This window comes from Primulina tabacum, chromosome 7, assembly GCF_025594145.1.
Source record: "Primulina tabacum isolate GXHZ01 chromosome 7, ASM2559414v2, whole genome shotgun sequence".
Classification (NCBI taxonomy): Eukaryota; Viridiplantae; Streptophyta; class Magnoliopsida; order Lamiales; family Gesneriaceae; genus Primulina; species Primulina tabacum.
Genome location: NC_134556.1, coordinates 2,855,759 through 2,927,847, shown reverse-complemented (window position 1 = coordinate 2,927,847; position 72,089 = coordinate 2,855,759). Strand labels below are relative to the sequence as shown.

The window sequence follows — 72,089 nt, the reverse complement described above, 5'->3', positions numbered from 1 at the left end:
ATAACATATAATAGTGAAATGTACTACAATTAACATATAATTCATGATCTTAAAAGTATTAACTTAAACATATCGTGTCAAAGCATAATGTATCAAAAACATGTCTCATCATATCAATATATACGTGTTCATTTTCTTTATTTGAATTCAGATCATTAGTTGTGACTTTCGTATAAACTCTAATTGATGGATCCATCTATGTATAACCGTGGTACCTGACGGCGGGGGCATTAGAGACAATTTTATCCATCCACTGAGCCTTGGTCTTACATGTTTGTTTTTGTGTTCGTATAGTTACAATCAACTACCATCCTTCAAAACATATCATCATATTTATCACTTATAAAAATCATGCATATACGTAAATTTCCTTAAAATCAAACATGCAACGTGTTTTTTCATATTTCTATAAAAATTCATGTTCGTGGTAACATATACATTTAAAACATTTAATTTAGTGATCAATGCGCTGCCAGGACTGCTAAATCGACCCGCGTGCAAAATGACAATTTTGCCCCAGGAAACCCTAATTGACCAATTTGCCCCTAGAAACCCTAATTGACCAATTTGCCCCTAGAAACCCTAATTGACCAATTTATCCCTGGTCCTCAAAATTTCGACCCGAAACCAACCAAACTACTTAAAACACCTAAAAACATAATTATAATAGTTTCCTAGACGTAACCTTGTTCTCGATACATAACTTACACAATTCGTTTTAAAACTTGGACCGGGGTCCAAAATCAACCCGAAACATAACCAAACTTTCCAAATTTTTTAGCCACTACTAAATCACACCATACCAGCCCCTAAACAACATATATCAGACCAATAAAGAAAGTTGGAAATGACCAAGTGGCTGCTGGACAGAAACGGTACTTTACAATCCTACAAAACTCTAGGGTCGAGCCTTGCACTATCTGAACTTAGCCCACTCTAGACTGGACCAGCCCCAAACTAGATGACCCTAGGACCAAGACCAAGCCATGGACCCTCTCCTGGACCAGCCAAACCACGCCCATAGCACCATGCACGTGGTTGCACCCGCTTTTCCCCGAAATCACCCAAGCCGCACCAACCTTCGACTTAGCTCCTTCGACCGGCCCTTGGATCACGACCAGTGGGGTTCGAGCAATTCTGTCCATGACTCAGACCCACCAGGGTCTAGTCTAAGGCTTAGAACCGCCCTTGCACCTCCGGCTCACACCTAACTCACGATCTAGCCCCATCTGAGACACTCAACCAAGAACGAGATCGGCCCTCACCAAAACGTGGCCAACCCTAGACTCCAATACCTTGACACCTTAACTCTCAATATTTACAGCCCCTTAGCACCTCAAATCAGCAGCCCCTTACACAAGAACAACAAAAAAACGTGAGTTACTTGCAAAGAACGTGCATATTTCATGACAAAAATCGCATCAAACTTACGTCACATGATAGATTGAATGATTCTCATGTAAAAACATAAAAAAATTTATATTAATGTGAATGATGTAAAGAAACAAGATATAGGCATGCATTTGCGATTAAACGCTTGAAATCCTTGAGTTATTCGCATAGAACGTGCACTGGAGCGAAGGGGGATGATTTCTTTTAAAAGCTTGAGGAAAATTCGAAGGTGCTGCTATATTTTTCGAGGGGGGAGCTGATTCTGAATACTATGGAGGGGGCGGCCAAATGAGGGCAATGAAATAGGTTTAGGGTTGAGTGTAGGCTTAATACTATAATTAGTGTTAATTTGTCTTTAATTAAAATAAAGAGGTTAAAAGTATTTTAGCCCATTAAGCAATAAAATAATACCATTAAACCCAAAAACACTCCCGAAAAATATTTCGTTTGTGTATGTTTCTGAAAATATTGTCTGAATCCTCAAAAAGTCTCCTGACTCGCTAAATTTTGCGTACCGGTTAAAAATATGACCTGGCGAGTAAAAATACTCCATCAAAGATCATTTTCGAAAATCTCACTTAATTACACCATATATTAAATAATTAGAAATAATTATTTAATAAAAATATTTTTTCCTTAATTATTCACAGTCTCCGTTTTTCGTTCGAGCGCGAGAAACTGCTAAAAGCCCATATGCATGAAACTTCAATAAACCACATATTCATGCATTTAATGCATAAAAATAATTAAATACATATTTTAGTAAAAACCTTAGATTGCATGCAGTCAGGTTACATATTTCGAATTTCCTAGCCCTTACCATAAATATTATATTTTGTGAGAGATCAAGATTTGAAGATGATGGGATCAGATCCTCGAAAGGAGTTTTGAAGATCAAATACATGTAAGATACTGGAAGCTTCTGTAATACTGCATTTGCATCCCAGCATTTACCTAGGTTTGGACAAGGATCCATAAATGGCTCATATGGATCAATTAGTTATCGGGTATCAATCATCATTTATTATTTATAATACGAGTGATATAATATAAATAATCGGTATGTGCATTATTATTAATATAATAACAATATTTGAATGAATCCGGCAATCATACAAACAAACATAACACAAGATTTTAAAATTAATGATGAGACAAATATTAAAAATTAAAATCTCTCATTTTTGAGAGGATACAAAATTTAAATCAAGCTCATTAAAAGGAAAATTGAAAGAAAGTTTAATATTTTCCTTGTCTTCCATCAACGGTGGTTGTATTATGAATGCTACCAGCGGTCAGAGTTTGACTCATATTATTGAGGAGATATGGACGGCGGAAAGCTGTGACTTCCATTGACATATTTTATGTGAACTGTAAAGCTTAAAATCAGTACCCGTAAAGTCATGCATTTATTAAATTGTTAAATTATTTATTTAATTTTAAAATGATTTTAATGATGCATGATTTATGATTTGCATTATTTTAAATTTATTACATGTTTATGTGATGCACGCTAAAATATTTTCTAGAGTTTTACATTTTAGACGAATATTTGATGCGAGATCGGTGACGATTTAGGCGATTTATGAATATTGTGGTATTTTATTTCAAGTCAAGAAATTGGTATTTTAAATGATTTATAAAATTTTAAACATTTTAAAGCCTAATTTAATTTATTAGATGATTTTAAGATTTAAGCATTTCAAAAATACTAATTTGAATTTGGGAATTTTAATCTTAAAAATTTGTTACTTAATTATTTTATTAAATCTTTGAGTGAGATTAAATAGTTAGATTACTATTATTTTATCACTAATTCGTTAATTAAACAATTTTTTTCACCAAATCTAAACCCTCACTCACGCACACACACAACACACACCCACACACATTGAATTTGGGGTGGAAAACTAGGGGTCTTGAGCCCTTCTTTCAGCACCCACCATCTCAACCTTTTCCTTGCAAAGTTCTGAATATTCAATTCATTTTCTAGCAAGAAATCGTGCAGCAAGCGTCTCCCAGGTCATCCCCGTAATTCCACCGCGTCGGTATTCGTTATCTTCGTGCATTTGAATTCAAAAGGCATGCATAATCTTTCATTTTTCTGCATCGATCTCGTCATAATAAATATTTTGATGCATATCATGTGTAAAATTCGCTTATGTTATGAAAATTTTGAGTGATAATGCTTGGAACGATTTTGGAACAACTTTTAGTTCTCAAAAATTGAATCTGTTGTCATTTCAAATACTGAGAATTTTCGAATCCATTTTATGGAAAAACTTTCGACATATAAACGTAGTAATATTTGATATCTTAGATTTGGCAGTTAATTCGTAATTTTTGGACAAGGGACGAGTAAGTTATGATCATTCTCGTGTGACTGCTCAAACTGTGATGCTATCAAATATGTTCTTCATGTTTTCTTGAGGTTTATTGATTACAGGCTTCGTTAGGAACCGTCGGATGGTCACTATTGCGTCTAGGCATGTCGAGTGTAGTGATTTCGTTTTGGGTCGGTAAGGGTTTGGTTACAATAGAAGTCGTAGGGAAGTGAATTATGCCGAATTTCGCGTTTATGGGATATTGACGCGTTGTGGTTGCATGTCATTGTTTGGGGACGTTGGGCATTTTTATGGTTTTGAGTCAATGCCATAGTTTCTCAGGATGGGTATCGAGGTTAGTCCATGGTTGGTTTGAGTCGGTTGGACGTGGCTTAGAGTTTGGATCAAGAGTCGTCTTTGGGGAAAATTTGAGCAGGTCGGGTGCCGCGGCGCTGACCCTGTGGCACCGCAGGGCTAGTAGCGCCGCGGCACTCGTACACAGCACCTAGATGCTTACCAGCACCGCAGCACCACATTGAACGACGCGTATCCAGCGCCGCCACATTGCACGGAACCTAGGCGATAGTCCAGTGATTTTTGAGCTACTAGTTAGGTAGTATTGGTCCCGTGTCTTCCATTGCTTGAGAAATATTCATACTCCATATCAGGATTGTTTCAGGGTTCGATGTCATGGTTTAATATGATGATTAAACATGGTCAAGTTCCGAGTGGTCTAGAAAACCATAAGTTATTTAAGTTACTTTGGTAGTGAGTACGATTGGTACGGTTAAGTTTCGGAATTTAATTTGTTTGAATAATGTGTTAGTATGTGCAGCAGTAGCCTAAGCGAGATTCAAAGAAGCCCTCACCGCAATGTAAGTATGTTTGACGTGCAAAAAGAAAATGTTTTATGTTTTTGAGGTATGCGAATTGTCTTGTGACCAATTATGTTACGGGTTTGGAAGCCAAAGAACGTGTCCGGGGACCTCTCTATCCCGGTAAAGCAAGATCGGGTTTTGATCAGGACTGGGAAGCGGTAAAACATGACCAGGGACCAATCCACCCGGTAAAGCATGACCGGGTATCTTATGTATGTGGGAGTGGACGTTCGGTCGAAAGGCTGTGATGATCCCTGCCACCCAGTATTGTGGATTAGTCTGATCAGGCGTTTTATGTTATGGGTCACTTGCTTTGAAACATATCTCTACGTAAAATTATGATGTTTATACATGTTTAAGTACGTATGATGCAGCATGTTTATGAAAAAATTTATGAAATGATGGTACGTCTATGTTTATGTAAGTATGTATAGAGTTTAAGTATGTATGCGCTAGTTTAAAACGCATGTGCTTTTATTATGTATTACTTGCTATCCTCATTTTATACATGTTGAGTCTTTAGACTCACTAGACTTGATCGATACATGTGAGGACGAGTATGAGGAGACGAGAGGTGGGGACCAGTGAGTTGGCTCGGACTGTGCGGAGGCCTAACCCGAGGACCGCTTAAGTTTCAAAGAATTTTATGCATGTTAAACTCATTTACTCTGATTTTAATGAAATTGCTTCATGTTGTTTAAACAAGTGCTTTGCAAGCTCATTTGGATTGTGACATTGATGACATGAAAATAATTTGTGCTCGTTTTTATTTCAAATATTTAGGCAAGCATTTTATTTATATTTCATTTTGAAAGATATTACTTATCTAAGATAAATTTTTATTTTCCGGAAATTTTTAAGTAGTTTTAAAGTATGGTACGTTACATGAACTATGTGGAACTCCCATGACTTCGGCTCATATTATTGGGGGATCTCATGGCGACCATCCACTAAGGTTAAACACTAATATGTCGAGCTCGACACGTGAAGAGGAAGGAGATTATATTATTGGGCCCTCCTCGAACGTGAGGCAAAATTACGCGAGAGTTGCAAGAAGTTGCAATTGGGCTCTACCTTTTGGAAATTGTGATTGGCTGATATTATTCAGGATCAAGATTTAGCAATTGGGCCTTGCGTACTCACTAAGGAAATTGAATTTCCCGTTTTCATCAGAAGGTGGTGAAAATATCAAAATAGTGAGAGCTAATTCGTAAAAACAAAAGTCCATATTTTACGTCTTAAAATATATTTTAAATTAGTCAGTGACGTTTATTCTATTTCCATATTAGTATATGTACGATTTCGTCAGGTAATCTATCTTTGTTATTAAACAAGCTAAATGAACTCTAATTTTCAAGATTGGCTGGGCAAATTGTTCTAAATTTGGAGAAAATAACATACACATTAATGTCAGTCTTGCTGAACTGACAAATCATGCACGATGGTGAGACCATAATATGCAAGATAAAGTGTAATATGCTCGTTTCTATGTCAAATGAATTGTATAGACAATTTGAGAAAATGTTGAATGCTGCTGACATTCCAATATATATGCAAGAGTTGCATGATGCATGAAACATGCACAATGATGCAAACCACTTTCAAATGGCTCACAAAGTAAGGGAAATAAATGTTTGCCCCTTACAAGATAAACAAGCCCAATAAAAGGCAAGATCCAAAGGCACTTAAGGGCTAACAAAGTCCAATAAGTCAGAACATGTTTGTTCAACTGCAAAAAATCTGGACATAAGAAATTATCCATGTTAGAAATATTTTGGCAATGATACATGAATGTCCAATTAAACATGATTTCAACAACAAACTAAGGAAAATGAGATAGTCTAAATCAAGCATACTTGTGGCATGCTACCTTATGACATATTTCCCAAAAAAGATGTACAAGCTAGTGGGAGAGGGCATGTTTAACTCGTTAGACATAAACTCTCTAAAGACATGTGAGTCCTATTTGAAAGGAAAGATGACCAAAGCCCATTTCCTAAGGGAAGTGGAACATGCACATGATCTGTTGGATTTGATCCATATATGGCCCGTTAAGTGTTAGTACGAAATATGACCAATTATACTCCATTATTTTTACTGATGACAATTCGATGCATGAGTATGTGTATTTAATGAAAAAAGGGTGAAGCCTTTGAAAAGTTCAAAAAATTCAGAACAAAAATAGAGAAACAATTAGGAAAGAGTAATAAAACATTTCGATAAGATAGAGGTGGAGAATACTTGAGTACTGATTTTCAAAACTACCTTAAAGAGAATGAGATTCTCTCACAATGGACTCCACCAGCTGCCACACCCCAGTTGAATGGTGTGTCAGAACATCATAATTGGACATTGATGAACATGATTCGATCTATGATCAGATTCACTGAATTTTCGCCATCCTTTTGGGGATTTGCGCTTGAAACATCGGAAAGTCGTTGAACCAAGTCCATACGTAAGCAATGGATAAAACTCATCTAGAGGAGTGCATGGAAGCTTGAAGTTCAAACATTATAATTACCATAAAGTAGCAAATTTATGGTCATAAATTAGTCATTATTTCGCTGCATAATTGCTAGTTAAAGAGGCTTTTTAAATATGAACTAGAGGCTGAATGGTTGTTAAAGTCTTGGTCATAAATGTTGCTAAATTATTTTGCTGCACAGTTTAAGAATCCTGGTTTTGCATGAGCTAAAATTTTAGGGTCTTCACAAAAAGCTTTTCGGCATCGACAACTTCGATCTTGTCTTTAATATGAGAAAATGGAGCACCTTTCATTAAGGTATAACATTCATCTATTAATTAGTATTTGCTAATTCTCTATTTCATGTTAAATATTATTTCATACATCGTATTAACAAATAATGATATTTTTACATGTTTCTTTACTAAACATTATTTCTTAGTTCGTGTTAAATGTCAAAATATTCTTGAAAATCTGAGGAATTATTTTTATAATATATGGTGTGCATCGGTTATCAAAGTTTTGAACATCGTCTTCGAAGAGTCTTGAACTTTGATTTCATTGGAGAATTCGATAATAGTCATCTTTTTCCAATCTGAAATCGAAAGAGTGAAGAGAACAAGGTTGATGATGTGTACTAAGACTTGACTTGGAAGGAGAGGGTGAGGTGCAGGAATTCGTAGGAGAAAAGGCAATAGGAGACTAGTTGGAAATGATTGCAAATTATCCCCCACCTTTATTTATTTAGTAAGAAAAATTAGTTTTTTCTTATATATAAAAACAAAGGTTTCAACAGTTGGAGCACTCCATCTTTGATTTTTATTTTTATTTTTATTTTTAAGATTAAAGTTTCTAGAAGTTTTATGTCTATTTATTTATTTGTTTTTTTTAAACACAAACGGGGGATGGAGGGATTGAAGTCATTTCAGGTTTATTTATTCGAATTCTAAATTCTGAGAATTTATTAAATAAACAATGAGGTATTGACTAACAAAATATTGTAATCAATATTATAAAATATTATACATTTTAATTATTTAAATATAAAGACTTGTACCATAAGTTAGGGAAAATTCCCGATTCAGTACTTAATGTTTTGACTTAGTCTGTTGCCAATACTCAATGGCTTGATGAAAAGGGTTTGTGGTTGCTGCAGAGGAATCAGTGGTAACTTAGTTTTACCGGCCGCACAAACTGGCGTTTATTTATTAAAATTAGTTTATTTGAGTTAAAACTTATTTGGTTTCACTAAATTATTATACCTATTTATTTTTGGGTAAATTTGTGAAAAATACATATGTCAAAGTTTGAATTAAGATCCGGTGCCTAGCCACATTTTTTTAAGAATTAGTACCTGACAATGCCATAACTTTAGTTTTAACTCCTCACAAACCCAAATTTACATTTTTTCCCTTATATTATTTAAATAAATATATTATTTTATTAACAAAAATTTCATGGGTCTTTTGAATCTAAAATATATTTTTTAAATAAATATTATTTCTAAATTACCAGGGAATAAGAGTAAATACTTATTTTGACATACAAAGTACCTATTATGGGGATTTCAGATACTTGATTTCGCTTTTTAAATACTCCAAATGTATAAGAAAATACTATATTTTCGATTAATCACCACAAATATAGTCATTGTTGATTTTTTATGAAAAATGTATTATGATGATTTATTCACGTCATTTTATTTTTCAAAAAATATATATAGTTCATCACTTATCATGAAATAATATTAAATATTTATTTTAATTTTAACATATAAATTACATATTTTGGAGTTTCAGATGTTTGATTTCGCTATTTGAATATACCAAATATGTAAAAATACTGGATCTTCAAGCAATCACCATAAATTTAGTAATTCTTGGTCTTTTCATTGAAAATGCGTCAAGATCATGTCATCTAATTTTTTTAAAAACACAGTTTCTCACTCATCATAGAATTATAAAAAATACTTATTTTGAGCCATAAAGTACCTATTTTGGGGTTCCAAATATTTGATTTGGCTATTTGAATACTTCAAATATATAAAAAAAATACTAGAGTTTCAATTAATATTAAATGACTTTTGATGGTGTCATTTATGAAATTAAAATGTGATACCTAAATTGGTAGTATCTAATTAGAGTCTACAAATACATGATTTTACTCCCTAAATACTCATATCCAATTATTTAGGGATGTCAAAATATAGTTCGAAGTTAATATTGAGTGGCACTAATGATGAAATTCATGAAGTGAAAATGTGATATATAAATTAATACAAATTAGACATAATTCGAGTTCACAAATACTTTATTTTACCCTTTAAATACTTAAATTAGATTATTTGAGGATGTCAAAATATATAGTTTGAATTTAATATTGAGTTGTATTTGATGATGAGATTAGTGAATTAAAAATTTGATAAATAAATTGTTACAAATAGTACCTAATTCGATTCCACATATACTTACTCAATTTTGATTATTTTGGGATATAAAAATTACATTTTCAAGTAATATTGAGTGAATTTTGATGTGTTATTTGTGAAGTTAAAATGTGATACCTAAATTGATATAAAAATATCTAATTTGAGTCTATAAATACTTGATTTTACTCCATAAATACTAAAATTCAACTAATTTTTTATTTCAATATTTATAGTTAGAAGATAATATTGAGTGTCATTTGATGATGACATTCGTGAAGTAAAAATGTGATACTTAAATTAATATAAATAATACATAATCCGAGTCCAGAAATACCTGTAGTTTACCCTTTAAATACTCGAATTTTATTATTTGATTGTATCAAAAAAATATAGTTTGAAATTAAAATTTTTCTATGGTGTCATTCATGAGATAAAAAAAATGATACACAAATTGGTACAAAAAAACATAATTCGAGTTACAAATTGTTTATTTACCTTCCTAAATACTCATATCTGATTATTTGGGGATGCCAAAATATATAGTTTGAAGTTAATAAAAATGACATTTGATAATGACATCGTGAAATAAAAATGTGATACCTAATTTAATAATAATAGTACCTAATTCGACTCTATGGATATTATTAAGTGGTATTTGGTAATGATATCAACAAAAGCTATTAACTTCAAACTATATTCTTTTTACATTCGTGAAGTAAAAATGTGATACCTTAAAATGTGATATATTACTTATTTGAGAATGACATCCGTGAATTATAAATGTGATAACTAAAAATGTGACATTAAAAATGTTTAATTTGACATCCCCAAATAATCGGATATGAGTATTTATGGAGTAAAATCAACTATTTGTAACTCAAATTAGGTTTTCTCTGTACCAATTTATGTATTATATTTTTTACATCATGAATGAGACCATAGAAAAATATTAATTTGAAACTATATTTTTTGACATCATCAAATAATCAAATATAAGTCTTTAAAGGGTAAAATCAAGTATTTCTGAACTCCAATTATGTATTATTTATATTAATTTAGGTATTACTTTTTTACTTCACGAATGTCATCATCAAATACCACTTAATATTACCTTCAAACTATATATTTTGAAATAAAAAATTAATTGAATTTTAGTATTTATGGAGTAAAATCAAGTATTTATAGACTCGAATTAGATACTTTTTATATCAATTTAGGTATCACATTTTAACTTCACAAATAACAAATCAAAAATCACTCAATATTACTTGAAAATATATTTTTTTATATCCCAAAATAATCAAAATTGAGTCTTAAAAAGGTAAAATCTAGTATATGTAGGTATTATTTGTACCAATTTATTTATTGAATTTTTAATTCACCAATATCATCATCAAATAATACTCAATATTAAATTCAAACTATATATTTTGATCTCCTCAAATAATCGAATTTGTTTATTAAAAAGGGTAAAATGAAGTATTTGTGAAACCGAATTATGTCTTATTTGTATTAATTTAGGTATTACATGTATACTTTACGAATTTCATCATCAGTGTCACTCAATATTAATTTCAAAATATATTTCGACATCCCCAAATAATTAGATATGACTATTTCGGGAGTAAAATCATTTTTTAGACTCTCATTAGATACTTTTTCTACCAATTTAGGTATCACATTTTAATTTCACAAATGACACCATCAAAAGTTACTTAATATTACTTGAAACTCAAGTATTTTCTTAAATATTTGAAGTATTCAAATGGCCAAATCAAAGATTTGGAACCTCAAAATACTACTTTATCGATCAAAACAAGTATTTTTTTCTAATTTCATGATGAGAAGGAAACTGTGTTTTTTCAAAAATTATATAACATGATCTTAACACATTTTCAATGAGAAGACCAACAATTAATGAATTTATGGTGATAGCTCGAATATTCAGTATTTTATTACATATTTGAAATATTCAAATGGCCAAATCAAACATCTGGAACTCCAAAATATGTACTTTATGGGTCAAAATAGATATTTAATCTTATTTCATGATAAGTGATGAACTATGTTTTTTTTTAAAAAAAAATAAAATAAAATGACATGAATAAGTCATACTGGTGTATTTTTCATGAAAAAACTAACAACGACTACATTTGTGGTGATTAATCGAAAATATAATATTTTCTTATACATTTGGAGTGTTCAAAAAACGAAATCAAGTATCTGAAACCCCATAATAGGTACTTTGTATGTCAAAATAAGTATTTACTCTTATTCCCTAATAATTTAGAAAAAATATTTATTTAAAATATATATTTTAGATGGATAAGACCCATGAAATTTTTGTAAATAAAATAATATATTTATTTAAATAATATAAGGACAAAATTGTAAATTTGGGTTTGTGGAAAGTTAAAACTGCAGTTATGGTATTGTCATATACTAATTCTTAAAAAATGTGGCTAGATACTGAATTTTAATTCAAACTTTAACAGATGTATTTTTTTACAAATTTACTCTTTATTTTTTATAATGTTTTATTATTTCAATAAAAATAAAATCCTAAATTTTAACAGTTGAATGTTGCTTGTACAAGACAAGTGAGCAGAAAGGAAAATAAAAAAATAAATAAAAGCATGGAAAAATACAAGAAGTAAGTTTTTTTCCCCCCCTTTCCCTTTCTTACCCTTTTTTGCAATAGTCTGATAAAAAAGATATATTGTGTGGCGCCCCAAACCTTACCACGTAATCATGCAACATGTGACGTCATATGCATAAAATTTTTTCTTTTCGACGACGTAATAATATAATGCATATACGACAAAATAGTGCAATCACCACACTATCTACGTCAGTGTAGCAGAAACAGTATAATAAATACACACATACAACTCAAATAAGACAATAAGCTATACTGTCTATATCTACTATCATCTACAAGACTGTTTGACTAGACACACGTAGTCCTTCACCACTATCATGTCTCACGCATAGTCCTGTAACCTGCCCAACAGAAACAGCCCTCAAAGGGTGAGCATATACAATAATCATCATCGTAATACATAACAGTTATATTAACAACATAAAATATAACTGAAATCATAATAGAAATAACCCCTTCGCCGTTTTTGGACAATCAGCCAACAACAACCTCAACAACATCACAATGCAACAACATCGACGATACGTCGCACCCCAACACCGGCGACAGCAATATCGTCGAACGAACAACAACATCGACGATACGTCGCACCCCAACACCGGCGACCCCAACACCAGCGACAGCAATATCGTCGAACGAATAACAACATCAACGATACGTCGCACCCCAACACCGGCGACAGCAATATCGTTGAACGAACAACATCAACGAGACGTCTCCCAACAACGATAACCAACAACATCAACAATAATAAACAACAAATATAATACCAAATCACCCAAATCCAGTGATTTATCGTCGTTCAACACAATAGTATTCATCAATACTAAATAATAACAACATATGCTCGTACGTCAACACGTACCTGATAATCGAGTATATATACAATCTGGCTATTTCTTTGATCCTGAGTCTTGTGATGTATCTAAATAATTCAACAATAATTATCAGATCATTGTCAACGTATCAACACAGTTATAACAGCCTCAATATATAGCATCAAATAGCCCAACAATAATTAATTCAACAAAATATAAAACTCGATTATAAATTCGTATTGTTCAACAATTTAATAATCTGGTGTATTTAATTCACAATACTACCATCAAATACACCCTAATTAATTAACTTCAAATAATAGGCTAATTTACTACATCCGTCAAATTATGAAAACTTTATATCAACGTGTAGCCTATACTTCGTAGACTCCGAATATATAATCAGAATTAATAACAACTGACAAACAACTCTCCAATCTCAATCCAATGATTAAAAATCCCTAATTATAATAAATTAGGAATAATTCAAAACAACAACACAATAATCTTCTCTACTTCGTTAAAATCATACACTACTCAACAATCTTCAATTTCAGTATGATTTAACAATTTATTGGATTTATTCCAGAAATCGACGAATTTCAAACATTACCAAAAATATAAAATTTATACCTCATATCGAAGACCTCGTGTCAACGATCCCAGAACTAAAGTCGGTTCGTCGATTGGATAAACCGATAAGTCGCAAGATCGAAAAGAAAATCTGAAACCTATTTTCTCTCATCTCCTGTGTCCTTCGTTTCTATCCTCTATGAATTGAGTTTGATGGAATTCATATTTGAATTCCACCGACTCAAATCAAATTTATTTATTTTTATTTTTTTTAATTTTTTTAATATTATATTATATTATATTAATAATATAATATAATATAATATAATATATCATATTAACATTTTAACACCGGTATATTCATTTGAACCAGACAAACAATCAAATTTTTCAAAACTCAAAACATGGGACTTCTACATCTTTGAGTTTTCTATGTTATATCCAAATCTCAAATCATTTGGACTTCATATGACCAACATATGTCATATTTCATTCTTTAAAATTAATTAATTATTTAGTAATCTCATATTACTAAATCAACGAATTGTGATATTTATTTCAGGCATTACATTTCAACCCCTCTTAAATGAATTTTGACCCCGAAATTAATCAACAACAGTAATAACATGCATAAATAAAGATACGTCATACCATCAGAATAAGTAGGGGTAGATCTCCCTCATATGCCGCTCTGTCTCCCAAGTGGCCTCTTCGACACCTCTATGTTCCCACTGAACCTTCACCATCGGTATAAGCTTACTACGAAGCTTCCGTTCAGATCGATCCAAAATACAAACTGGTCTCTCAACATAAGACACGTCAGGATCTAACTGAACCTCAGAAATATCCAACACTATGTGAAGGATCCGGCTCATACTTCCGCAACATCGATACATGAAACACATCATGAATACCAGATAAAGATGGAGGTAGAGCCAATTGGTAAGCCAAAGTGCCTATCCGCTGCAATATCTCATACGGGCCAACATACCTCGGTGCCAACTTTCCTTTCATGCCAAATCGCACTGTGCCACGAAAAGGAGAAACTTTTAAAAATATTCGATCGCCCTGCTGAAACTCTAAAGTTCTTCGTCTTTTATTGGCATAGGCGGCCTGTCTATCTTGAGCTGCTTTCAATCGTTGCTGTATCAACTTTACTTTCTGTTCCATCTCATGAATCATATCAGGACCGGTCACTGCAGCTCGATCAACATCATCCCAGTATAACGGAGATCTACAACGTCTCCCATACAATGCCTCAAATGGAGCCATCTGAATACTACTCTGATAACTATTGTTATACGAAAACTCTACCAATGGAATAGATGACTGCCAAACAGATTTAAAATCCATAACATAAGCACGCAACATATCCTCCAGCGTCTGAATAGTACGCTCAGTCTGACCATCTGTCTGGGGATGATAAGCCGTACTCAATCTCAACTCTGTCCCCATCGCAGTCTGCAATCCTTCCCAAAAATGAGGAGTAAATCGAGGATCTCTATCAGAAATAATAGACACTGGAATCCCATGCAACCGTACAATCTCTCGTATTTACAATTGTGCCATCGTCAAGTACGTACTACTCATGCTATAGGGTATAAAATGTGCAACTTTCGTCAATCGATCAACAATCACCCAAATAGCATCAATAGTTCCAGTGCTTCTTGGCAAATGAGTCACAAAATCCATCGATATGTGCTCCCATTTCCAAGTCGGCACTTCTAAACTCCTCAATTCACCTCCCGGCCTTCTCCACTCAGCTTTGATCTGTTGACAATTAAGACTATCGACGTACAAAATCAATCACATCACGTTTCATTCCCTTCCACCAAAACTGAGAGCGTAGATCCTTATACATCTTCTTGCCACCAGGGTGGATAGAATATCGACTACAATGTGCACGCCGCAACAGGCCCCGGTGCAACTCTGATATATCAGGAACTACCCATCTATCATTCATCCTCAAACTGCCATCATCAGCCACTCTAAAACGAGTATCTTGTTTCTGAGAAACTAACTCCCTCCATCGCTGAACTCTCTCGTCTGTCATCTGTGCATCACGAATACAACCATATATATCAGGTCCAGCTAATAAGGTAGATACCTGGATAGGAGTCGTCGAGATATCAAAATCATATCCTAAGGAACAACAAGACATCATCATTGCTGATAAACGACTCACATCCTCTGTAGTACAACTCACTTTACGGCTCAATGCATCAGCTGTAAGATTGGCTCGACCAGGATGATATTCAATCTCACAATCATAATCCTTCAGCAAATCTAACCATCGTCTCTGTCTCATATTCAACTCTGTCTGGGTAAACAAAAATCTCAAGCTCTTATGATCAGTATAAATCGTAAACGAGGTACCATATAAATAATGTCGCCATATCTTCAAGGCAAAGATAATGGCTGCCAACTCCAAGTCATGCACAGGGTACCTTGTTTCGTGTGGTTTCAGCTGTCTCGAGGCATATGCCACAACATGTCGATCCTGCATCAAAACACATCCCAAACCATGTAATGATGCATCAGTATAAACAACAAACCTCTCATTTTCTGTAGGAATTGATAACACCGGTGCAGTCGTCAGTCGGTGCTTCAACTCCTGAAAACTCCTCTCACATGCTTCAGACCACTGAAATCGCACACCTTTCTGAGTCAACTGTGTCAAAGGCCTAGCAATCTTTGAAAATCCCTCGATAAATCGACGATAATAACCTGCTAAATCCAAGAAACTACGAATCTCAGGTACAGATGTAGGTGCAGACCACTGTAACACAGCTTCGACCTTCGTTGGATCAACAGAAATCCCATCTCTCGATATAACATGACCCAAGAAGACCACTCGATCCAACCAAAACTCACACTTACTGAGTTTGGCATACAACTGTCTATCTCGCAACACCTGTAACACTGAACGCAAGTGCCCTGCATGCTCAGCCTCACTCCTGGAATATATCAATATATCATCAATAAACACAATAACAAATCGATCGAGATAAGGCTGAAATACCCTATTCATCAAACTCATGAACACAGCTGGAGCATTCGTCAACCCAAACGGCATAACTAAAAACTCGTAATGCCCATATCTGGTCCTGAATGCTGTCTTCTGAATATCCTCCTCTCTAACTCGTATCTGATGATATCCTGACCTCAAATCAATCTTCGAATATACTGAGGTTCACTGTAACTGATCAAACAAATCATCAATACGAGGGAGGGGATATTTATTCTTAATCGTTACCTTATTCAGCTGTCGATAGTCGATACAAAGCCGCATAGTTCCATATTTCTTTCTCACAAATAAGACTGGTGCACCCCAAGGCGATACACTAGGGCGAATGTATCCCTTGTCCAGCAAGTCCTGCAACTGGGCTTTCAACTCTCTCAACTCTGTTGGTGCCATTCTGTAAGGAGTACGAGAAATAGGGGAAGTATTTGGCATCAACTCGATCCCAAACTCCACCTCACGAGCTGGTGGGAAGCCTGGAATCTCATCAGGAAATACATCGGCAAACTCAGCAACTATAGGTATCTCCTCTATTCCCACCTCCTTCTTCTTTTCTGTCACATCTACATCATAAATAAGATAACCCTCATGCCCATGCTCCAAAAATCGAGACATCCAGGATGGCAGATACCAACGGAACACTGGGACGAGAACCCTTCCAATAAAATGTCCAACGCTCTTTCTCATCTATATAAAAATATACTACTCGCTGATAACAATCAACAGTCGCACAATATCTCCTCAGCACATTAATTCCCATAATACAATCAAAATCAGTCATCTCTAGAATAATTATAACAGATCTCAGCTCATAGCCCTCATAAGAAATAATACCATCTGATATCATAGATACAACTGATATATCAAATCCAGAAGATGTCGAAACAGAAAGAGGCATAGACACTAGAGACGAGCGCATATGATGCTCAACCACAAACCTCTTCGATATAAATGTATGCGAGGCACCTGTATCAATAAGAATATAAGCAGGGTAAGAACACAAATAACACTTACCCGCTATCATCTCCTCTCGTGCCTCCTCTGCCTGTTCCCGGGTCAAAGCATACACCTGTGCCTGAGGCGGACCAACTCCCTGCATACGTGGCTATCCTCCAGAAGGTCGCGGTGTAAACTGCTGAGGCTGTCGTCCTCCTCTCCCTGAGGATCTACCTCTATCACTACTGGGCTCTCTATGTCCCTCACGACTAGGACACTGTCTGGCTATATGGCCCACACCACCACACTCAAAACAGGTGATCTCGGTCTGTGTACACTGTCTGATCAGATGAGGTCCCCCACAACGAAAACATCTCACTGCTCTGGACTCTCATCTCTGCCCCTGAACAGACTGAGAACTGCCCCCACGACTCTCAACACGTCGTGAATCAAATCGACGCTTCCCAGATGATGCCGAAGAAGAAGATGAACCCTTCTGATATTTAAAAGAATGTCCATGTGGTCGCAATGACTCCCTAATCGGCTCTGATAATCGTCCATGAGCCCCATACTCCTGCATAACTAACTCAGCCATCTCAGCCCTCGTCACTGCATCCTCAAATGATATCGGGTTGTTTGACTGCACACGATCAAATAACTCTAACTTCAATCCTTTCAAGAAACTGCCTCATCTTAGCATGAACATTCGTAGAAATATGTGGCACATATTTCAATAATGCAGAATACCGAGACTCATACTCAGCAACAGACATACTGCCCTGTCTCAAATCCTCGAATTCTCTCTCTTTCTTCTGTCTGGCTGCTATAGAAAAATACTTATCAAGAAAACAAGATCGGAACACATCCCAATCAACAGTACGGCCCTGTGCTCTCAATCCGGCCTCAGTCGTCTGCCACCATAATAATACATTCCTCGAAAGCTGAAATGTAGCCAATCAGTAACCAAGCAGACCTAGCACACGAAGTGGTCACAAATATCTGCTCTATCCTCTCAATTCACTCCTCGGCTCGCTCACCAGTCTCAGAACTATCAAATCTCGGCGGAAGATAACTGCTGAACTGTGCCAAAGTCAACTCACCAGGCAATAAAGGCTGATCTGCAGGTGCCTGTCCCATAGGAGGAGGTGGCAATGGATTCATCTGTCCAAACCCACTGTCAACCTCTTCTGTTTCCTCGTGTGGATGTACCTGTTCTCTAGCTGCCATCATTGGAAATCAAATTGTTAATCAGTAACATTTAACAATTACAATCCAGTAATCATCATCACACCTTTCGCACAAAAGCACACGCAACTAAAGAACAATCAATCTTACCAAGAACTCATCAAAAACAAGTCAAATGCATAGACACACGCAGATAATATCGTCATCAAACTCCCTCATCACAAACCCAACTCCTAACCATCCCAGACATCTAACATATGCTCTGATACCACCAATTGTGGCGCCCCAACCCTCGCCACGTAATCATGCAACATGTGACGTCATATGCATAAAATTTTTTCTTTTCGACGACTGTAATAATATAATGCATATAAGACAAAATAGTGCAATCACCACACTATCTACGTCAGTGTAGCAGAAACAGTATAATAAATACACACATACAACTCAAATAAGGACAATAAGCTATACTGTCTCTATCTACTATCATCTACAAGACTGTTTGACTAGACACACCTAGTCCTTCACCACTATCCTGTCTCACGCATAGTCCTGTAACCTGCTCAACAGAAACAGCCCTCAAAGGGTGAGCATATACAACAATCATCATCGTAATACATAACAGTTATATTAACAACATAAAATATAACTGAAATCATAATAGAAATACCCCCTTTGCCGTTACTGGACAATCAGCCAACAACAACCTCAACAACATCACAATGCAACAACATCGACGATACGTCGCACCCAGACACCGGCGACAGCAATATCGTCGAACGAATAACAACATCGACGATACGTCGCACCCCAACACCGGCGACAGCAATATCGTTGAACAAACAACATCAACGTGACTACATCAACGAGGCGTCTCCCAACAACGATAACCAACAACATCAACAATAATAAACAACAAATATAATACCAAATCACCCAAATCCAGTGATTTATCGTCGTTCAACACAATAGTATTCATCAATACTAAACAATAACAACATATGCTCATACGTCAACACGTACCTGATAATCGAGTATATATACAATCTGTCTATTTCTTTGATCCTGAGGCTTGTGATGTATCTAAATAATTCAACAATAATTATCAGATCATTGTCAACGTATCAACACAGTTATAACAGCCTCAATATATAACATCAAATAGCCCAACAATAATTAATTCAATAAAATATAAAACTCGATTATAAATTTGAACTGGTGTATTTAATTCACAATACTACCACCAAATACACCCTAATTAATTAACTTCAAATAATAGGCTAATTTACAACATCCGTCAAATTACGAAAACTTTATATCAACGTGTAGCCTATACTTCGTAGACTCCGAATATATAATCAGAATTAATAACAACTGACAAACAACTCTCCAATCTCAATCCAATGATTAAAAATCCCTAATTATAATAAATTAGGAATAATTCAAAACAACAACACAATAATCTTCTCTACTTCGTTAAAATCATACACTACTCAACAATCTTCAATTTCAGTATGATTTAACAATTTATTGGATTTATTTCAGAAATCGACGAATTTCAAACATCACCAAAAATATAAAATTTATACCTCAAATCGAAGACCTCGTGTCAACGATCCCAAAAATAAAGTCGGTTCGTCGATTGGATAAACCGATAAGTCGCAAGATCGATAAGAAAATCTGAAACCTATTTTCTCTCCTCTCCTGTGTCCTTCGTTTCTATCCTCTGTGATCAAATTTATTTTTTTTTATTTTTTTAATATTATATTATATTAATATAATATAATTTATTATATTAACATTTTAACACCAGTATATTCATTTGAACCAGACAAACAATCAAATTTTTCAAAACTCAAAACATGAGACTTCTATATCTTTGAGTTTTCTACGTTATATCCAAATCTCAAATCATTTGGACTTCATATGACCAACATATGTCATATTTCATTCTTTAATATTAATTAATTATTTAGTAATCTCATATTATTAAATCAACGAATTGTGATATTTATTTCAGGCATTGCATTTCTACCCCCCTTAAATGAATTTCGACCCCGAAATTAATCAACAACAGTAATAACATGCATAAATAAAGATACGTCATACCATCAGAATAAGTAGGGGTAGAGCTCCCTCATATGCCGCTCTGTCTCCCAAGTGGCTTCTTCGACACCTCTATGTTCCCACTGAACCTTCACCATCGATATAAGCTTACTACGAAGCTTCCGTTCAGATCGATCCAAAATACAAACTGGACTCTCAACATAATACACGTCAGGATCTAACTGAACCTCAGAAATATCCAACACATGTGAAGGATCCGGCTCATACTTCCGCAACATCGATACATGAAACACATCATGAATACCAGATAAAGATGGAGGTAGAGCCAATCGGTAAGCCAAAGTGTCCTATCCGCTGCAATATCTCATACGGGCCAACATACCTCGGTGCCAACTTTCCTTTCATACCAAATCGCACTGTGCCACGAAAAGGAAAAACTTTCAAAAATATTCGATCGCCCTGCTGAAACTCTAAAGGTCTTCGTCTTTTATTGGCATAGGCGGCCTATCTATCTTGAGCTGCTTTCAATCGTTGCTGTATCAACTTTACTTTCTGTTCCATCTCATGAATCATATCAGGACCGGCTGGTTTTGATTCTTATCGCCATAATTAAGTTAAGTCTAACAATTTAGGTATTACATTTATATTTTAATTTCATCATCAGTGTCACTCAATATTAACTTCAAAATATATTTCGACATCCTCAAATAATTGGATATGAATATTTAGGGAGAAAAATCATTTTTTAGACTCTAATTAAATACTTTTTCTACGAATTTAGGTATCACATTTTAATTTCACAAATGACACCATCCAAAGTTACTGTAATATTACTTGAAACTCAAGTATTTTCTTAAATATTTGAAGTATTCAAATGGCCAAATCAAAGATTTGGAACTTCAAAATACTACTTTATCGATCAAAACAAGTATTTTTTCTAATTTCATGATGAGCGAGAAAGTGTGGTTTTTCAAAAATTAGATAACATGATCTTAACACATTTTCAATGAAAAGACCAACAATTAATGAATTTATGGTGATCGCTCGAATATTCAATATTTTATTACATATTTGAATTATTCAAATGGTCAAATCAAGTATCTGGAACTCTAAAATAGGTACTTTATAGGTCAAAATAAATATTTAATCATATTTCATGATAAGTGATGAACTATGTTTTTTTTTTAAAAAAAAATAAAATGACACGAATAAGTCATCCTAGTCAATTTTTCATGAAAAATCCGACAACGACTACATTTGTGGTGATTAATCGAAAATATAATATTTTCTTATACATTTGGAATATTCAAAAATGAAATCAAATATCTGAAACCCCATAATATTTAATTTGTATGTCAAAATAAGTATTTACTCTTATTCCTTGATAATTTTAAAAAAAAATTATTTAAAAAATATATTTTATATGCAGAAGACCCATGAAATTTTTGTGAATAAAATAATGTATTTATTTAAATAATATAAGAACAAAAATGTAAATTTGGGTTAATTGTGGAGAGTTAAAACTAAAGTTATGGTATTGTCAGGTACCAATTCTTAAAAAATGTGGCTAGGTATTGAATTTTAATTCAAACTTTGATAGATGTATTTTTCACAAATTTACCCTTTATTTTTATAATGTTTTATTATTTTTAATAAAAATAAAATTATAAATGTTAACAGTTGAATGTTGCTTGACAAAACAAGTGAGCAGAATGGAAAATAAAAAAAATAAATAAAAGCATGGAAAATTCCAAGAAGTAAGTTTTTTTCCCCCTTTCCCTTTCTTACCCTTTTTTGCAAGTCTGATAAAAAAAGATATTTGGAATAAAAAAAGGACCGATTTGTTGGATCGGATTACAATTTTACTTATTTTATTATTAATATATATAATTAAGAATTTTAAAATACCTATAAAATTATTGACGAATTAAAACATGTATAGGACCGATGAGAAGTAAGGATATAAACATTTATTATTTCAAACTTCACTTTTTAAGCATAACAAAACACCACAAGCTCCACATAAATTAAAGTAAAAACAATACATCGACACCTCACATGCCCATTCATAGGGCTTATTTGTTTCATATATGAAAACTTAATTTCTCTAAGCACAAAAATCAGGATGAGCAACCAGGTAAGCTTCAGTAGCGGTGAAGAATGTCATGCCATGTTCTTTTGCAGCCTTAAACTCCTCCTCTGAGATGTGGGTATGACCCGGCTTCAAATGATGTTGATTCTTCAACTTGATGATGCATCCGCCGTCACCAGAATCCACAAACTTATGTTCGGAGTGCAACGACTCCATCTTTTCCCCGAGCCCAGGTCCCTCAAAGAGCACGATCTTAACCACTAGGTTCTCGGCATCGACGAATTCGAGCTTGTCTTTCATGTGGGAGAATGGAGCACCTGTAATGTAAGACACAATGTGCATCTACTAATTAGTATTCAGCAATTCCTTGAAACATTATACTGTTTTATCTAATTTTCTACTTAAAGAATAACAATTTTCTTATGTATTTATAATATCAAGTAGACTATCTTTAAAAATATGCATATTACCTACACATGCTTGATATGCATGTACATAATTAATATTTAAAATATATAAATTCAAAAAATGAATTTTAATTATGTTACCATCGGGAAAATTTAATTGCCTCACACATCCGGTTGCGCCACCTTCTCCTTCGAGAACATCGATGCTCTTGAAGATATGAGGGATTATTTTCGGCAAGACATGGTGGCCATCAGTTACAATTGTCTTGAACATCCTCTTCGGGGTGACTTGAACTTTGATTTCCACGGAGAATTCGACGACTGCCATGTTTTTCGAGCACGAAAGAAGTATTGAACACAAGTATGGTGATATGCTATGAATTGGTTTGGAAAAAATGCTGAGATTGTGATGGGAATTTATAGGAGAAAATGGGAGATGTTAGTTGGATATAATCACAACCAACCCTTCAAACTTAAAAAACAAAATCACCCCATGTAAGAATTTTTAATGTGTACACTTGCTGTATTTTATATATTTATTAATTTTTATTATTAAATAGATGTGAAATTTTTAAGAAACACGATTTTTACTGTCAGAGCCCTCCACCTCTGACTTCAAGGTTAAAGTTTCTAGAATTTCAAGGTTGGTTTATTTAAATTATATATACCAAGAATTATTAATTATATGTTTATGGCCCAAAGTCTCCACACCATAAAAAATAAGAGGTTTTTTAATATTTAATTGAGTCTTTCATTTATTTAAATAAAAAATGTTTCAAAATAAATAATTTTTTTTCCATATTATTTATATCATCTTCATTATTATTATATGCGTGTGTAAATTAAATGAGAGCAAACAAGTTAAGATTTCAAAACAAGTGACCCATACATAAATGTGTCTGATCAGACTAAACCACAATACTGGGCTGGTAGGGATGTCCACTACCGCATACATGAGATCCTCGGTCATGCTTTACAAGGTGGATTGGTCCCTGGTCATGCTTTACCACTTTCCAATCCTGATATAAACTCGGTCATGCTTTACCAGGGTGGAGAGGTTCTCGGCCACATTCACCGACTTCAAAACCCGTTCATAATTGGTACACAAGACATTTAGCATACCTCAAAACATAAAATATTTTCTTTTGCACGTCGAACATACTTACATGGAGTTGAGGAATTCATTGGGTCTCGCTTGGGGCCACTGATGCATATACCTATATGATTACATGCACTTAATCTTCCATAACATAGACGTAATAGTCGTGCTCACCACCCGAAATAATGATTCACTTATGACGTTCTAACTCCCTCGAGACTTAACCTCATTTAATCCTGGTACTAAACCGTGACATCGAACCCCGTAACCATTCTCTATATGAAGTGTGAACATTTTCCCAGACATGGAAGACATGGACCTAAAATAGTGATTTAAAATGTCATAGAAAAGCTCCTAGGCATAGGCGCTATGCACTAGCACCGCAGGTCTAGCATTGCGGCGCCACAAGGGCAGCGCCGTGGCGCTAGACTTGCTCAGATCGGGCGTTGTGGCGCACCCAGGTGAGCACTGCGGCGCTAACCCTGCGCACAACCAACCAGAAGAACACATTTTGATGCAATTTTAAAAGTCACGCCAAACGACCTGAACCGATGCAATGAGATTCAATCTAGGACGCTATGGCAATGTTCCAAACTCACACAACGCCCAAAAAAAACGATGCACAACAAACAATGCAACACAACCCGTGCACACAACATTTTTACACAAACACATTTCCTACGACTTCTAATGCAACCAAGTACCTATCGACACGAAACGAAGTACCAAAAATCATCCTAACCTTATACTCAATATACCTAAATGTAGCATCGATCACCCAACGGTTCCCAAAGAAGTCTGCAACAAATAAACTTCAAGAACACGTCAAGAACGCATTTTCATAAAATTGCATTTTGAACATTCCCACAAAACAATCATAACTCACTCGTTTCTTGTTTAAAAATTACAAATTTACTGTCAAATCGAAGGTATATGTTGAAAACATTTCTGAAATAGGATCGATTAAGGTGCTCGAAAGCACAACGGAAGTTTCAAAAATTGTTTTTCAACAAGAAAACCGAGCACCTCAACCACTATAGTGTGTAGCAAATACGAAAACACGAAATGTCATACATAGGGTGTTTTAAGAAAATATACCAATCAATCTCTTGAGATTGATGTTTGCCTCCAACTTAGTTGATAAACAACTAAGCTCTTCAAGGATGACAATCTATAAGCCTCCCTTTGAACACTCCTTGTTCAAAAATTAAGCCTACCACCAACTAGGTAGATCCCCTCTTATTTTGCACTAGAAAAATAAAAGGTTTTTTTCTTTTCAGAAGAGGGTGTTTTCTTCAACAATTGAAGAAGACAAAATTAAAGGGAATTTTTAAGAAATTCCGGCCAAGTGCCTCGAGGAAGGGAGGAGAATGAGTTTTCTTGGTGTTGTAAAAAGTTAAAGTCACCTTTTTGCATGCTAAGCAATTTTTAATGAAAAAGTATTCCCCAACTCTTCACCTCCCAAGCATGCAATTTGAGTGGGCTTGTGACAATTACAAGGCCCATGGACTTTTATTTAAATGTCCCAAACACATTTGAGACCATTTAAATTTTACTTGAATTTACCCAAGCCCACTAGTATAAATAATTATTTCAATTGGGCTTTACAAGACCCAATGTGATTTAATTAATTCAACACTTGAATTAATTTAATCATTTGGACTCTACTAGGCCCACTAGTGTTTAATTAATTCAACACTTGAATTAATTTAATTTAGTCCATAATAATGTTTATGAAAATCACAATTTTCAAATACATTATTTATTTGACCAACTTTTAATTTAGGAACTCATTCATAAATTAAAAATTACATTTCCCTCATAGAAGTCATACTTCTATTTTTGCTTACGCTTATAAACTCATTTATAAGCCGTTCAACACATTGAACTATTTTACTTCTCAACGAGATCTAGAAAGCTAGTACTTGTGTGGCCGTCAATGGTTCATTGATACAACTAGCCGTATGTTCACATCTCCATGTGATTCGGACTAAACATGTCCTTATACGAGCACACCCCAATTGCTTCATTCTTAATTATCAACTCCTTGATAATAAGAACGTCAGAACTCAAGTCTGATAGTACCCAACCAATCATGTTAAACGCCTAGCAGCATCGCTTACATGATTCCCTAGGTATCAAATGATAGTGCATGCAAGAACCATTCAATTTTGGTTAGCGTTCAGTACGGTCCCTTCAACTCATATATCCCGACCGATTCGACAACCATTGGTATATCGAGAGTTGTCAATGAATCGATACTGTGTGTCATGTCGTAGTTGCATCGATGGTGTAATCTATGAAACCTCTTTCATAATTACCACCATACTCTGATCAAAGATTTCATACTACATATACATGTGATCACATAGGATATCCATATCCGAAGGTAAGCGGTGAGTCCCCGACTACAATGCATCGACTCCTATATGTTTCGACAAAGCACCCAACCTTGCCACCTGATGACCCCATGAGAGTCGGTAAACAAGTCAAAGTGTAATGTTAGCACATGGAGTCTCAATGTTGTCCCGGGTCATAAGAACTAATGGTGTACAACCATAAACTAGGACGTTTCTACTCGATAAGTGAGAACCACTTGGAAAGTTCTTTATGGAGGGTTGTTCAGTGCACTCTACAAGGAGCACCTATCTGCATGTTTGGACATCACAATGTACCCTACCAATGAAACATATTACTCACATCGCAGATACTAGTCTCGAACTCAAGCGACCTATATCCTTCTTAGCGGCGGCTGAATCGACTAGGAACTGTTTAGAATATACTGTATTCCAAATATGAGTTTCATGATACTCATCATATGAGCATCTCATATTCTTTCTACTATTTGTATATTCAAGGACTTTATCTATGCAACTAGCATGTGTATACAGATAAAGAAGTGCCAAAACAATAATTTCAAATATTATTAAAATAAAGACTGTTTATACATAGAGTTTCATTGTGAGCACTCGGCCAACACTCGGCTCGACGTGCACCTACTCTAACAATCTCCACTTGCACTAGAGCCAACTACCCATATGCTTCAAACCCATCGATTCGCGATACTTCTCAAATAATGGTCCAGGTAAAGGCTTAGTTAGTTGATCAGCAACATTATCTGCGGAGCCGACTTTGTCAATCGAGACTTCTCCTCTTTCCACAATCTCTCGGAGGATGTGGTACTGTCTCAATACATGTTTGGACTTCTGATGAGACCTTGGCTCCTTTGCTTGAGCAATGGCTCCCGTGTAGTCACAAAACACCGGGATAGGAGAAACTCCATTAGGAATGACGCCCAACTCTTGGACGAAATTCCTTATCCAAACAGCCTCCTTTGCTGCAGCTGATGCAGCAATATATTCTGCCTCAGTGGTTGAATCCGCTGTGCTGTCTTGCTTGGAACTCTTCCAAGAGACAGCAGCACCATTGAGCATGAATATGAATCCAGAGGTTGACTTCGAGTCATCGATATCGCTTTGGAAGATAGAATCGGTATAGCCTTCCAATTTCAGTTCTCCACCCCCATAGACCAAGAACAATTTTTTGGTCCTTCTCAAATACTTGAGGATGTCTTTCACAGCTTTCCAATGTGGAAGACCAGGGTTCGATTGATATCTACTCACTACACTTAGTGCGAAAGCCACGTCAGGACGTGTAGATATCATCCCATACATGATGCTACCAATTGCAGATGCATACAGAATGCGTGTCATCGCCTCTATCTCTGCATCAATCTTGGGAGACATAGACTTGGATAGAGACACGCCATGACACATTGGTAGATGTCCTCTCTTGGACTCATCCATCGAGAACCTCTTCACGATGGTATCAATGTATGTGGACTGGGTGAGACCAAGCAATCTTCTTGATCTATCTCTATAGATCTGTATTCCCAATACAAAAGATGCTTCACCCAAGTCCTGCATCGAGAACTTACTCGATAACCATATTCTAGTTGATTGCAACATTCCTACATCATTCATAATGAGTAGAATGTCATCAACATAAAGCACCAGGAATGTCACAGCACTCCCACTGACCTTCTTATACACAGAGGGTTCCTCAGGATTCTTAGTAAAACTAAACTCTTTAATTGTACTATCGAATCTAAGGTTCCAACTCCTAGATGCCTTCTTTAGACCATAAATAGATCTTTGAAGTTTGCATATCATATGCTCACTTCCGACGGATGTAAACCCTTCAGGTTGAGACATGTAAATCTTCTCCTTAATATCCCCCATTAAGAAAGGCTGTCTTGACATCCATCTGCCATATCTCATAGTCATACCATGCAGCTATGGCTAGCAATATCCTTATGGACTTGAACATTGCGACTAGGAGAAAAGGTTTCCACAAAGTCAACTCCTTGTCTTTGAGTATATCATTTTGCCACTAATCGCGCCTTGAAGGTCAATACCTTCCCATCCGCCCCAAGTTTCCTCTTGTAAATCCATTTACACCTTATGGGAACAATATCCTCAGGTGGATCCACGAGATTCCACAATTGGTTCGAATGCATGGAATTCATCTCAGATTCCATTGCTTCAAGCCACTTGGATGAATCGGCATCAGATAACGCTTCCTTGAAGGTCCTTGGATCACATCCATGGTTAGGCTCATCATGGCCCTCTTCAAGAAGCAGACCATACCTCATAGGTGGTCTCGAGACTCTCTCGGATCTTCTAGGAGCTTGTATCTCCTCTCTTGGCTCTTCGGGTGTGGGTTCTATAATTGTGGGTGTCTCTCGAACCTATTCGAGTTCTATCATCTCCCCTTTTTTATCCAATAGAAATTTCTTTTCCAAAAAGGTTGCATACCTAGAAACAAACACCTTTGTTTCTTGGGGATGATAGAAATAATATCCAACAGAATTTCTTGGATGTCCCACAAAGTAACATAAAATAGATCGACTATCCAATTTATCTCCCACTACCTGCTTCACATAATCAGGGCACCCTCATATTCTAGGATAAGAATACTTGGGAGGCTTACCCATCCATATCTCATATGGTGTCTTATCAACTGCCTTTGAATGTACATTGTTCAACAACAGTGCCGCTGTCTCAAGCGCATATCCCCAAAAGGATGGCGGAAACTCCGTGAACCCCATCATAGACCGAACCATGTCCATCAAAGTCCGGTTACAACGCTCCGAAACACCATTCAACTGTGGTGTAGCATGCGGAGTCCACTGCGAGAGAATCTCATTCTCCCTAAGATACTCTTGGAACTCGGCACTCAAGTACTCAACACCTTGATCCGATCGAAGTGTCTCGATGCTTCGTCCCAACTGTTTCTCTACTTCACTTCTGAATTCTTTGAACCTTTCAAAGGCTTCAGACTTGTATTTCATCAAATACACATACCCATACCTCGAAAAGTCATCGGTAAAGGTGATGAAGTAGGCATGTCCATGCTTAGTGGTGATGCTAAGCGGACCGCACACATCGGTATGGACAAAATCCAATAACCCTTTGGCTCGCTCCACGTGGCCCTTAAAGGGAATTTTGGTCATCTTTCCTTTTAGACAGGATTCACAAGTCATGGGAGCATTAATATCAAACATATCAAACATGCCTACTCTCACTAGCTTGTTCATCCTTCTCAGGAAAATATGTCTTAATCGAACATGCCACAATTTTGCCGAATTTAGAGTATCTTGTTTTCGCTTGTTTGTTGTTGTTATAGCTTGGACATTGTATAGTGGAATATCTTTTAATTTTAAGGATGTAGAGATCATTTTCAAGTTCTTCAGTACCAATTAAACATTCATTCTTGTAAATGTTGCAAACACCTTTGCTAAACAAACAAGAAAATTCATCTTTATCAAGCATATAATTGGAAATAATGTTTTTCACCAATTCAGGTACAAATAAAATATCTCTTAACATTAACTTAAAATCATTGTTCAAATGCAAGCAAGCATCTCCTACGGCCTTGGCAGCAACTCTTGCTCCATTGCCCATCCTCAAGAAGGTCTCACCTTCCCTAAGCCTTCTACTTCTTCTCATCACCTGCAAATCATTACAGAGATGTGATTCCACATCCGGTATCCAATACCCAAGAAGAAGAGTTAATTGAAATGTTTACTTCAATATAGAACATACCATTTCCAGAACTCTTCTGGGCAAGATAATTCCTACAATTACGCCTCCAATGTCCAGGCTTCTTGCAGTGATGACAAATATCAGCAGTCTTGTCAGCCTTTACTGGTATGGCTGCCACAGCGGGAATCGGAGTCTGCCTCTTCAAGGGCACCTTCTTCTTGGGACGTTGGAAAGAACGCTTCTTTCTCTTTCCACGTGGATCGGTCTTCGTACCAGATGAAGAACCCACATAAAGAACCGGCTTCTCTTTCTTGATGGTGGACTCAAAGGTCACAAGCATGTTCACCTAACTCCTCAAGGGTCGGCTCCATCTTGTTCATATTGAAATTCACCACAAAAAGATCAAATGAGCTAGGCAGTGACAAAAGCAATACGTCGGTGGTCAACTCCGAAGGCAACACCAGATCCATGCCAACAAGCTTGTCCACGAGCCCAATCATCTTCAGGCCATGCTCATGGACCGAGGTCCCATCTCGCATGCGCAAAGTGATCAGCTCCTTGACGGTAGCATGCCTAAGAGGCCGCGTCTGCTCACCAAAGAGCTCCTTGAGATGCAAATGAATGTTAGCAGCACTCTTTGCATCCTCAAAACGCCTCTGCAGCTCATCGTTCATAGAAGCCTTGCATATAACACCTGGCTTTCAAGTCATGATCACAACATTCCTTGTAAGTCTGCAATTCCTCAGGAGTGCAATCAGTCGGAGCCTCAACAGGGGGCGACTCAGTCAGTGTATATGCTATCCTTTCTGAATTCAAGACGATCTTTAGGTTTCTTAGCCAAGTGAGGTAATTAGGTCCGGTTAATATGTGTTTTTTCGAGTATTGCAGATAGCGGATTGCGAATCGAAGACATTGTCAAAAATTGTACTAAAAAGTAAAACAGATAAATGTTAATGACTATTTTAAAATATTTAGTAAGATATAAAGTATGGAATTTTACTTTATAAATGTTTACTTCCACTGTTTTGACATCTTTCACTACCCTCTAGTGAAAACGGGAAACTCCTTTCCTCAGTAGGTACGCAAGGTCCAATTAGCGAATTATGATCCCAAATAATATCAGCCAATCACAATTCCTAAAAGGTAGTTTCCAATTGCATCACCATGCAACCCTCTACGTAAAATTTTGTCTCACGTTTTATTAGGACCCAATAATATGACGTCGTTCATCTTTACGTGTCAAGCCTTACCCATCGATGTTGAACCTTAATGGACGGTCGCCATGAGTTCCCTCAATAATATGAGCGAAAATCATGGCAGTTTCACTTAGTTCACATCATCATGTCAATGGATGTCACGGCACCAAGGGCCCCCCAATAATATGAGCCTAGCCCCGAGCACGGGTAGCGTTCATCATGCACCCATTGTCGATGGAAGACATGGAAATTATAAACAACTTTATAATTCCCTCTTTTCGGGCTTGATATTAATTTTGAATCTTATTCAAAATGAGGGTTTTTGATTTTGAAAGGTCCCATCATTAATTTTATTTAAAAACTCGCCATGATTGATCGTATGTTTGCCGGATTCATGCAACTTTGTTATTATCATTATAATAACGCACATACTCATTATTTATAACATATCATGCATATATTATAAACAGTAAACAAAACAAGGATGATCAATCGTCCTAAAACTAATGGCCCGTGTGAGCTAAGCACGGGCCTAGGTCCAATCCTAGGGAAATGCATGGGATGCAAATGCAACTATTACATAAGCTTCCAATATTTACATGTCTTCGATCTTCATAATCATCAAGGCCACCATCTTCCAATCTTGATCTTCCACTATTCTAATATTTACAAATAAATATCCATGGCAAATAGGGATACATCTCATGGGTGGGAACGGGCCATAAACCAAGCCCACTTTATAAATTGATAATTATTACAATCATTCAACACAAAATATCCTAGCATACACCTAGCAAATTGGGCTTGGGCTTTTGATCATCCTTCATGCATAATATCACATATCATACACCATCAATTAATTATCACAATAATTAATTGATCCAATATTATATATCTTGATCCAATCACTAACCGCCACGATTATAAACTAAATTAACAAAGTATACAAACTCGTTTGTCTACTTTCTAATTAATTTATTTATAACCGAATTTCTTATAAATCACAATTTACTATAAATAATTAAAGTCCAACTTCAATTATTTATTTCATGAGATAATATGTACAACTTTTGTGGATTTAAACTTAAGGGCCCAAAAAATCATTTTTCACCAAAAAACATTTTGGCCCATTTAAATTCACAAATTGTATTAGCCATCTAATGGCCCAACAACTTCAAGGCCCATGACACTTTGATATTCCAAAACACTTTTGGAAACCTTAGTCGTCATCGCCGTCGCCGGAGCTCCGTCGCTGGATTTCGGCCAACTTAAATTTTTTTTTTTATTAAAACATAAGGGGCTGTTCGGGCAGCCCCTCGGGCTGCCCTTGCTGCCCGAAACGGGAAGCTCCACGGGTATCCCGAGCTGCCCGAAATTGGCAGCAACATGCTGCCCAAAATCACCCCAAAAATCGGCCCTTGATTTGTTGTTTTGGTTGTCTCATGCTATTAGAAAATGACCTCAACATAATATTATGTAAATGCTACACAAAATAGTATCCTTAGCTCTGATACCACTTGAAAGAGGATCGAATAAGGTGCCCGAAAGCGCAACGGAAGTTTCAAAAATTGTTTTTCAACAAGAAAACCGAGCACCTCAGCCACTATAGTGTGTAGCAAATAGGAAAACACGAAATGTCATACATAGGGTGTTTTAAGAAAATATACCTATCAATCTCTTGAGATTGATGTTTGGCTCCAACTTAGTTGATAAACAACTAAGCTCTTCAAGAATGACAATCTACAAGCCTCCCTTTGAACACTCCTTGTTCAAAAATTAAGCCTACCACCAACTAGGTAGATCCACTCTTATTTTGCACTAGAAAAATAAAAAGTTTTTTCTTTTGAGAAGAGAGTGTTTTCTTCAACAATTGAAGAAGACAAAATTGAAGGGAATTTTTAAGAAATTTCGGCCAAGTGCTTCAAGGAAGGGAGGAGAATGAGTTTTCTTGTTGTTGTAAAAAGTTAAAGTCACCTTTTTGCATGCTAATCAATTTTTAATGAAAAAGTATTCCCCAACTCTTCACCTCCCAAGCATGAAATTTGAGTGAGTTTGTAACAATTACAAGGCCCATGGCCTTTTATTTAAATGTCCCAAACACATTTGAGACCATTTAAATTTTACTTGAATTTATTCAAGCCCACTATTATAAATAATTATTTCAATTGGGCTCTACAAGACCCAATGTGATTTAATTAATTCAACACTTGAATTAATTTAATCATTTGGACTCTACTAGGCCCACTAGTGTTTAATTAATTCAACACTTGAATTAATTTAATTTAGTCCATAATAATGTTTATGAAAATCACAATTTTCAAATACATTATTTATTTGGCCAACTTTTAATTTAGGAACTCATTCATAAATTAAAAATTAAATTTCCCTCATAGAAGTCATACTTCTATTTTTGCTTACGCTTATAAACTCATTTATAAGCCGTTCAACACATTGAACTATTTTACTTCTCAACGGGATCTAGAAAGCTAGTACTTGTGTGGCCGTCAATGGTTCAATGATACAACTAGCCGTGGGTTCACATCTCCATGTGATTCGAACTAAACATGTCCTTATACGAGCATACCCCAATTGCTTCATTCTTAATTATCAACTCCTTGATAATAAGAACGTCAGAACTCAAGTCTGATAGTACCCAACTAATCATGTTAAACGCCTAGCAGCATCGCTTACGTATTCCCTAGGTATCAATTGATAGTGCCTGCAAGAACCATTCAATTATGGTTAGCGTACAGTACGGTCCTTTCAACTCATATATCCCGACCGATTCTACATCCATTGGTATTGAAACGTCCTGCCCTTTTTATTTCTTTAAAAGTACTAGAAAATTTTTTTTAACACTCAATTTTCGGCCAATACATAAACATAAAATATTTTTCCCTTTAAAATAAAACTATCATCCAACTAGCGTTTTAAAAAACAAGTGAACTAGTCATAAAAATGAAATTGTCAACTGGTTTACCAAACCTAAAAAGCAACTAAGTTTGAAAAGTATAACCCATACCAAACCGCTCAAAAACCTCTCAAAAGCATAAATAAATAATCTTATACGGAAAAAGTAGAAGCGCTGGTCCTCGGGTTGTGTGCGCCTTCAGTCAAGTCAAATCACCCGTCAAGTCCTCCCTCAAACTCACCTGCATCCATCACACCTAGTGAGTCTAAAGACTCAACACACCATCATCTTTATAGCAAGTAATACGTAATACAGTCAACATATAACAGTGAAAAATATTTGTACTTAAATATCATTTTCATGAAGATGCATAAACTTCAAACATAAACATTTTCGTAAATCTTTTATGATGCATGAACTTTAAATAGAAACATTTTCATAATGATGTATCAACCTTAAGCATAAACATTTTCATGACATGTATAACATAAACCTTAACCTTTTCCTTTTTCCTCAACATGACATGATATAAAACCTTTTTAACATGATCATAAATATTTTTCCTTTTCCTTTTCTTTTTCCTTTGTTGAATTCAGATCGTTAATTGTGACTTTCCTCAACATGACATGACATGAAAATCGATGGATCCATCTACATGAAACCGCAGTACTGGGCGGCAGGGACATCAGCGACACTCTCACCTGTCAACTGAGCCTTGGCCTATCATGATCGAATATAAATACGATCGTCGGGGCTCCCTCTAGAGCCTTCTCTCATAAATGGGCTCCCTCTGGGGCCTTCTCACCTAACGATATTCCCATTCTTCCTCGAACCTCATAACCTCATATTCGCAATAATGGAGACACGATCGTCGGGCTTCCACTGGGACCAACACCCTCACGACATCGCCATCATTAACGAATTAGTCACAATCACTTCACTTCCTTCAACATTTTTCATTCACATCACTTTATAAAAATCATGAATAACATAACATTTTTCATTTTTGAAACCAAGCATGCAATATTTATTTTAAATGTCTTCCTTAAATCATAAAAAGTCCTTAAACACTTAAAAATCATATTTTAATCATGAACAATTCATAAACATTTCAAAACAATCGTATTATCATAAAAACATCATTTAGGACACTGCCATGATGTTTACTAATTTTCTAGGTGCAAAAGACAGTTCTACCCCTAGACGTAAAATTTCCCGTTTTGACATTTTCTTGAATTCATTGACTCTAACATGTTCCAAATAATTATTTAAGCCTAAATTAAAATTGCCATAATCTATTTAGCTTAAAAACTAGGCCTTTTAAATTAATCCTTAATTAATCGTTTTGACGGTGTTTTAATCTCGAAAAATCTCAAACTTTAATATAAAATTCCCAAATTAAAAACTTAGACTTCTAATAATTATTTAAGCTTAAATATAATTTTCTATAATTTATAAAGCTTAAAACTAGGCGTTTCAATTAATTCGTTAATTAGCGTTCCGTGAGGCGATAAAATCCCGATTAAATCTAAAACTCATTATTTTGATCCCAAATTTTAAACATAGCATTTTTATTATTTATTCTACCCTTCCAAGTCATGAGCCACACTCGTGGACCCTTGGATCTATTTTTAGCCTTATAATTTTTGAAATTGACACCCTAACGAACCACCCGAGCCATCTCCCAATTTACTCGAGCCACGCCCGAGCCACCTTGAGCCAAAACCTAGCTAACCCACCTAGGGACCCTACTGACCAAGCCCAGCCCAAAAACCAGCCCTGGCCCGCTCCCAAAACATCTTGGAACTCTACCTAAAATTCTGCACGTGTGTGTTTGTAGTGTTCTTGTTGAAGTGGGTTCCCTAGTTGCCTAGGACTCTTCCAGCCACCTAACCACCGACCCCTCATGAGCCTAACTGACCCTAGACCAGTCCTAGACCCGAGCCACCCCAAGCCCGAGCCCCTGAACCAAGCAGCAAGGTGCTGTACATAGACAGCACCTAGCGCATCCCCTTATTTGCGAGAGTCCTACTTGCGTGGGACTCTTTGCAGCAGCCACCAACGAGCCCTAGCCTCCCTGACCCACTTTGAACCACCCTGAGCCATCACTTGGACCACCCTAGCCATCGCCTGAACCCGCGCACCAGCAGCACGCCACTTTCTTCTTCAAGTGGGTCTCGCGCATCTCCCCTTCTCCCCTACGTGCAGCAGTGCCCAGCCGCCCTAGGGCTCCTCCTATCCTCTCAACACGAACCTAGCCAAGCCCCTACCAGCCTTGGCCGAGCCCAGCTGTGACCCAAGCTAGGCCAAGCATCGATATTCCCTTAAACCGAGCCCCATGATCAAAACGTTTTGATTTCGGTCCCGACTTGTTTTTATTATCAGTTGCGGCTTGTTTCTTTGGTGATTGCCGTGAGTCTAGTGAGTGTTTTAGGACCTTAAATCATGCATAAACACTACTAGTTCATACCTAAGACCATGGCAGCCCCTTTACATGATAAAAACATGAGTTTGCATCAAAAATCTTAAGTTTTCCCCAATGTGCATGTCATATTCCGAAAATACAAAAAAATAAATCATGTTCTTCATGCATAGAATATTTAAACAATATTATGATATGATGGATGAGAAAAGTAGAACGTCAATACTAAAACCCAAAAATCAACATCGTCCCATTTCCACCACCAAACCACATGCGTTAAAATCAAATAATTTCTTATTTCATATCGTATCACGTATAAAAATTCTAAAGCATATAAAACATTTATCATCATAATGCTATTAAACATGTGACGTGAACATATAAGCCATGTACTTATGCAGGTAAAATCATAAAATCATATAAAGCATGTAAACTTACAACTTTGAGGCTTGACGACTGATCTTTCTGGCGCTGATGGTGGCACAACCCTTTACAGGACCTTTGCACTGTTACCAACTGAAACGTCCTGCCCTTTTTATTTCTTTAAAAGTACTAGAAATTTTTTTTTTTAACATTCAATTTTCGGCCAATACATAAACCTCATTATAAAATATTTTACCCTTTAAAATAAAACATCATCCAACTAGCGTTTTAAAAATCAAGTGAACTAGTCATAAAAATGAAATTGTCAACTGGTTTACCAAACCTAAAAAACAATAAGTTTGAAAAGTATAGCTCATACCAAACCTCTCAAAAACCTCTCAAAAGCATAAATAAATAATCTTAAAAATCTCTAACATAAATCATGAGTCATAAATCATAATGCGGAAAAAGTAGAAGCGCTGGTCCTCGGGTTGTGTGCGCCTTCAGTCCAGTCAAATCACCCGTCAAGTCCTCGCTCAAACTCACCTGCATCCATCACACCTAGTGAGTCTAAATACTCAACACACCATCATCTTTATAGCAAGTAATACGTAATACAGTCAACATATAACAGTGAAAAATATTTGTACTTAAAATATCGTTTTCATGAAGATGCATAAACTTCAAACATAAACATTTTCGTAAATCTTTTATGATGCATGAACTTTAAATAGAAACATTTTCATAATGATGCATCACCCTTAAGCATAAACATTTTCATGACATGTATAACATAAACCTTAACCTTTTCTTTTTTTCTCAACATGACATGACATAAAACCTTTTTAACATGATCATAAACATTTTTCCTTTTCTTTTTCTTTTTCCTTTGTTGAATTCAGATCGTTAATTGTGACTTTCCTCAACATGACATGACATGAAAATCGATGGATCCATCTACATGAAATCGCAGTACTGGGCGGCGGGGACATCAGCGACACTCTCACGGGTCTACTGAGCCTTGGCCTATCATGATCGAATAGAAATACGATCGTCGGGGCTCTCTCTGGGGCCTTCTCCCATAAATAGACTTCCCTCTGGGGCCTTCTCCCCTCACGATATTCTTATTCTTCCTCAAACCTCATAACCTCATAACCTCATATTCGCAATAATGGAGACACGATCGTCGGGCTTCCACTGGGACCAACACCCTCACGACATCGCCATCATTAACGAATTAGTCACAATCACTTCACTTCCTTCAACATTTTTCATTCACATCACTTAATAAAAATCATGAATAACATAACATTTTTCATTTTTGAAACCAAGCATGCAACATGTATTTTAAATGTCTTCCTTAAATCATAAAAAGTCCTTAAACACTTAAAAATCATATTTTAATCATGAACAATTCATAAACATTTAAAACAATCGTATTATCATAAAAACAGCATTTAGGACACTGCCATGATGTTTACTAATTTTCTAGGTGCAAAAAGACCGTTCTACCCCTAGACGTAAAATTTCCCGTTTTTGACATTTTCTTGAATTCATTGACTCTAACATGTCTCAAATAATTATTTAAGCCTAAATTAAAATTGCCATAATTTTATTTAGCATAAAAACTAGGCTTTTTAAATTAATCCTTAATTAATCGTTTTGACGGTGTTTTAATCTCGAAAAATCTCAAACTTTAATATAAAATTCCCAAATTAAAAACTTAGACTTCTAATAATTATTTAAGCTTAAATCTAATTTTCTATAATTTTATAAAGCTCAAAACTTGGCGTTTCAATTAATTCGTTAATTAGCGTTCCGTGAGGCGATAAAATCCCGATTATGGCTGCCCCTTTACATGATAAAAACATGAGTTTGCATCAAAAATCTTAAGTTTTCCCCCATGTGCATGTCATATTCCGAAAATACAGAAAGATAAATCATGTTCTTCATGCATACAATATTTAAACAATATTATGATATGATGGATGAGAAAAGGAGATGTATGGCGTGCCTTTGCATATAATACGCTCGAATAATCGTTGACGACGAAGAACGGGAGACGACTATGGCTTCTTCTTGCTTGCCTTTCGAAAAATCTCTTTCCAAGTGAGGTGTGTGCTGCCGTGAGTATATGAGGGAGGTGGAGAGTGTTTTCAGAAAACAAAATAGGGTAGCCGATGGTTTTGTTTCTAGAATAGGGTTTTGTGATTTATTTAATACATTAAATACTAATTGATCACTAACTAGACCTTAGGCCTAATAAGCCATTAAATTAGGCCCATTAGTCTATTTAGGATTTAAATAAAATAATAACAAAGTTTTTCTTTAATTAAATATGTGAATTTGTTAGCCGGGTCGCCAAAAAGCTCATATTTTAGTTGAAAAATCAACACCGATAAAATTTACGTCCCGGCGTATAAAATCACCTCCAAAACCCTTTATTTTCAAAAATACTAAAAATCATCGACCATGTTTTTAAATAATTAAAAATAATCATTTATAAAAACATTTTCTATTTTTTTCAGCCCTCGGTCTCCGTTCCTCGATCGCAACCTGAATAACTTTTAAAAATACATTTTAATGCAACAATGTCTAAAAATATATTTTACATATGCAAATATTCACAACATAAATAATTAATGCAATCAAAATAATTAATTAAAATACAAAATAATTTAATAATTACATGCATGTGGTTTACGTGGACCTTTAAATTTTCGGGGCGTTACAGGTATATCGAGAGTTGTCAATGAATCGATACTATGTGTCATGTCGTAGTTGCATTGATGGTGTAATCTATGAAACCCCTTTCATAATTACCACCATATTCTGATCAGAGATTTCATACTACATATACATGAGATCACATAAGATATCCATACCCGAAGGTAAGCGGTGAATCCCCGACTACAATGCATCGACTCCTATATGTCTCGACAAAACACCCAACCTTGCCACCTGATGACCCCATGAGAGTCGGTAAACAAGTCAAAGTGTAATGCTAGCACATAGAGTCTCAATGTTGTCCCGGGTCATAAGGACTAATGGTGTACAACCATAAACTAGGACGTTTCCACTCGATAAGTGATAACCACTTGGAAAGTCCTTTACGGAGGGTTGTTCAGTGCAATCTACAAGGGGCACCTATCTGCATGTTCGGACATCACAATGTCCCCTACCAATGAAACATGGTACTCACATCACAGATACTAGTCTCGAACTCGAGCGGCATATATCCTTCTTAGCGGCGGCGGAATCGACTAGGAACTGTTTAGAATATACAGTATTTCAAATATGAGTTTCATGATACTCATCATATGAGCATCTCATATTCTTTATACTATTTGTATATTCAAGGACTTTATCTATGCAACTAGCATGAGTATACAGATAAAGAAGTGCCAAAACAATAATTTCAAATATTATTAAAATAAAGACTGTTTATACATAGAGTTTCATTATGAACACTCGGCCAACACTTGGCTCGACGTGCACCTACTCTAACAGTTTCCAGAAAATCGATCGAATTTTCGCAGTAATCGAGATGACAGCAGAAACGTTTTTAGATCTAAAAATTTGGATCTAAAAATCAATTAAAACGTTTTTCTCAAACTTTTTCACAACACACATGGATTTTCATGTATAATAAACATCACAACACATAATATGACGAGATCGATGCAGGAACAATAGAATATACATGCCTTGATCTTTAAAACTACCGAAACGACAATACCAAAGCGAGAAGGATGCGAGGGTTGATCCGGAATGAACGTGGCACAATTTTCTTGATGAAAAATGGACGATGGATTGCTGGAAAATTTTTGAGGAAGGGGCAGCTGCTACTGGTGCTAAGAACCCTAACTTTCTCTCGAACAATTGAAATGAAAATGCAATGGAATGTGTGTGTTTGTCTAACGTGTGTGTGCGCGTGTGTTTAGATTTAATTAGGGGTATACAATTGCTTAATTAATAATTAACAAGCTAATTAAAATACTAACCCCCTACTAACTTTTCTAAAATCTCATAATTAAAATAAAAATGTACAAGTGACAAATCTTTAAGAGTATAAAATCATAGAATCACCTAATAATTAAATTAGGCTTTTAAAATGCTAAAAACTAAATAAATAGTTTAAAATGACACTTTCATGACTTGAAATAAAATACCACGTTTTATAAATCGCCCAAATCATCGTCGGTCTCATTTTTTCCCGATCCTGCATCGAATTTTCGCCTGAAATATGAAACTCAATAAAATATTTTAATGTGCATCACATAAACATAAATAATTTAAAATAATTCAAATTCATAAATCATGTACCGTTAAAAAATGATTTTAAACTTAAATAAATAATTTTAACAATTAAATAAATGCATTTATTTTACGTGTACTGATTTTGAGCTCTACACAAGTCTTCATTCTTTCTCCTTGCTAGTGGCGGCCGAGAGGTTCTTTGTGGAGGGGAAGGGGCCGAATTTTTGTGGCTTTTTTGGAGGTGTTTTCTTCAGCATGTTGGGGTGATATTTATAGGTGTAGAGATGGCTTTTCCCTTGCCCATTTGGACGCCCCCTTGAAGCACAGGCAAAGCTTTAATGTGGTCAAAGGTTATCCAAGCATCAAGGGTCACATAGATCAACTCAAGGGTAATTTCCTACACATTAAATTTGTCCATTCCCTTAGATCTTCCCTTAGCTCCCTTTTTGGTTCTTTTAGGACAAGAAAGGCTGAGATTCTTTGAGCTAGAATATTGAGTCCTTGAGTTGGGGGTTTACTCCTCTGGTGATGACTCTTCGATTGTTGTGATTTCTCATAGCGTAGATCCCTTTTGAGCTAATCTTTGAGCTTTTGAGTTACTTCCTCGATCCGTGTTAGCTGAAAATTTAAATTTATAGTTGAGTTTTATAGTTAATCTTAAAGTTTTGAGCTTAGTTTCGAGTTTTATTTCTTACATGATTCGCTTCGAAAATTCCAAGTTCTCACATCCCACCCTCCTTATTGGAAGTTTCTCCCTCGAACTTGGATCAACTCGATTTTTTAAAAAGATGAGGATATTGAGTGCACATTATTTCTTCTAGTTCCCAAGTTGCTTCTCGTTCAGTATGATTTGACCACTGTATTTTGACAAGTTGGATTGTTCGGTGCCTCAACTCTTGATCTTTGGTGCCCACTATTCGAATAGGGACCTCTTCATATTTCAGCTCTTCGTTCAAGTGCCCTTCGATCATTAGCGGTACAACTTTAAGAATGTGACTCGGCTCTGGGACGTATTTTCTTAGTTGTGAGATGTGGAAGACTTTGTGAATTCTTGACATATCTGGCTTCAGTCGGTAGGCTAGGGTTCCCACTTTCTCCAGTATCTCGAAGGGTCTTATAAATCTTGGATTTAGCTTTCCGGACTTGCTGAACCGAACCACTCCTTTCATAGGGGAGACTTTAACATAAGCTTTTTCACCGATATCAAATTCCAACGGTCTTCGCTTTAAATCAACTCAGCTCTTTTGTTGATCTTGAGCTGTCTTGAGTCTCTCTCTGATTATGACTACTTTGTCAATGGTTACTTGAACAAGCTCAGGTCCAGTGACAGCCTTTTCTACGAATTCATCCCAATACAAATGTGACCTATACTTTCGGCCATACAGTGCTTCTTACAGAGCCATTTCGATACTACTATGATAGCAGTTATTATAATCAAATTCTATCAGAGGTAACTGTTTGCTCCAATTTCCATGAAAATCCAGAGCACATGCTCTCAACATGTCCTCGAGGGTTTGAATTGTCCTTTAAGTTTGGCTATCAGTCTGAGGATGATAGGTCATGCTGAGAGTTACTTTGGTTCTCATGGCTTCTTGAAAACTTTCCAAAATCGTGATACGAATCTTTGATCTCTGTCAGATAATATACTTGTCGGAACTTCATATAATCTCACTATGTTGTCCATGTAGAGGGTAGCTAATTTATCCATGTTGTAATTCATTCGAACTGATAAGAAATGGGCAGATTTGGTCAAAGTGTCAACGATTACCCAAATCCCATCGTGACCTTGCCTTGATTTTGGTAACCCTACTACGAAGTCCATGGAGATGTTTTCCAACTTCCACTTTGGTATTTCTAATGTTGTAGGATTCCTCCAGGCTTGTAATGTTCCCCTTTGAACTGTTGACATGTTAGGCACTTGGAAAAAAAGACAACTACTTCTTTCTTCATTCCATTCCACCAGTAATTCTTTTTCAAATCTCGATACATCTTGGTGCTTCTAGGGTGGACTGAAAATTTCGATTTATGTGCCTCTATCATTACTTCTGCCCGAATATCATCGACATTTGGTACATACAAACGTCTTTTCATCCAAAGAACATCATTTTCATCGGTCTGAAATTCTTGGGTTTTTCTCTCTTGAATTTGTTCTTTAATTTTTGTGATGGAGGGATCTCGACTTTGTTTCCATTTGATTGTTTCTCGAAGGCATGATTGCGCTGATAGAGAGGATAACCTCACCTTCTCAATGTCCCTTCAGCTCAAAGCGTCTGCTACCTTATTTGCCTTACCCAGATGATAATTAATCGATAAATCGTAATCTTTCAGAAGTTCAATCCACCTTCTTTGCCTCATGTTTAGTTCCTTTTGGGTGGATATGTATTTGAGGCTTTGGTGATCAGTAAATACTTCGCATTTTACCACATAAAGGTGATGTCTCCAGATCTTTAGCGCAGATACGGTTGCCGCTAACTCTAGATCACGAGTTGGATAATTTTGCTCATGAGGTTTTAATTGCCTTGATGCGTAGGCAATTACCTGACCTTTCTGCATAAGCACACATCATAATCCTCCATTTGATGCGTAACTATACATCGTAAAGTTATTTCTATCCTCGAGAAGAACTATTACTAGTATAGATTCAAGCTTTGTTTTAATTGTTTCGAAACTTTTCTCACATGCTTCATTTCAAATGAATTTTGAATTCTTCTGAGTGAGTTTGGTGAGAGGAATGGCTGTCGAAAAAAATCCTTCCACAAATTTTCTATAGTAGCCAGCAAAACCCAAAAAACTCCTTACTTCGGTTACTGCTTTTGGTTGTGGCAAGTCCCTGATTGCCTCTACTTTCTTAGGGTCTACTGACACTCCTAGTTCAGAGATTATATGACCGAAGAAAACAACGCTTTTTAGCCAAAATTCACACTCCTTGAATTTTGCGTAAAGTTATTTTTCTCGCATTGTCTGCAAGGTGAGACACAGATGTTCTTGATGGTATTCCTCACTTGGTGAGTACACAAGGATATCATCTATGAAAACTACCACAAACTTATCAAGGTATGGCTTGAATACTCGGTTCATAAGGTCCATGAATGTTGCAGGAGCATTTTTTAGACCAAAAGGTATTACCGTGAATTCGTATTGCCCATATCTTGTCCTAAAAGCTGTTTTAGGGATATTCTCTGCTTTGAATTTCAGCTGATGGTAACCTGATCTTAGATCGAGTTTTGAGAAAACCTTGGCTCCTTTTAGCTGATCGAAAAGATCATCTATTCTTGGGAGATGATACTTATTTTTTATTGTGATCTTATTCAACTCCATATAGTCAATGCATAGTCTCATGCTTCCTTCCTTTTTCTTTACGAACAGAACTGGGGCTCCCCACGGGGATGCACTAGGTCGGATTTGTCTCTTGTCCAATAACTCCTGAAGTTGCTCCTTTAACTCCTTTAATTCAGCTCGAGCCATTCGGTATGGTGTCCTTTGAAATTGGTGTGGCACCATGGACAAAGATAATTTCAAATTCCACTTCTATATCAGGTATCGCACCTAGTAAATCCTCGGGAAAAACATCTGGAAATTCTTGGATGGCTGGAATATCTTCCAACTTTGGGGCAACTTCTTCTTGGGCTTTGTTGATCATTGCAAGGTAAATTTCTTCACCTCCTTTTATGGCCTTCCATAATTGTGAGGCAGATAGAAGAGATTTCGTTTTTCGGACTTTCCATGATATATGATTTCCTTTTGAGTCAGAGTCTGAAGTTTGACATTTTTCTTTTGTCAGTCTACCATGGCATGGTTTTTAGCTAACCAGTACATACCGAGAATGATGTCGAACTCAATCATGTGGAGTTGAATTAGTTCTGCCGCAAAGATCTGTTTACTGATGAAAATTTTACAGGTTTCGATATATCTTATGGGTTTCAGTTGTTTTGCTAGCAGGTGTTGAAACTCTTAACGGTTCACTAAGAGATTCATGCTCAAGTTTTAGCTTTTTAGCAAATCATCTAGACACGAATGAGTGAGTAGCACCACAATAAAATAAGACATAAACACTCATTTCATTGAGTATAACCGTACCTGCCACCACATCATTGGTGTTATCCGCTTCTTCTTGAGTTATAGCGTACACTCGAGCATTAGTCTTGTTTTCATTTGGTTTGTTCCAGCCCCTTTATCTTTGTTCTCCGGTACAAGTTTTCCTTATTTCTTCTTGCTAGTGGCAGCCGAGAGGTTCTTTGTGGATGGAAAGGGGCCGAATTTTTGTGGCTTTTTTGGAAGTTTTTTCTTCAGCAGGTTGGGGTGCTATTTATAGGTGTAGATATCGCTTTTACCTTGCCCATTTGGACGCCCACTTGAAGCCCAAGCAAAGCTTTAATGTAGTCAAAGGTTATCCAAGCATCAAGGGTCACATAGATCAACTCAAGGGTTATTTCCTACACATTAAATTTGTCCATTCCCTTAGCTCTTTCCTTAGCTCCCTTTTTGGTGCTTTTAGGGCAAGAAAAGTTGAGCTTCCTTGAGCTAGAATATTGAGTCCTTGAGCTGGGGGTTTACTACTCCGGTAATGAATTTTCGATTGTTGTGGTTTCTCATAGCGTAGATCCCTTGAGCTAATCTTAAAGCTTTTGAGTTACTTCCTCGAGCCGTGTTAGCTAAAAATTTAAGTTTATAGTTGAGTTTTATAGTTAAGCTTAAAGTTTTGAGCTTAGGTTCGAGTTTTAATTCTTACATGATTCGCTTTGGAAATTCCGGGTTCTCACAATGAGCACTTGGTTTAATTTTAACATGATCCAAGGTAAAATCCATTCTCAATTTAAGAAAATAATTACTAAATTATTACATAATATTTTACTATAATCCTCTGAAAACCAATTAAAACATGACAAAAACTTGTGTGAAACAATTTCACGGGTCGTATTTTGTGGGGCAGATCTCTTATTTGGGTCATCAATGAAAAATTATTACCTTTTATGCTAAGAGTATTATTTTTTATTGTGAATAGCGAGAGGGTTGACCTATCTCACAGATAAAGATTCAATAGACCGTCTAACAAGAGACTTACTCTTAAAATATTAGCTATGAATTAATTTGGGACAAAGGTATTATAAATTGAAATGAAGATATGTTTAACAACTTCATATAATATGTTTTAAATGAACGTGTTTGCACGATATTTTGAATTGTAGCTATGTCAGATGCTAAAAACACCAACTTGAGTGAATAAATAATAAAAAACTAATTTCTAAAAATACAATGATTATGGGTATTAAATTTGACTGTCTGTTATAATCTCCTAAACAATTACAATACCGAAACAAAAGAAAAACTACAAAAAATTAAATGATAAACTCCCAACATGATTTATGTTTACAATAAACTGTAAGAGTTCACAAAATAGTAACATATAACAAAGCAGCTTTAATGAAATTTGAACGATTATGATTTGAACTATTTGAACCCAGAATGAAAAACATGAAATTTGCTTCAAGTTATCACTATGAATTCTACAGAGAGTTTGCAAGAGTTTGTCGATGTGTTTGTTCTGTCCTTTTCCACTTTTGTTGACTTGCTTTTTTCTTCCAAATTAAATATGGTTCTCACCCTTTCGATGATTCACGATCTCTATGACTTTGCTAATTTTCTCTCCACAATCTCTTCTTGTTTGTAAGCACTGTGATTTATTCAAATCAATTCAGATTACTACTGAGCTCTTATTAAATATTTTCATCTCTTTCTTCCTATATTTGAGTTTGACCAATTTTGAGCTAAATTAAAATTTAACCCCAAAAAACAACTCTGCAAGTATTGGCCCAATGGGCCAATTGCTTGTGTATATGTTTATTTGCAACTTACCCATTTTCATAAGTGAAATCATATTAACGCATTGGAATTGAATCATTCATTTGAACCAGATAGGCCCAATTCAACGATCATATCGGATTTCAAATTATAGAAGACGTATCCCACCATCACTTGTTTTCATCTTCTTCTCGCACATCTGTCCACGTGACCAAATAAAAAGCCCTAGCTTTATGCTTTCCACATAACTCCCTTGTTGTTCTTGATCATCTCCGTTTCACAACCACAATCCCATGTCGCTACTATCGTCGGAATCACCGTGGTTCTTCCGTCGTGGGGAATAACTCTCCTTTCCTCTATAATCCTTTCCCCTACGTTGTTATAACTCGAAGATACAATATGGCTCTAGAATATTCTCTGGCTCCCTCTCTGAATCAAACACCACGAGCACTGCCTCCTCCCATTTCGTTATATTTAGCTCTTTATGTCACCTTCGCCGGATATGCTACCTCTCCTAACTTTTTGTTGTTGCTTTTGGATCTCCCATTGGAGCTCAGATGGGTTTTAGTTCTCCCTTTCCAACAGGGAGCAAGTGTTGCTCCTTCTGGAACCATGGTCTTATGACTACTATGGCTGGCCTAGAATCTCCTCAGGTTTCTTCCTCTTCTTCTATTGTTGAACCTCGACTAAGTTCAATCAAACGCTGACGTCGTTCGCCCTAGGGGAATCTCTGGCCTTTTTTACGACTCATGGGAGCTCTTCTCTTTCTACTTATATGGGTAACTCCCTTGACATGATCTATTAGAGGGATAATCGTTGAGCTACAATAGCTCTGTTTTTGAAATATTGAACATCGATGAATTAAATCGACTTTGGTGTTCAAACCAAGTGGAAGACACTGGAAATGCTTCAACAATGCATCTTTAAAACTATGAAAATGATAAGTAAATGCAATAAATAAATAGACACGAATTTGTTATGAATGTTCGGAGACTTCAAATGCTCCTACGTCACCCCTCCTTCCCCTTGGGAAGGATCACATACACAAGTTTATTGTGTTTGTGCAAGACTCACTCAACTAATCTTTGAAGTTCAACTCTCTTGTATATGTGTGAGTGATTGTGCGCGATAAATTTATCATTTACAGTATACATCTCAAATGTATCCTCACATAAGAGCTTTTGCTCTCAACGGTAATTTCTTCACGCTAACTGCCCATGCTTTGAATCACTTTCAAAAGCTTTTGTTTCATCTTCAAGATGTTGTATTTATAGGCTCCAACAATGATATATACGTTAGATACAAGAATATGACCGTTTGGAAAGATTCTGTACTGTTTCTGAAATTGCAATGGTCAAATTCGCCTTGCTAGACATTTTCCTGTGTGGTCAACTGGTCAATTGGTTCACTTCAACTAGTTTGGTTCAGTTCAGCTGGTCTGGTTCAGCTTCAGCTCATCCGATTCATTTCAATTCTGATCTGTTCAATTCAACAGGTCTGGTTTAGTTCAGCTGGTTCAGTTCAGTTTTAGCTGGTCTTGTTCAGTTTCAGCTGGTGTGCTGAAATCAGCTGATTAATTTTTTGAATCTTTGGCTCCTATATAAAAATTTGAGGGAATAATGATTGGTTTTGCCATGGTAGTGACCACTATTCTTTTACTCTATGTTATCTCTATTTCGGATCCTCGTAAATTCTTACATGCCATCATTCTTTTTATCTATGTCAAAATACTTGCGAGAGTTGGGAATCTTGATGTTGCCTAGCCATTTATTAGACTTTTCATCGTGAACGAGTTGTGATGGCCATCACTTGGTTGTATTGCATGCAAATGGGATAATACTAATTCTTGAGAAACTTCTTACACGTATTAAGTTTTCTTTGAACCCTAGAACCATGTTGGATTTTCCTGATGCCATTCCTACACGTGGTTAAGAGAATAAGTATGTTTTTTTGTTGCTTTTAGTGCGGTGTGGGGAGTTGCTTTGCTCATGGCATTGAATTATAGGTCGGTAGGTGCTGCGATATTTCCGTCTTTCACCATTTTGGCTGCTCCGACTTTATCATCAGAAATTGTTTCTCCATCAACATCTACTTGCCCATGCTAGTTCTTCTGCTGTTGCAACATATATTCTCGGCTCGACACTAGCTAAACCATTGGCTCAGTCTCTTGCATTCGATGAAATAGGTATGTCCTGGGCTATCTTAACTTGTTTACCTTCGGCCAATAATGTATATGAGTATTATACGCCATTATTTAGCTTTCTTGTACATTTACTCATCATTTGTCTGATGGGAGAATTTGATATGTCAAAGTCTTTTTTGTATCCGGATCGCCTAGTGTGCACAGCATGCATGCTGTGCACACATTGAATTTTTTTTAGTTTTTCTTTTTTTTCTCTTTTTTTTCCTCTCTTATTCTCTTTTGTTTTCCTTCTATTTTCCTCCATTTTTTTCCATCTTCCACGAACATTGGACAATTTTATATGAAATAATATAAACATTTTAATTCTTTTATGTTAAATTAATAATTTTGCAATTAAAAATTACTATATTAAATTTTTACATGTGAAAAATCGTATCATTTTTTCCGAATTTGATGAGTATTATTAATTTTTTTCCAATGAACAAAATTTTTAACAATATAAAACTATTAACATGTTAATGCTTAAATTAAAATTTAGAACATTTCCATCATGCAATATCAAAAACTAAAATTCAACACCACATTTCCATAAAAAATAAATAATTCATACATTTTGAAACTTCATTTCAACTAACAATGTTAATCGGCTATTCTTTAAATGAAAAACTACTCAAGAGCATTATTGGATATATCTCCATTGAAATCCATGGCTTCAAGAGAATGGTGAGGATGATCAAATTGTGCCTACATTAAATAAGAATAAATATTATAAAATCAATTTTACCATATAAGAATTAATATTTTTTTGGCTTAAAATTTTTACCAACTAAAAAATTTCTAAATATCATTAAATTTCATACCATTAATAATTAAGTGAAATTGAATTGATTTCCAGTTGTTTGAAGACATGCATGAGGTACCGGAGGTGCTGAACAAGATACGGGTAATTCATCATGTGTTCCGATGTCCTACAATGATTGTAAAAATAAGAAATCTAGATAATTTTTATTTCAAAAAAGTATTAATATTAGTTAATTTACCTCGACTCTCAAATTTGTTTTTCTTCGTTTTGCTTGAAGTTCTACCCAACTCTTGAACCTTCTTGACTTTTTCACACCATTTCTTTTCTTGAATCCTTTTGCTTGTATCATAGAAGGTCCTATCGATGATGTCCTGACACCACTATTGTTGTCTTGGTTCACTTCAGTCAAACGCATTTCCATGACTTGCTTGGTTGGATCCCATACCGAATATTATGCACCAAAGAGAAAGTTGATGGGTGGACGGAGGCTTCGGTTGCCAGTCTTACGAGCATCATACAAAGTTTTCTATATCGTTCTGCACTTTCTCGTTTGGGATCTTCTTCGACTTCATTGCCCATACAATCGTGTACCACCCCACTCCTAGCTTTTCTCGTCCATCTATTCAAGATATAATGCTCTGGCAGTTTTTTTACGTCCTGCACATCATATACTTTCACAGCATGACAACACAATAATCCAGTCATCTCGAATTTTCGGCAACTACATGAAATCATCTTTGTGCTAGGATTAAATGTCACCCTCCATTCTCCTTCTTTATCAATTCGCCCGACAACATATTCAAATAATGGTTGAGTTTCATTTTTATATTTTATGTAAGCAGCTGCGAACAAAACAAACTCTACTTGAAATAGATGAAAGATAGTGAGGGTATAAATTTCAGAAAGTTGACGCAACACAGGAGAACTCTCTAGCTTTAATCTCGGTAATTTTTGACGTGTCTCAAATTCACATCTTAGCTCATTGTACCGCTTTTCCTCCAAGACCTGTTCGAAGTGCTTAAAAAATTGCATTATATCTAAGTCGGGTTTCATACAACTCCTGATATCAGAATTGACACTTTCACTGAGTTGTGTGCTTCTCATACCAAGTGTGAAAGCCTTGTTCATGTAACAAGCTACCCATTTCTCCTTTATATTGTAAGTGGATTGCAGCCATGTGTTTTCTTGAATATTATATTGTACTAGTAGAACACTCCAAGCCTCCTCGAATCGGGTCTCATCGTCAATGCCATACATGCATCTCTTAAAATCAGTTAAGAAATGAGAACCATCTTTCATCAAGTTTCCCAAGTGTTTGATGCCATTTTGCATCAAATGCCATGTGCACAATCCATGAAATACCTCAGGCATCACCTCCTGTAAGGCCTTTGCCATAGCTTGATCTTGATCAGTGAAGATAGTGAGAGGCTTTTTTTGCTTGTGTGCCTCTAAAAAAGTTTCGAACACCCATTTAAATGATGATGTAGTCTCATCATACAAAAGTGCTGCACCAAAAATCACTGCTCCTCTATGATGATTGAAACCTGAGAAGATAGCAAGTGGTCGGTATGCACGGTTCGTACAATACGTGGCATCTAGTGACACAACATCACCAAAATACTCATAGTCGATTAGCATTTTCACATCAGCCCAAAAAACATTTGTTATTTGTTCCTCCACATCCATCTGATTAGCATGGTAAAATGATGGATTTTCAGATAATTGTTGTTGAAAATATCGCATCAGACAACCAACTTCCCCATATACCATATTTCTTTGTCTTTTGGATCGAATATAATTTTTAGCATCCAACATTGTATAACCAAGACCATCTATTCCCCCAGCATGCTTACTCATCAACTGAAAATTTGATTTTTGTTTAAGCCCAACATCCTCTGCCAAATCAATCTCATAGGCTTGAACTTCTGTAATTTTACGTTGGGAAGACAACATATGAACTGTTTCTTGAATATGGAATGGGTGATTATGCTCTTCGATAAACTCATTAACTTTATATTTACTATCCACAAATGTGACACCCATTCTTACTTTACAATTTGTTCGAGTCTCAAGCCGAGGATTGAGTGTCGATGATTCTCTTTTGTCATTTTTACGAACACCCTCCTTGCAACAAACATATTTATACGAAGTTATAAATCCGGTGTTCTTGTTCTTGTTAAAATAATGCTTCCTAACTCCAAATCCAGTTTTCCCACCATATTCAACCCAAAACTTCCAAGACTCGTCTAGACTATCAAATTCCATACCAATCTTAGGCTTGAATTCGATATTTGTACTATAATCCATCAAGAATCTGAAAGTATCAATAAAATTTTTGGCTTGTTTCAGATCAATAGCAACATAAAAATAGAAACCAACAAAATCAAATAAAAAATTCGATAGCTAAACAATTAGAAAAAGAATTAGACATTTAAAAGAAGAAAAAATCGAACCTTGTATGTTATAGTATTTCCTGCAAAAAAAAATAATAATAAAATTGAGTAAGAGAGGAAAAACGAGAAAAAGAAGAAAATTGACAAAACAAGACGAGATGAAAGCAAATGTTTATACTATTTTCATATAAAAGTGTGTGAATAATGTTTGTGGAAGAGAGAAAAATGGAGGGAAAACAAAGTAGGAAAAGAGAGGGAAAAAAAGAGAAAAGAAGAAAAAGAAAAATTAAAAAAAAATAAAAAAATTCAATGTATGCACAGCAGTAGGGGATCCGGTTCCCTTTTTTGTAGGTGTCTCCCATTCCAGCCAAACATTGATCGAGACTTCTCAAAAGTCCATTGCTGTTGCGAAAGACCGTTATTGACATTTCCTTTCTTCATTACTGCATAATTTTTCTGCCACCTTGCTCTCTTCTAACCTTTTTTTTCATGTTTTTGATGAAGGAACACTACCCTACACTCTCTAACTCTTGCCTCTATAGGCCCTGTGTGGCATCCTTCATATTTCAAGAACTGTTTCCCTCCATGTATTCAGAACCTCCTCTTTCCTCTTCCTTCATTGACACATAGGGATATGTTGCTCTCTCGGTCTTTACTACCCTAGGGTGACCCTTCTCAGTTTAAATCTTGGCCGATAGTTCCTGACGATTGGAATAAGTGGATAGATCGCTTGGGAACGTACTTTGGAAAGAAATGGAGGTGCCATGGTTCGTGGCATCTCATTTTGATATTCAATGTGTCCTGAAAGATCTGATTGCCAAACTTTGGGAAGGTTTCTTTTTTCTGCAGATATGGGTCTTCGCTTATTTCCTACATATTACCGACTTTCTTTTTGGCCCACCGACCATATTGAGCACCACCGACCATATTGAGCACCACCTCCCTGATGATAAATCACTTGATCATATCTTCTCCTGATTTGACGGCATACTAACAAAAGCTTACCATTGAGTTCCTCAAGTTATTTTAAGGCCCAGACTCCTCTGTAGGTGTCCTTTCATCCCGATTTTCAATGCCATTCTCTTGATATGATTGCTATTATTCTCTTAATTAAATACATCCATCACAGATTTCTAATGTGGACCGCTTCTCCACATGTCCAAAATATGATAAGTCAAGTTAGTCTTTTGAATTCTATAATTTGTCTTTGTATGCATATCAGTTTTGGTTTTTATTGACGATCCCCCAATCTACTCTGTTTTTTACCATGGATTTAAGGCATAATTTCTCAAAAATAACATACAAGAGATTTTCTAAGGTTACTGTACAACTCCTCTCTTCATTGCCCCAGAGATTTGTAAGTCTAATCACAAAATCTGACACAATAATGGCTAATTCATTTGCTACCTGGTGGAAATCCCGGTATGTGAATTTGATAGTTCATCACCCTAGTATTATCTTACCTTCGTTATGAATACTTATACTCACAACACTTGTACACCACTATTTCTTCTTATTTCTGTGTTTTTTTTTGTGCGTGTTTTCTATAGGTTCTCGGAAGCACAATTTGTTCTTGGAATATGATGCTCTCATTGTTGATAAACCTCCTAAGGCTAAGTTATGTACAAAATTGTTTCCACGAAGAAGCCTGAATCAAGGATTTAGACTATCGGCTGACATTACGTCACTCGTAGTTCATCGAGGATGATTTCTCGCTCAATCAACACTTCAAGCCCCCTGATCATCCTTGAAGATGAAGAAACTTCATCTCCTGCCAAGACACCAATCAAGGAAACTTTAAAAGTGTAATGTAAACGTATCATATGAAATCGTGACGTGTCAAAATAGTTTATCGTTAATCATCATTCATCATTTCCATTGGTGAATTCAGTTCATTAGAGGTTACTATCGTACATCATCATTTACGATGGATCCATCATACATAGAACCGTGGTACCCGACGTTTCTCGGATATCAGTGACAGGATTACCCATCCATTGTGCCTAGGCCTCATCATCATCATTTACATATACGTCTTATGCATTTGCATATATTTCTATAGCCAGAACTAATTCTCATCATTGAAAATATTATCATTTTCATCACTTATAAAAAGCATGCACATATGCAATTTTTCTTAAATCCAAGCATGCAACGTACCTTTCATAAATTCATAAAAATCGTTATCATAATGCATAAACATTTAAAATATGATAAAATTTGAGCTCAGGGCGCTGCAAGGCCTAAAATCTCCCCCTGGGTGCAAAATGGTCATTTTGCCCCTGGAAACCCAAAATGACCATTTTATCCCTAAGCCTCTAAATTTCGACCCAAAGCTTACCAAACTCCTTAAAACATCCCAAAACATATTTATATGCATTACTAGACGTAAACTCGAGCCCATTTGAAAACTTAATCGATTCGTTTTAAAACTTGGATCGAAGTCTCGGTTTTAACCAGAATCGAACCGAAACTTAACAAAATTCCTCCCAACTTGAAACATGTCTTAAACCAACCATCCAGCCACAAAACCAACAATTACTGACCCCTCATGACCCATGAAACAAACCCAAATGTTGCTGGAAATTTCCAGCGCACTCGCTTCCAACCCTAGCGCAACAAGGCTCAACTATTTCCTTCTTAGCTCGAATCCGGGCTGGACCAGCCCTGGACTAAACCATCCTAGGACCAAGACCAGATCGTGAAACTCCCCTTGGACCAACCCAACCATGCCTTAAGACCCAAACTCGCGGACGTGCGCCACAGCTCAAACCACTCCACCTTCGAACCACCCGAGACAAACCGTGCACCCACCCTGGCGAACCACTTAAGGGCCAAGACTAGCAATTTCCAGCCTTCACCCAGCCCCGTCACAGACCCAAAAGAGTCGGCTCCTTGGTTGGGATCGAGCCACACATGATTGTATATGCCACACCCCCGATCTATCCCAATACAGGACCTTACCACACGCGTCCCGACTAGCTACTCCTTCCACTCGCCCAAACCATAACTCCTTCCCCTTTCCACCAATATCTTTGGCCAAAACAGCTTCCTAGTCACCGAAGACGGCAGCCCCTTACCCCAGCATGAATGAAAACGTGAGTTTGCATAATGTAGTATGCACAAATTCTTGAAAACCGTTGAATAAACAACATAACATGCAAGACCTTTAACCCCTAAGAGAACGCACACATTACAGCCTACATATGGAGTGTGTGATGAGAAAAGAAGGGCGTGAGGCGTGCCTTGGTGTTATTCGAACGAAAACTTGAAGTATTCCACGTCTAGGTGGTGCCGGGGGAGCGGGGAAGAAAACTTGTAGGCAGGAAGAATGAAGGATCGAAGCTTTCAGCTGAGATTCTCGTGAAAATGGCTGATGAAGAAGAGGGGTGTTGGGTGGTGGGTGGGGAATAGGTTTAGGGTAGGTGAATACATTATTTAAATAAGTCATCAAATGACAATGGGCCCAAATTTTGATTTAAAAAGGATTAAAAAATATATTGGAGCCCATTAAGATTAAAAGTAGGTCCATTAAGTCCAAACACACTCTCATAAAATATTTCGTTTAGGTAAGTTTTTGAAAATATTGCCCGAGCCCTCAAAAAGTCCTTCATTTAGATAAAATTTGTGCACCGCTGAAAAATGTGCTCTGGCGGCTAAAAACACCCAACAAAACCCCTTTCTTGAAAAATATATTTAAAAAATCTTATATTAATTAATAAAAATTAATCATGTAATTAAAATAATTTTCCTGATAATTCCCCGGTCTCCGTTCCTCGTTCGAGCGCGAAATGCAACTTAAATTCTTAATGCATGAAATTTAAATAAACCATGACTTAAAAGTACTTAGTAATAAAATAAACATGTATTTAATGCCTTAAAACAATTTAATAAAATACTAAAGAAATTTAATAACTTTCATGCATTTGGTTCGCATGGACCTTCAAATTTTCGGTACGTTACAATCTAGCCCCCTTAAATTGAATTTTTTCCCCAAAATTCGCTTATCCTTGATAATCAAAAAGTTTAGTACTCTAAAGTTCTAGTACCCCAATAATTCACGCTTCCGTTGCGCTACTCTAGTAAAAATAAGTATTAAGCTGTTCTTATGTCTCCTCAATCCTAATTAAATTGTCTACCATAATCCTCGTTTGCGAATCACAACTTAAAACGACTTACGAAGACTTATTTCTATTCTACTAAGACCTCAAATTTCAAATTTTCTTACAATTCTCAAAAAAGAATGGATTACCACACTTATCGTATATTACTTTCTGATAGGATCGGTTGACATGTTGAAAAGTGTTTAGAAGAGGGGGGTTGAATAAACACTCACGATTTTTGTAATCTTTTCGATTGAGGTGTTAGTTCAGTGACAAATAAACTTGGAATCTTGTCGGTCAATGACAATCTGTTTAACTGATGACAAGTTGCGGAAATAAACTGACTGAAAGATAGAATATAAACTGAAATAAAATAGACACATGATTTTATGATTGTTCGGAGATTCAAATACTCCTGCGTCACCCCTTCTATCACAAGTATAGGATATACACTAAAAGACTTTGAGCAATATAAAGATTGTACAGACCCACTTCAGTTTGGACTTAACACTTGCCAAAAACTGAAACTCTTAGTTTACTAAATAACTCACAGTTCTCAACTGAACTTAGCACAACTGATCTAGATAATATCAAATAAACAATACAATGATTTGTGCTTGAAAGCTCGAAAGGTAGCCTCAAATGCTATAAATAAATCAGATAAGTGTGAGCTTTTGATCTTTGAATAGATATGAATTCAGCAGGGTAACAGCAAGCTTGATAATAGATTGATTGATATATATTTTCTTCGATTGCTCTTCTCAGCTATTTATAGGCTTCCTTCCTACGGTAACATTAAATATAATTTGAATCTTTATATCCGTTGATTGCCACGTCAATATTCTTCTGACATTCGTACACTGTGGACTCTGAAATGCGGCGTTCCACTATGAGTTGCAGTCTGCTTTGTACTGTTTGTCGGTTGAATGTCCTTTTCAACTAATGACGTGTATAGCTGAAGGATCATCTGATAAGCACTCGTTGGTAAGCTTATAACCGAATATATCAACTGATCAGTTTCCAACTGATTAGTCAGTTGTAAGTTCAGTTCAGCTGGTTTCAGTTGGCTTCTATAAACTGCGTATTAATCTTTAGTTTACGCAACTGTAAGTTGATTTGTGTAGTTCAGTTGCCTCAAATTATTTGAACAGTTAGTCCAATTAATTAGACATTTAGTTTGTCAAATCACCGAAAGTCAGTTTCCCACAATTTTCCCTTTTTTGGTGATTGACAAAACTTGTAATTTGATAAAATGATCAACTAAACTTAAAATAATCTTCGAATTCATTGTAGATAGAATAATAACTGATCAACTAAACTTAAAATAATCTTCGAATTCATTGTAGATAAAATAATTCTTCTAATGTACAGATTCGTGCAAAGAATAAAGAATAAAGAATCTTCAACCATTAACTGAAGTCAGTTGATCTTCATATCTTCTTCTTCTTCCCTTTGTTCCCTTTGTCTTCTTCTGTTTCTCTAATTTCCCCCCTTTTTGTCAAGCACATCCACTTTCTTTGATAATATTAGAATATCTGCTGCGATATCTTTTACAACATTCATCAAAGTGTTTTGTAGTATTTCAATCCTTTTGGTGACTGTACTCTCCAGAAAATTAAAGCGTCATGAGATTCAATCAATAGCCTATCTTTCTTGATTTCTTCCATCTGGAGAAATAGAGAAGTAACACTCTGATTGAGTTGATTCAGTCTGTCCGAGGTAAACTCATTGTTCAAGTTGAACTTCAAAGTGTGTGGAAGCTGAGTTGATTGAATTGCAGAAATAGCATTCATCATACTGACGAGGTTGGACTGAACAGTTTGAAGTTCTTTAAATAGGGCATCAGTGTCTGAAATCCCAGGAGACATGGCTCCGGAAGTTTTTGGAATCTGTTCCCTTTTCTGTTGAGTAAATAAAATCATCGCATCGTCAGTTGGTTCTATTTCATGCGCCACTATTTCTGAAATATTTTCAGTTGTAAGTTCCTGGGGAGGAGAAGAGACAGTTGGAAAAACAGAAGTAGTAGAAGGTTCTTCAGTTGAATGAATAACTGGTTCTTCAGCTGGCACTGCTTCAGTTGAGACTGATTGCAGCTGAGTCTCTTCAATTGGTTTCAAAACTGCATGTTCAGTCATAACTGGTGATTTAACTGGCTCTTCAGTTTCTTCAAAAATGATCTCCTCGGCCTGTTCTTCAAAACTAACAGCTAGATCAGCTGGTTTTAGCAACAACAATAAGATCAACTTGTTCTTCAGTAACAGCTCGGCTGGTCTGCTGGTTCCTCAGATATAACAACATCTTCAACTGATCTTGATGTATCTAGCTGAATATCAGAAGTTACTGATTTGATGACCTCATCAAGATTGGCCAATGATAATTCAGCTTCAGAATAAGGCGTTGGATCAGCAGTTGAAGATGAAGGTGCTGAAGATGATAATGGTTGAGCAACTGATGTGGAAGGTTCAGTTGCCTGTTGAGCAGTTTCAGCAATTGTTTCCTTGGATGGCATCTTGAACTGACTGTGCAACTGGCTCTTCTTCAGTTGAGAAATCTTGGGAAGCCACTGGAATGATCAGTCCTTGATCCATTTCCCAGTTTTTGATTTCCATTTGCAGAGTGAGAAGATCAGAGTCCAGTTGATTATGAACAGCTGTATCATTGAATGCAGTTGGACTTGTAGGATCAAAATTCAGTCGCAGTTCAGCAACTATCTTTTGTAGCTTCTTAGCTCTTAGTTGATTGAAAAAGTAATTCTTTCTATCCAGAGCCTGAAAAATTGTAGAAGCCTTTACTACCCTCAGAACAACAGTCTCCAGATTAATAAATTTCTTCAGTTTAGATTTCGTCTGAAGCTGTTTGGCAAGGACTTCAGTTCTGAACTTCACCATTCATTGTAGTCTTTGAGCATTTCAGCTGCAAATTCATTGATCTCTTACCAAATAAGATCAATGTGAGTTTGGATGGCATTGGTTGCTCTGGGTACTTTTTCCAATTTGCCTTTGCCTTTAGAATCAGTCAGGACATGAGGAATGCTCAGCCCTGATGTAGTTGCATCAATCTTTTCTCTGATCACTATTCTCTTAGGTCTGGCAGTAGGTAGTGAATTGTATCCAGAGATAGTGATAAATGGAGCTTTAACTCCAGCAAGCTTCTTCTTGTCACCAGATTCAATGACTTTCTTCTTCGATAGGATGGTAGATAAAGGCAACTGATCCTCAGTGGAGGGTTCAGTTGGAACAGCTTTCGGTGGAATAGCCTTGATAGGCTGTTGAGCCCCTGACTGCAACAGTCTTTCAGTTGGAATGATCCCAACTGCAGCAGTAGACTTTGTCTTCGAGGTTCGTGGCTTCTTGACGACCTTGGGCGATGGAATATTTTCTGAGTCAGTTTAACTGACAATTAGTTTACGCTTGATTATCTTCTTTTGAATCTCCTTCCGAGCTTTCTTAACTGATTTGGGAGCTCCTTCCATCCCAATCTCCTTCTTCACCTGGATAAACTTCTCAGGGGTCATGTACAGTTTTTGCTTGGGTGGCTGAACATTTTTGGCATTGAAGATTTTCAGTTTCGATGATTTTTCAGGATCATCAGTCACCACCACTTTTACTTTCAGCACATGGCTGAGCTGCACCGCAAAGCCCTTTGACTGGTTGGACGATTGAAACATATTCCTCAGAATGTTGAAAATAATATTCTTCCAGTTCAGTTTCCGTCCAGCCATAATAGCAGACATGGCCTGAAACTTCTCAAGAGTGAGTGCAGCAAAAGGATCCAGCCTTTGCCAAAAGCCCCTTTGCTACTATATCAGCCAGCAGTTGCACCTCTGGCTTTAGTTCCTTCTTGGGATCGGATACCTTGATTTTCCGACCATCACATAGAGTAGGGTTTGCATCTCTTCAACATCAGATGCCTTGACTTCCGAAAATTTAACTAGCCCATCAGTAGGCAGTTGGAAAAGGTTGCAGAAGAACTCCTCCTCAATGATCAGCAACTGACCATTTACAGTAGACACTATAGTGCCTTCTTGAGTGACATAGCCAGTGGCATAGAGTTCCTAAACCTCTGTGACATAGATTTCTTGGGAAGATAATCCCAGAAATTGTTTCAATCCGGCTTCATCCAGTTTGATGAAGATGATCTTAACAGCTTCATCCGCTACTGTCATAACTAATTCAAAATCGATTGCCATAGCGTTCATAACGTGAGCGGGGATTTGGTTTGCCATTTGATTGAAATCTGCGAAAAAGAGTATGCTTTGAATAGAATTTTCCTCTGTATGCTTGAATGTGCCCGTAAGAAGAAGAACTGATTTGGAGCTGGGGTATAGTACTGATATGAGTGACTGTTCAAATTTTTGGACACGTGTCAGTCCAGGAAAATTTGAATTTAAAACGTGTGTACGTCTGATGAAAACGTGTATTGAATATAAGTGGATTATATGGGTCCATGTTTCAAAATACTATTTAATGAAAGACAGCATTTAATGCTTCGATAAATAGTCACATCATTTAATATATAATTTTATTCGATTTATCAGTTAACATATTTGAGAAGATCAGTTGGGTCACCAAATGAGTGACCAGTTGAAAACTTAATTAGTTCAGTTGAAGACCAACTGACTATTGTCTTCTCAGTTAACTTTTTGATCGATATTCCCCCTTAATAAATGCATATAATAAAAAGTAAGGGTAAGAAAGACTCAGTCTGAGTCAGTTGTGGTCTGATGACTCTTTGTCTTCCTCCTGTCTCTTCAAGTCTTGTCTATAAATAAGATAATTGACAGTTGGTAATGACATCTGGATTCCAATGGATTGTGAAAGTAGCACACATGTCCCTCATCCATCATGGACGCCTCAAAATATTCAGGGATTCAAAAGTGACGCTGAAGAATGCATCTTTAGAAAGGTCATGTCCGTTTGGACTACTGCTCATTGCATTCAGTCAGTCAATGATGGAGAGTTCCTTGCTTCTGCTCAGCAGAGATCACTTGCAAGGTAGCTTAAAAGACATGCTCAAGTGGATCATATATTTGATCTAGTCAAGGATGATGTGCTGATTCACATGATGCTGTTGAAGGAATGACACTTGCTTCAAAGAGTTGAAAATGCCGAAGCCTTCAAGAATCTTAGGAGTCATGACTTGATTAACTGGTTGATGTTATGGCAAGATGCCGTAGGAAGTAGAATAAGCGATGTTGTATGTTATCAGTTTTATTCGTAATAAAATCTTGATTTTGTACCATTTCTGTTGTATTTTTGCCTTTATGCAAAAATTAACTTTCATAAGTTGATAAATAATTAACAACCTGAATACAAGAACTGATAAATGACTAACTGACATTAGTTTGACAAGAATTTAAATGATAAATGACAATCTGAATGAACAGCTACTAACAAAGCAGCAATAAAACTAATTAAGATAAATCAATTAATTCAAGTATATTGCGAAAGTGAGAAAACTTAGTCTCTGGCAAAGGTTTGGTAAAGATGCTCAGCAGCTTGTTCTTCAGTTGACACATATTCCAGTCTGATAGCTTTCTTTAGAGTATGATCTCTGATGAAGTGATGCCTGATATCAATGTGCTTGGTCCTTGAGTTAAGAACTGGATTATAAGTTATTGCAATCGTGCTCGTATTGTCACAAAATATGGGAGATTATTTAGCATCAACTCCATAATCTTTCAGTTGTTGTTGAATCCAGAGCAGTTGGGCACATCAGCATCCAGCAGCAAGGTATTCTGCTTCAGTTGTGGAAGTAGCTATGGATGTTTGCTTCTTGCTGAACCAAGAGGTCAGTCTGTCTCCTAGAAATTGACATGATCCACTGGTGCTTTTACGATCTAACTTACATCCTCCATAATCTGCATCTGAATATCCAACTAAATTGAAAGAAGAGTCTTTAGCATACCATAGTGTCAGGGGCCGTGTTCTTAATTAATATTTAATTACCAAATAACAAGAATTAATGGTGTAAACAGCGAAAACGAGTTTAAAATGTTCATTAGGGTCTACAGAAATTTCGGCATGACCTCCCCGTAAGTAGGACATCCCAAAATTCTCAAAACACAACAACATTAATATACGCTCGAAAATAACATTAAGTTCACAATCAACCAAACAAATATCCTACAGCCGCACTGGACAGGACTAGACACAACATACCATAAATAAAATCCAAACAACATAAAAACATAGCCATACAGCTACACAGGGCATCTCCCTGAAAAATGTATCAAACCAGCATAATATATATAAATATCTGGGAACTCTGACACCAACCGACTGACTACTGGGTACAACTCGCTGACGCTCCACCAGATGCGTCAAAACCCCTGGAATGACCTGCTATGGCATCAAAAACAACCACAACATCAAAAGAAAACAGGAGTCGGACCCCAGTACGACAAACAAGTAAAATCACGACGTATATAAAAGACATGTAATAATACCAAGTAAATGCAATGCTATGCGATGCATTAATGGTAACAATGGAATAACGGATACCAAATGGAGTTCAAACGAATAGCATCATCAACAGAAACAGTGGCCACCCATGCCAGGAATGCAGCATCAAATCGCCGCTCGTCCATGCACGTAGCATCGGGAATGTGAGTAGCTAAGTCGCTCATCCCTAGCTGTCATCTGGGAATGTGGCTAATCCTAACCCACTCGTCCCTCTGATTACTCAATATATCTCAACATAATCAACATAAATAGTCGTCAAAGGAATCAAGGCTCAATATGTTATGCCAATACAATATATGCATGAATGCAACATAATAAACATTCAAAGCACATAATAGCAAACAACATTCACCGAATATTCTTACACGTCAATATAAACGTCAAAATGATATAGGTTTGAGCGTACCTAAACCACAATACCACACTAATTTCTTAAGGAATATCGGATGAATTCGTCCAACTGATATAACCTACAGTATAAATTCGCTATATACTTCAATATAACGCATTATAACTGACTAAAACAAATTAAATCGGAACGGTTAAAAATAAATCTTCGGGCAGCCTATATAACCCTTGTACAATCTGAATTCAAGCTTAATATCACAAGAAACGAAGCTAGAATGCACAACGGTAATTTCGCAAAGGTGACTCGCCGGAACAAGTCGCCGAAAATACTGTTCACGCCGGAAACCTAGCTGGAAATTAGGGGAAAAGCTCAATTCTTCACTTATATAAACTAATACACCAAGAACAACCAAAATTCAAAACCAAAACCTTACCTAAATCCGAATCGAAGCTTACACGTACAGTTGCTGGAAAATCAAGTCGATCGAACTCGATAACTTCCGAGTCATGGCAGGAAATACTCTAATGGAATGGAGGAAGAAAGATTGCTAACCTACTGCACAAAAATCTGGCCGCTGTGACGTTGCACGATTGCTGCATAAAGAAGAGAACGACGGGCAAGGCTGGGGAAAAGTTTCTGGATTAGTGCGATCTGATTTTCTTCTATCAAATGGTTTGGATTTTATTAAATAAAATGGGAAATGGGCGGGGCTTACTTATTGGGCCTCACATTCTCCCCTATTAATAAAAGATTTCGTCCTCGAAATCTAACAAAAACAACACTGATATCCACAAAATTACGCCTGATAATACATAGGAAATTCTGAATACATCGCGTAATTCATTACATTCTCAAACAAATGAGGCCATTCTTGTCGCATCTTTGCCTCTAATTCCCATGTAGATTCTTCTCTTCCATGTCTACTCCACTGTACAAAAACCAATGGAATCGTCTTGCTCCTGAGCTGTCTTTCCTTGCGGTCCAAAATTTGCACAGGACGTTCAACATAGCTAAGGGAACTGTCCAACTCCACATCCTAGACATTCAAGATATGAGACGGATCTGGCTCATACTTCCGCAACATAGATACATGAAACACATTATGTATCAAAGACAAACTCTGCGGCAAATCCAAACGATACGCCAATGTGCCAATCCTCTCAACAATCACAAACGGACCAATATAACGCGGAGCTAACTTCCCTTTATGTCCAAATCTTATAGTACCCCTGAATGGTGATACTTTCAAGAAAACATAATCGCCCACTTGGAACTCTAAAGGTCTACGCCTTTTATTAGCATAACTGGCTTGACGATCTTGGGCAGATTTCATCCTTTTCCTGATCAATTCAACTTTATCTTTCATTTCTTGAATTAATTCTGGTTTTGACATCTTTCTTTCTCCTACATCTTCCCAACATATTGGTGATCTACACTTTCTTCTATACAAGGCTTCAAATGGTGCCATACCGGTTGTTGCCTGAAAACTGTTATTGTAAGAGAATTCAACCAAAGACAATGATTCTTGCCAACCACCTTTGAAATCCATCACTACTGCCCGTAACCCGTCTTCAAGCGTTTGAATGATTCTTTCTGACTGACCATTTGTCTGTGGGTGATAGGCAGTGCTCATAGCCAACTTTGAACCCAAAGCTGATTGCAAACTTCCTCAAAAATTCGAAGCAAACCTTGGATCACGATCGGATAATATGGTTACTGGCACACCATGAAATCTTACTATATGATCAATGTACAGTTTCGCCATTTTCAAATAAGTACAAGTACGATCATACGGAATAAAATGAGCTGATTTAGACAATCTATCAACAATTACCCAAATCGCATCACAACAACGATTAGAACGAGGTAGATGAGTCAAAAAATTCATAGCAATGTGCTCCCAGTTCCACTGTGGTACTTCAAGACTATGTAACATTCCACCAGGTCTCATTCTCTCGGCTTTAACTTGTTGACACATTAAACATTTAGCCACAAAATGAGAAATATCTTTCTTCATACCTTCCCACCAATAATGAGCTCTCAAGGTATGATACATCTTTCGAATCCCTGGGTGAATACTGTGTCGACTACAATGTGCTTCCCGTAGTATAGCTTCTTTTAAGTCTATCAAATTAGGAACCACAAGTCTACCATTAAAGCGCAGACTACCATCTGAAGCAACACTAAACTTTTCTGTCTGACCTGTTCGAGACAATTCTTTCAATCTATGAATGTGCAGATCAGTCTTTTGTGCTGCTTTGATGCTGGATAAAATCTGTGGCTCAACTTGAATAGATGACACTATAAAATAGTCTCCACTGATCTGATAAGTCCATCCTGAAGTTCCCAAGTGCTCGTGAACTTTAGAGATAGTCAAAGATTTCAGCATAGCATTTTGAACTTTCCTGCTTGATACTGAATCTCACAATCAAAGTCTTTAAGTAACTCCACCCATTGACGCTGTCTCATGTTCAAGTCAGGTTGTGAGAAAAGATATTTAAGACTCTTGTGATCCGAATAAATCACAAACTGCTCACCGTACAGATAATGACGCCATAACTTCAATGCAAACACAATGGCAGCCAACTCTAAGTCATGAACGGGATATCGGGTCTCATGCGGTTTCAACTGACGAGAAGCATATGCAATCACTCGCCCATTTTGCATTAGAACACAACCAAGTCCATTTAGAGATGCATCTGAACAAACAACATATCCACCTGAGCCTGATGGCAAAGCCATCACTGGAGCTGTTGTCAAATTTTCCTTCAAAATCTGAAAACTTGACTCACATTCATCAGTCCACATAAAACATTGATCTTTTTGCGTTAATTGAGTCATAGGCCTTGCTATAATAGAAAATCCTTCATTAAAACGCCTATAATATCCTTCCAATCCCAAGAAACTGCGAATATCGGAAATATTCGTCGGTGTTGGCCAATTGATAACAGCTTCCACTTTACTAGGATCCACTGATGATACTCCTTGAGCTGATATAACTTGATCCCAAAATACTACTCTGTCCAGCCAGAATTCACATTTAGAAAATTTTGCATACAATTGCGCTGCTCTGAGTGTCTGGAGGACTAACCTTAAAAGTTCTCGATGTTCCTTCTTTGTTTTTTAATAAATTAGAATGTCATCTATGAAGACAATAACAAATCTGTCTATAAATTCTCGAAAAACACGATTCATCAAATCCATAAAAACTGCTGGAGCATTAGTCAATCCAAAAGGCATAACTAGAAATTCATAATGTCCATAACGTGTTCGAAATGCTGTCATCGAAACATCTTCCTCTCGAACTCTAAGCTGATGGTAGCCAGAACGAAGATCGATCTTTGAATACACTGATGTACCTTGCAACTGATCAAACAAGTCATCGATATGCGGCAAAGGATACTTATTCTTCACAGTAGCTTTGTTCAACTGTCTGTAATCAATGCACATTCTCACCGTTCCGTCTTTCTTCTTTACAAACAATATCGGAGCTCCCCAAGGTGACATACTTGGTCTAATATAGCCTTTTTCCAGTAAGTCGTGTAATTGCTCATTGAGTTCTTTCAATTTCGCTGGAGCCAAACGGTATGGTGCTCTAGAAAAAGGATTTGTCCCGGACACCAACTCAATGCTAAATTAAATTTCCCTCTGGGGTGGAAATCCAGGAATTTCATCGGGAAATACATCAGGGAATTCCTTGACAACAGGAATATCAGAAACTTGAAATCCTTTTCCCTTGTGTCGCATCAACTGCATAGATCATGAATCCTTAATTTCCCGTTGACAAGATTCTAAACATTTCCATTGCTGACACTAATGGAATACGTGATTGTGAATCACTACCGTAAAAATTCCATTTACTGCCATAATACGGCCTGAATCTGACAACTCCATGGAAACAATCAATGATAGCTCGATAATTAGACAGAGTATCCATTCCAAGAATACAGTCGAAGTCAGACATATCTAGCTTGATGAAATTAGTTATCATAATATTATCATCGAATCTAATCACACAATTCAGAATTATCTCAAGAGACATCAAACATACACCGGAAGGTGTAGAGACTAACACAGTATCTATCAACGGAGTAGCAGCAATCTCATGCTCATCAACAAATACAACAGATACAAATGAATGAGATGCTCTTGTGTCTATCAGTATACGAGCAGGATGATTAAAAATAAGGCAGATATCTGCTATAACTCCGCCCGGTGCGTCTTGAACTTGATCTTGGGTTATAGCATGAACTCGACCCTGCTGTGGCCCTGGAAAACGTTGCTGAACAGAACCTCTAGGCTGAGGATAGCTAAACTGCTGAAAAGACTGAGTCGGAACAAAAGGTCTAGTTGTTTGTCCTCTAAAACCGTGACCAAACTGAGGTTGCTGAAATTGTTGTCTCACTGCATTCGGACATACTCTAGCATAATGTCCAACTTGCCCACAGATATTACAAGATCCATGATCTACCGTACACTGAGTACTGAAATGCTTACCACCACAACGATCACAAAATACTCCACCTGGGGACCCAACTGAACTTCCACGCTGACTGCCAGAACAAGAAGAACTACTACGACTCTGCTTATTGAATTGTTTCCCTTTGGCCTGAAAGTTTTGCTGCTTTGGTTGCTGATAAGACTGCGAAGGCTGATACGGCAGTAAAGGACGGTATAGTGGTGCACCAACTGGCATCGGCACATTACCTCCGAAACTCTGACAAAAACCTGGTTGAACTGACTGTGGTTCTGCCAAAAGTAGACTTGCCTCCACATTCTTGGCTTTCTCTACAGCATGGGCATAATTAACAGGCACTCCAGCTACTACTAAAGTACAAATGGTTCGATTCAATCCTTGCATAAAATGCGATAGCTTGTTCCGATCACTGTTAGCAACATGAGGAACATAGGCAAGAAGCGCTGAAAATTGAGAGGCATACTCCACTACAGTCATATTACCTTGAGTCAATCTATTGAATTCAGCTTCCTTGGCCAAATAATACGAAGGCGGTGAATATTCTTGAGCAAACTGAGCACAAAATACATCCCAAGTAACTCTTTCACCTGATTCTTTCAGAGCTTCCTCAGTAGTTTCCCACCATAACTGAGCTCGGCCTTTTAATTGACAAATAGCCAACTTAAGCTGCAAATCAGGAGTGTACTCCAACATATTTAACAAACGCTTCATACTTTTTAACCATGCTACAGCTTTCTCACCATCTCCATTCCCAAAGAATCGAGGAGGACGCATGTTTTGAAATCGGGATATCAATAGTTCCATTTCACCCATTCCTCTATTCAATTGATCCACTTCATGCTCAACGTTAACATTTTGTGCTTCACCACGAGGACGACGACCTCATCTTCCCCAATCAGTCTCATTAAGTCCTCTCACATTAGGAGCTTCAGATTCCTGAACAACTTCCTTTCCTTTTCTACCCTTACGTCCCGATGCCATCTACAAGACAAAAGGATTTAATCCACAGGCAGAAACAAAATAATCGGTTGATTAAAAGAGCATAAACTTAAACTAACAGGCAATTTCTAAACTAAAGGTCAAAACTTAATCAAATATACGCTCTAGTCATGCTGATACAATTAATTCAAAACATATAAACAAGTAAGAGCAAATAATCAAACACATGCACAATCATTTTATTTGTGCCTAAACTCGAGTGTCTTAGACTCTAATTCGAGCGTATCCCAGTTACACTCTGACATCAAACTATCAGGGCCCGTACTCTTAATTAATATTTAATTACTAAAAAACAAGAATTAATGGTGTAAACAGCGAAAACGAGTTTAAAACGTTCATTAGGGCCTACAGAAATTTCGGCATGACCTCCCCGTAAGTAGGACATCCCAAAATTCTCAAAACACAACAACATTAATATACGCTCGAAAATAATATCAAGTTCACAATCAACCAAAAAAATATCCTACAGCCGTACTGTCCAGGACTAGACACAACATACCACAAATAAAATCCAAACAACATAAAAACATAACCATACAGCTACACAGGGCATCTCCCTGGCAAATGTATCAAACCAGCATAATATATATAAATATCTGGGAACTCTGACACCAACCGACTGACTACTGGGTACCACTCGCTGACGCTCCACCAGACGCGTCAAAACCTTGGAATGACCTGCTATGGCATCAAAAACAACCACAACATAAAAGAAAACAGGGGTCGGACCCCAGTACGACAAACCAGTAAAATCACGACGTATATAAAAGACATGTAATAATACCAAGTAAATTCAATGCTATGCGATGCATGAATGACAACAATGGAATAACGGATACCAAATGGAGTCCAAACAAATAGCATCATCAACAGTAACAGTAGCCACCAGTGCCAGGAATGTAGCATCAAATTGCCGCTCGTCCATGCACGTAGCATCGGGAATGCGAGTAGCTAAGTCGCTCATCCCTAGCTGTCATTTGTGAATGTGGCTAATCCTAACCCACTCGTCCCTCTGATGACTCAATATATCTCAATAGAATCAACATAAATAGTCGTCAAAGGAATCAAGGCTCAATATGTTATGTCAATACAATATATGCATGAATGCAACATAATAAACATTCAAAGCACATAATAGCAAACAACATTCACCGAATATTCTTACACGCCAAGATAAATGTCATAATGATATAGGTTTGAGTGTACCTAAACCACAATACCAAAGTAATTTCTTAAGGAATATCGGATGAATTCGTCCAATGATATAACCTACAATAAAAATTTGCTATACACTTCAATATAACGCATTCTAACTGACTAAAACAAATTAAATCGGAACGATTAAAAATCAATTTTCGGGCAGCCTATATAACCCTTGTACAATCTGAATTCAAGCTTAATACCTCAAGAAACGAAGCTAGAATGCACAACGGTAATTTCGCAAAGGTGACTCACCGGAACAAGCCGTCGGAAATATTGTTCACGCCGGAAACCTAGCTGGAAATTAGGGGAAAAGCTCAATTTTTCACTTATATAAACTAATACACCAAGAACAACCAAATTCGAAACCAAAACCTTACCTAAATCCGAATCGAAGCTTACACGTACTGTTGATGGAAAATCAAGCCGATCGAACTCGATAACTTCCGATTCATGGGAGGAAATACTCTAATTGAATGGAGGAAAAAAGATTGCTAACCTAATGCACAAAAATCTGGCCGCTGGGACGTTGCACGATTGCTGCAGAAAGAAGAGAACGACGGGCAAGGCTTGGGAAAAGTTCCTTGGATTAGTGCGATATGATTTTCTTCTATCAAATGGTTTGGATTTTATTAAATAAAATGGGAAATGGGCTGGGCTTACTTATTGGGCCTCACACATAGTCCCACATTTTTAGTGACTTTTAAATATTTTAAAATTCTTTTGGCAACTATAAAATGCGATTGCTTAAGGTTTGCTTGAAATCTAGCACACATGCAAACAACAAATAAAATATCAGGACGACTAGCAGTTAGGTACAATAATGAACTTATTAAACCTCTGTAGAGTTTCGTCTCAACTGATATTCTCCCTTGATCATTGTCTAATTTGAGTGATGAACTTATGGGAGTGCTAGCAGCTGAACATGTTTCCATGCCAAATTTCTTGAGCAATTCCGTTGTGTATTTGGTCTGAATGATAAAATACCAGTTTCCAGTTGCTTCACTTGTAGTCCGAGAAAGAATGTTAGTTCGCTTATCATACTCATCTCAAATTTGTCCTGCATTAACTTAGCAAATTTCTCACATAATTTGGGGTTAGTTGACCCAAATATAATATCATCAACATAAATTTGTACGAGTAAAATATGATCATTCGTAGAAAATTTGAACAAAGTCTTGTCAATTGATCCAAAAGTAAAATCATGATCAGTTAAGAATTTTGAAAGTGTCTCATACCAGGCTCTTGGAGCTTGTTTAAGACTATATAAAGCTTTGTTCAAATGATAGACATGATCAGGAAAAGAGTGATTGATAAAACCTGGAGGTTGTTCAACATAAAGTCTTGCAACCGGTGCATACGTTTCATCATAGTCAATTCATTCTTCCTGCCTATATCCTTGTGCAACAAGTCTTGCTTTATTGCGTGCAACTGAACCATCTTCGTTCATTTTATTTCTGGATACCCATTTTATACCTATAATAGTTTTGCAAACTGGTCTTGGAACTAAGTTCCAGACATTGTTATGGATAAACTCATTTATCTCCTCTTGCATAGCATTTATCCAGTTAGGATCAGCAAGAGCTTCATCAGTTTTCTTTGGTTACAATTGTGAGACAAAAGCAGAATAAATGAATAAATTTATCATTTGATTTCTTGTTCTTATCAGGTTAGATGGATTACCTATCACCAATTCCGGTGGATGAGATTTCTTCCATCTGAGTTCAGAGTTTGTTCTTTCCATATCAGCAACTGAATGTTTTCAGTTTCAGTTGGTCTGCATTAGTTGGTAACTGAATATCATCTGTTTGCTC

The 72,089-nt window shown here is 36.5% G+C and overlaps 2 protein-coding genes across 3 annotated transcripts; both read right to left on the bottom strand.

Annotated features, from left to right (window-relative positions):
* Positions 1-22,704: 22,704 nt before the first annotated feature.
* Positions 22,705-23,651, bottom strand: LOC142550468 (major pollen allergen Bet v 1-D/H-like). The gene is made up of 2 exons (XM_075659561.1): positions 23,390-23,651; positions 22,705-23,158 (listed from the first exon to the last, which is right to left on the bottom strand). The coding sequence occupies exons 1-2, from the start codon at positions 23,574-23,576 to the stop codon at positions 22,857-22,859; spliced, it is 489 nt and encodes a 162-aa protein (XP_075515676.1). The 5' UTR covers positions 23,577-23,651; the 3' UTR covers positions 22,705-22,856.
* A 26,166-nt stretch (positions 23,652-49,817) lies between these two features.
* On the bottom strand, positions 49,818-54,114 carry LOC142550467 (protein FAR1-RELATED SEQUENCE 5-like). 2 transcript variants are annotated; one of them, XM_075659560.1, is made up of 3 exons: positions 50,529-54,114; positions 50,349-50,456; positions 49,818-50,232 (listed from the first exon to the last, which is right to left on the bottom strand). In XM_075659560.1, exon 1 carries the CDS (start codon positions 52,595-52,597, stop codon positions 50,696-50,698), a length of 1,902 nt encoding a protein of 633 aa, XP_075515675.1. In that variant the 5' UTR covers positions 52,598-54,114; the 3' UTR covers positions 49,818-50,232; positions 50,349-50,456; positions 50,529-50,695. The 2 variants fall into 2 exon arrangements, with proteins under 2 accessions (XP_075515675.1, XP_075515674.1); XM_075659559.1 differs by having other exon boundaries at positions 49,818-50,456.
* Between the last annotated feature and the right edge of the window lie 17,975 nt (positions 54,115-72,089).

Bases quoted from the DNA above. Each gene is read 5' to 3' on its own strand.
- LOC142550468 (XM_075659561.1), bottom strand. From the start codon at position 23,576: ATGGCAGTCGTCGAATTCTCCGTGGAAATCAAAGTTCAAGTCACCCCG. The intron at 23,159-23,389 runs GTAACATAATTA...CTTACATTACAG, and splicing joins GCAATTAAATTTTCCCGATG to GTGCTCCATTCTCCCACATG.
- LOC142550467 (XM_075659559.1), bottom strand. From the start codon at position 52,597: ATGGATTATAGTACAAATATCGAATTCAAGCCTAAGATTGGTATGGAA.